We start from the raw sequence: 72,089 nt of genomic DNA on the forward strand, positions 1-72,089 counted from the left end.
TATACCGTAAGATTAGGGCTCATCAAATCTCCCCACACTCAAACCAAGCATGTCCTCATGCTAAAAGAGATTGAAAGACCAAAGAATCATAGGAGAATGGGAATTTATTAAATGCAAGTTACCTATATGGATGCAACTAATTCAAATGTATCTACCTACTTGATCAAAGGTAAATCAACTTCCAAGAATATATATGAGCGCATAGGGACGAATTGACAAAACAATTCATGACTCTACCAATTCAATGCAATCAAAATGGAGTGTCCATAACTTGCATGAAGAAAGCTCGTGAAAGCCGAGAACAAGGCATTGAGCGTCAAACCCTCACCGGTAGTGTTTGCACTCTATTCTCTCTAGTGTTTAGGGTTGACTACTCAATCCTCCTCTAATCATGCTTTCCCCAATTTGTTTGTCATCTAACAATCAACAATTATCCAATGCATGCATACTGATGATCGGTTTTTCTATCGGCAAAGAAATATAAAAATATGATCGCGTTGTAAGTATAGCTTCTGAACCAATAGAAAATCCTTTCGTACAAACGTTTTGGTTGTCACAAGTAACAAACCCCTTTTAAAATTGATAACCGAAGTATTCAAACCTCGGGTCATCTTCTTAAGGAATTGCAGGGAGGTATGTTCTTATTATTGGTTATGAGTTTTGTAAATTGGGGGTTTTGAAAGTAAGGAACAAGTAATTTAAATGACAAATAAAATAAATAAATAACTGTAAAATAAACTCTTGACAAGGTATGAGAAATTGGAAGTCCTATCCTAGTTATTCTTATCAATGGTGATGAGAATTGAGTTTTAATCCCACTTACTTAGCCCTTACTAAAGCAAAGGAAAGTCAAGTAGACCAATCAGTTAATCCTCAGGTCCTAGTCAATTCCTACGAAAGGACTGGAGTTATTGAAGTTCAATTCAATTAGTAAAGACAACAATTATCAATCACGTTGAGTCTGATAACTCATGAGTTACCAATTACTTAACCAAGGCCAAAAGGGGAAAAGTACACTTACTCGAATAAAAATATCTTTAGATTGGAAGCAACAGTAACATAAATAAAAGAAAGCAATCATAAACTGAAATACCTCAAATAACATTAATTAAGAGAATCATATGTAACATGGAAGAGTTCATAAATTAAATTGACAAAGTAATTAAAAAGGAACATTGAACCTGATAAAGAGTTGGAATACTAACTTGAAATAATAAGAAATCCTAATCATAAAACCTAAGAGAGAGGAGAGAACCTCTCTCTCTAAAAAATACATCTAAATTATGAAAAGTGAATAATTGAATGCATGATAATGAATGGATGCATTCCCCCATTTTATAACCTCTAATCTGTGCCTTCTGGACTTGGATCTGGGCCAAAAAGGGTTTCAGAAATCGCTGGGAGCATTTTCTGTAATTTCTGGTGCGTGGCGTCTGTCACGCGTCCGCGTGGGTCACGCGTTCGCGTCATTTGGAGTCTTCCTCGTCACGCATTCGCTTCGGTCACGCGTACGCGTCATCTGTGTTCTGCTTATGGCGCGCACACGCGTCAGTCACGCGTTCGCGTCGCTGCCTTTTCGCGCTGGTCATGCGACCGCGTCGTCCATGCGTTCGTGTTGCTGCCAGTTTCTTCAAAAGCTCCATTTTGTGCTTTCCTTCCATTTTTGTATGTTTCCTTTCCATCCTTTAAGTCATTCTTGCCTTAGAAGATCTAAAACTACTCAACACACAAATCACGGCATTGAATGGTAATAAAGGGTAATTAAAATAATTATTTTTAAAGCATAGAAAACATGTTTTTCACATATATCACATAATAAGGAAGGGAAAGTGAAACCATGCAATTTACATGAATAAGTAGTTGAAGGATTGAATAAATCACTTAAATTGAGCACAATATATATCATAAAATATGGGTTTATCAACCTCCCCACACTTAAACAATAGCATGTCCTCATGCTAAGTCCAAGATAAAGATTAAGGTAAGGTTAATGTGGTGGAGTCTCATGCAATGCAATCTATTTTAAATGCAACTACCTAAATGAATCATGAAATTCTAATTGTTATTCACTTGTATATAAAACTTACATGTAGTTAAATTAATTTACATTCTCAAGGGATCATATATGCATAGCTAAACCCTAGATAATGTTAAAGCACTTTTACAATTGAGATGGGTAAAAATATTTTTCAAACTTGCAAGACAATTAACAATTCAAGCAGAGATATATGGTGATGAGCTATTGAACCCTCACTGGATTTTATGTTTACTCTCTAGTCACTCAGTGTTTATTGGGTTAATCACTCTATTCTTCTTTTTATCCTTACTTTCTATAACTTTGTTCTTCATCTAACCAATCAACAATTATAGAATATAGCCATACAAAAATCATGAGGTCTTTTTCAAAGTTGTAATGGGGCCAAGGTAAAGGTAAGGGTATATATATAAGGCTAAGTGAGCTAATAACTGAATTCTTGATTAGTCTAAGATCTCACCTAACATACATAGTTTGTAATTCAAAGTTTCTTAACTTATTTGCCAAACTTTTCTCACTTTGTATTGCAAGCTTATGCATTAACTTAAATTTTATCTCATGTGCATTGATTTTTTTTTATTTTACAATTGGGAAATTTTTGTATCCCCTTAATTAAATACCGAAAATAAAACTTTTTTTTGATGCACATGGTAATTCAATTGTTTTGATTTCACATGAGCATGCTTTCCAAAATTTTTTTATGTTGAAACATCTTTATTCTTTTTAACTTTCCACCTTTGTTTCTATCATCCATGTTCCCATAAAGTTCTCCACACTTAAACAATACACAATTTCTATCTTAAGCTAACCAAGGATTCAACTTGGGATTTTTATTTCATTTTTCTGCTTAAGGCTAGTAATGTGGTTTATAGAACAAGAGGCGATTAAAAAGCTCAAGGGGGCTAACAAGGGTGATGTAAAAGGTAGGCTGATTTGGGATAAGTGAGGAAAATTCAAATGATGGCCTCAATCATCTCTTAGTATGTATCTATACTCTATAATTGGACATATAGATTAAAACAAAGTAAAGAACACCAGAATAAAAAAGAAGGGCAAAACACACAGGAATAAAAGTTATGGTTTGAATGTAACCATACCATTAAGCTCAAAACTCACAGACTGTGTATTCTCTAGCTTAAAAATCATATATCAGTTATACATGTCATCCAAGTAGAGATTAAGAGTTCCAGTTATTCTCAATGTAAAAATTTTTTGGGTGGCTTTAAAGTTTTAGTGTTCCTCCTTGATGAAATGTTGTTAACTAACTAACATGTTATGTTCTATATACAAGGTGTGTGGATTGTTTTTGATTATGTTAAAGTCTCTAGTTTACTTCCTTTTTATTTTCAATTTAAACCAAACTATCATATGCTAAAAGGGTAAACTATACTAATTAATCCACATATTCTATAACTAATAAGTTTAGAATTGCAAACTAAACTAAATGGATAAAATTTGAACTAAAGTGCAAAATGCGAAAATAGAGTAAAAATACAGCAAAAGAATAGTGTGCAAGTACTGAAAAATAAAAATAAAGATAAAAATACAGAAAAATAAACAAAATAAGATAGAAAGAGTCTGTAGTGGTTCACCAAAAAGAAATATGCCAGGGAAGGCGACCTTCCCACACTTAAAATAAAGCATCATCCTCGATGCTCACTCAAGCTGGGTGTGAAGGAGTATCATCACTGGAAGGATGGGCTGCTGGAGTCTCTGTGGTGGCCTGAGGGTCTGCGGACTGGATGAGTATAGGAGGATCTGTCTGCTGCAGTGGAGGCTCTGACTGGATGGGAATCTCTGGATCTGCGGCCTGAATCTGGTGTGGCACCTCCTGCTGTGGCACAGCCTGCTCTGGTCCTGCCTGTGCAGCCTAGGTAGGTGTCTCCTCCTCGTGATCATCCTCCTCCACCTCAGATGTATCAGAAGGGGTGTCAGGCTCGGAGGGGATGTCACCGCCGGAATGGATCATCAGCTCGACGGCCTAGCTGGGTAACCAGGTAAGGGAAAGGAAGGGTGCCTCTGACATGGACCCTGGCCATATAGTGCCGGATGAATCGTGGCAGATACAGGTCCTTACCCTCCAGCACACACCAGAGGAGGGTGATCATAGTAGCAGGCAGCTCCGTCTCATGAGTGCTTGGCATAACAAAGTTGCTCAGGATCTGGTGCCAGAGCCGAGCCTCATCATTCAGATACACAAGCTTGATTCCTTTAGGCATTGTGGTGTTCTTACCCATGACCCAGGGGACAGTAGGGTCAAGGGCTATCCTCTCCTTGACAGCATCCTAGTCAAATCGCATAAACCTCATATCCTCTTCAGCCTTTTGGTAACCGTCAGGCTGATCGGACTTAGGCTGAAGGCGCAGAATATCCTCAATGGCTTCCTCAGTTACCAATATCTGTTTCCCTCTGAGGTGCACTGCATCCAGGGAAGTCTTGAAATAATTGCAGTAAAACTCTCTTACCCAGGAAGCGTTGACCTCTGTCAGGTTTCTCTCCAAGAAGAACCAACCTCTTTGTTTGATCTGATCAGAAGTGTACTGCTGTAGTTCTTCTGGAATTTTCAGAGTCCGCTCCAGGTGCAGATTTCTCGAGGTAACAAACACTGGATACTTCAGCTCACAGTATCGGTTTGCAAACTTAATTAGATCATTGGCAGGGAGGAGCTGGTCAGCCTTCTCCTGCGGGGTAAAGTGCTTTTCCCGCCAGGAGTCATCATGCATAATCTCTAAGATAGACATAGAGGATTTACCTCTTTTCCATTTTCCAGTTGTTGCTTTGCCTTTGCCTTTACGCTGAGGGTCAGACATCCTAAAAAACAGAAATCTAAGATATAATAAAAATAGGAAAACAAGTAGGCAAATAACAAGATAAGCACATAGTGGCAAAGGAGCAGTAGAATCATGAAATGAGTGGAATAATTGTGCATTTGGATTGTTTCGGAGTTAAAAAGCTGAGATGAGAAATTACAATCCAAAATATGTTATAAGTAGAATTCCTGTTAATTAGGAAAAACAATAATCATGCCATGAAGTAAAAAGTTGAAGGAGTTAGTTAAAAAGCAAAGGGAGAAGTTAGAAAGTCAAAAGTGGTGAAAAGTGAAAAAGTGGAAAGTAGTGAGTTAGAAGAAAAAAATCAAAGTAAGAGGCATTGAGAATTGTTTCTTAAGTTAACTAGAAATTCATAAATTTAAAGACTAGTCAACTCATATTAAAAAATAGCAGGTTTATTGATGATGATTCATGAAGATATAAAAATAGCAAAAAAATAAAATCGAATCATCAAAAGTGCAATTTATTAACCAGGAAATTGAAAGGAATATGAATGCTTTCCTGTGCATTCATGAAGTGGTTTCGGAAAAGCTAAGTAATGTCAAATTCAAATTGCCAAAACCAAAACATGAATGAAAATCAAAACAGTGTTACAGAAAATTGGGCAGTATTCCGGCTAAAATTGGATGTTCCCGGGTAATAAACAGCAAGCAGAATAGTTCATGTAAATTAAAATAAAGTTGCAATTACATATACGGAATATGAATATGAAATAGCAGTGTAAAAAGTAGCATGAAACAATAAAGAACAGCATATGAACAGTATTAACATCACAGCAACAGCAGAATTACGAAAATTATAAAACGAGTAGCACGAACAGCGCAATTAAATAGGCCTAAATCCACTAACCACATCCTAGCTACCTAACCACCTAGAATCCACTACAAACATGCATCTCTAACTAGCCTAATTTGAACATAATTGGAAAAATATGCAACTAACTACGAATGAAAGAAAAATGGCGTTCGGCGGAACTTGGTAGGCGTATGAACGAAGCTAGGGAACAGAGAGATGGCGGGGGTATGGTGGTGGTGCTGGGAGGAGGCACGGCGTTGTAGTGGCAGAACAGGGTGGTTGGCACGGTGGTGGATGGCTGTTCATGGTGGCAGGGGGTAGGGTTAACAGTGGAGGGGGTGATTTAGGAAAATGGGGATGAGGGTGGTAGTGGTGGGACGCGCGGTGGTGATGGCGTGGTGGTGGTGGTGGTTGGCCGCGGTGGGGCGACGGTGGTGGAGGGAAGAAGAGAAGAGAAAGAGAAGAAAGGGAGGGAAGGAAGAAGGAGGGGGGTGGCATCGCGGTCGTGGCTGGGTGGTTGAGGGTGGTGCGGTGGTCGGAGGTGGTTGGAGTGGTGGTGGTGGTCGTGGGTGGCGAGGAGCAGAGAGGGAGCAGTGAGGGGGGTTGAGGGGGAAGAATGGGGCGCGATGGGGGTAGGGTTTCGCATCACTGGGGTTAATGAATTTGAATCCACGTGATCACGTGGGGCACGCAGTCGCGTGGCTTGGGTGGAATGGGGTTGACGCGATCGCGTGAGGGATGCGATCGCATGGAATGGGTGAAAAGATGAATAGCGCGGTCGCATGAGGCATGCGACCGCGTCGCTGGAAATTGTGCTAAACGCACAATTCCAGCGTCGTTTTAGCGCAACTCTCTGTCTCCTTTGGGGTGTTGTGCAATCCACGCGACGCGAACGCCTCGCTCACGCTTTCGCGTGGGATGGGTGTTTTGCAAGTGACGCGTTCGCGTCAGGGACGCGAACGCGTGGGCCGTTTTGTGCTAAACGCACAACAGCCGCACGATTCCAGCCCAGATTTCTGGGCGTTGGATTTTTACGCCGATTTCCAGATCACGCGTTCGCGTGATTGACGCGGACGCGTGGGAGGTGTTTTTCGTAACTGACGCGAATGCTTTAGTGATGCGATCACTTCGCACGCCTCTCTCTCTCTCTCTCTCTCACTTTTTTATATATGTAGGTATGCAATTATGCAGTATGCAATGCTAATGCAAATACTATGAATAACATCCAGGTTCAATAAAAATAATATAATATAAAATCAAACAGTATGAAATAAAAGTTGAAAAAGAAACGACCATACCATGGTGGGTTGTCTCCCACCTAGCACTTTTAGTTAAAGTCCTTAAGTTGGACATTGGATGAGCCTCCTGCTATGGTAGCTTATGCTTAAATTCATCCAGAAATCTCCACCAATGTTTGGAATGCCAACAGCCTCCGGGGTCCCAAACTAGGCATGTAAAGCTTCTGAGCAGCTTCAAACAGATTCTCAGGCTCCCGGGGTGACGAATATCAGAATATTTTCCAGGATCCCAAACTTTGCTTTTAAATCTGCCTTCGTCTTGATCTATATTTTTCCATCCGGGCGGTTTAGAAATTAGATTCTCACCAAGATGACCAAACGTTTTCCGAGATCCATTCGATTGAACATGATACCAATCCGTGCACTTCGAATTGAAGCGTGGAACCTTATTGAACCTTGTGCACCAGCTCTGAGTACGAGCCATTTCCCTCTTACTCTTAAAGCCGCAGAGAGCTCTAAGCTGGCCATCTGTTTCAAGCAAACCATATGCAAGTGGAAAAGTAAAGATAAAGGTTAAGGATTGTACCCACTTGAAGCTTGTATTAGGTGGTAATGGCCTTGGGATAGGTGTTTCCAGTGGTTCTGCAAGTTCTACTCCCTTGTAATCTTCTGTGAATTCCTCCACTTCCTTGCAAACTTCTTCAAATGCAACCACGTCTTAATCAAAGTCTTCGACATCTTCCGCATCACTCAAGTCATAAGTTGGAGGTTGAGAAAAATCTACCTCGACATCATCTTCGTATTCACTTGGATAAGGTTCTTCAATCTCAGAGAATTCACTTGCGGATGCAAGTTCATTACTAGGAGAACTTGACTTGAGACTATCATCATCAAGGAAACGTGCGTCTTGGGTTATTCCGTTTAGTTCTTCATGAAATACCTGCTTTGGGGGTTGTGCACTACCCTCCTTAGCATTAATTGTAACGTCCTTGACGGAATTTTTCACAACTCTGGATTCCCATGGAGGTTCAGCATCTCCTAAATCTTCAATCAGTACTTCTTCTTCTTGGATAATTTGAGCTTCCTCCAATTGTTCCAGAACGAAGTTATGCTCATTGCTGCCTACTGGGGTTTCTAGTGTTTCCTTCATGCTACGTTTGTCCTTAGATTCTCCACATAAAGCTATTGGAGTTCCTTGAGTGTCTAAATGTCTGGAAGATAATTGATGTATTGCTTGCTCAAGCTGATGAAGGGTTGTATGAAGTTGATCTACTGTTTCCTTGAGGTGAGCCTGTGATTCTCGAGGTGACGGATATGGACATGGTACATAGGGAAGTGGTGGTGTTTGGGAGTAATTGGATTGGAATTGGGGTAAATAAGGATCATATGGTGGTGAATGGTAAAAAGGAGCTTGTGAGTGTGGTGGTTCAAAGTTATGTTGAGAGGATGGTCTATAGGTACAGGGTGGGGCTTATTGGTAACTACCTGGAGGTCCACCATGTCTATTAGCTTGGTATGCATTGTGAAGTGGTCCTTGTCTGTGATACTGTGGAGGGTGTTGTTGCCTAAAGGGTTGATCAAGTCCTCGTGGCTCCATCCATCTTTGATTGCTCTGACCTTGATGCATGTTCCTGCTATAACTTCCGTTTCCTTCAACAATATTAGAACCAAACTCAAACTGAGAGGGGTGAGAATTCATAGTAGCTAGTAAAAATAAAAAGGGAAAAACAAAGACAAATAAACAAATAAAAGAAAAAATATTTACAATAACCAATAATAAGGCACACGTTTGCAATTCCCCGACAACGGCGCCATTTTGACGATCGGTTTTTCTATCGGTAAAGAAATATAAAAATATGATCGCGTTGTAAGTATAGCTTATGAACCAACAAAAAATCCTTTTGTACAAATGTTTTGGTTGTCACAAGTAAGAAACCCCTTTTAAAATTGATAACTGAAGTATTCAAACCTCGGGTCGTCTTCTCAAGGAATTGCAGGGAGGTATGTTCTTATTATTGGTTATGAGTTTTGTAAATTGGGGGTTTTGAAAGTAAGGAACAAGTAATTTAAATGACAAATAAAATAAATAAATAACTGTAAAATAAACTATTGGCAAGGTATGAGAAATTGGAAGTCCTATCCTAGTTATCCTTATCAATGGTGATGAGAATTGAGTTTTAATCCCACTTAGTTAGCCCTTACTAAAGCAAAGGAAAGTCAAGTAGACCAATCAGTTAATCCTAAGGTCCTAGTTAATTCCTAAGAAAGGACTGGAGTAATTGAAGTTCAATTCAATTAGCAAAGACAACAATTATCAATCACATTGAGTTTGATAACTCATGAGTTACCAATTACTTAACCAAGGCCAAAAGGGGAAAAGTACACTTACTCAAATAAAAATATCTTTAGATTGGAAGCAACAGTAACATAAATAAAAGAAAGCAATCATAAACTGAAATACCTCAAATAACATTAATTAAGAGAATCATATGTAACATGGAAGAGTTCATAAATTAAATTGACAAAGTAATTAAAAAGGAACATTGAACCTAATAAAGAGTTGGAATACTAACTTGAAATAATAAGAAATCCTAATCCTAAAACCTAAGAGAGAGGAGAGAACCTCTCTCTCTCTAAAAACTACATCTAAACTATAAAAAGTGAATAATTGAATGCATGATAATGAATGGATACATTCTCTCACTTTATAACCTCTAATCTGTGCCTTCTGGACTTGGATCTGGGCCAAAAAGGGTTTCAGAAATCGCTGGGAGCATTTTCTATAATTTCTGGTGCGTGGCGTCTGTCACGCGTCCGCGTGGGTCACGCGTTTGCGTCATCTGGAGTTTTCCTCGTCACGCGTTCGCTTCGGTCATGCGTACGCGTCATCTGTGTTCTGCTCATGGCGCGTGCCCGCGTCAGTCATGCGTTCGCATCGCTGCCTTTTCGCGCTGGGCATGCGACCGCGTCGTCCATGCGTTCGCGTCGCTGCCAGTTTCTTCAAAAACTCCATTTTGTGCTTTCCTTCCATTTTTGTATGTTTTCTTTCCATCCTTTACGTCATTCCTGCCTTAGAAGATCTGAAACTACTCAACACACAAATCACGGCATCGAATGGTAATAAAGGGTAATTAAAATAATTATTTTTAAAGCATAGGAAACATGTTTTTCACATATATCACATAATAAGGAAGGGAAAGTGAAACCATGCAATTTACATGAATAAGTAGGTGAAGGATTGAATAAATCACTTAAATTGAGCACAATATACATCATAAAATATGGGTTTATCACATACACCTATCATGAGGTCTTTTCTTTAGGTTGTAATGGGGCTAGGGTCAAGGTAAGGTTATATATAGCTAAGTTTGCTCAAGACTTGAATCTTTGATTAACATAAGCTTCCCACCTAACCTATATAGCAACCTATGGAAATCTAGTATAAGCCTAACTACCCATTCGTCTTTTCTTTCCACACCTTCATACATTTTCTTTTCTTTATCATTTCCCATATGCATTGATTATTGTTGAACCCTACTTTGGGGCATTTTGTCCCCTTTTTGATGTCTTTCTTTTTCTTGTTCTTTTCTTCTTTTTCTTTTTTTTCTTTTTTTTTTCTTTCTTCTTTTTTTTCATATATAACTTTTTTCCGTTTTTTTTTTCTTTGTATATCTTTTTCTTCTTTTCTTTCTTTTCAACTACCAACACATGCAAGAGCATCAATGCACATGGCTTTATATTTAATGCATGAAGATATACCCAATTCCCAAGATCTTCAATGAAAATTCTAAGCATCCTTCTACCTCAACCAATGTTCCAAATTTTTCCATACTTGAATGAGACACACACACTAGTCTAAGCTAATCAAAGATCCAAATAGGGACAATTATTATTTTTCGCTTAAAGACTTGTAATGTGCTAATATTAGAACAAAGGGGTTTATCATAGGCTCAAAGTTGGCTAACAATGGTTGATGAAGGGTAGGCTATTTGGGTAAGTGGGCTAAATTAAATGATGGCCTCAATCATATAAATACATGGCTACATGGAATAATGGACATAAAGAATCGAACAAATCATAGATCACAATCATAGAAAGAGAACAATGTGCACAAGAATGAAATAAGTGGTTATAAGATGTAACCACGCAATTAGGCTCAAGTCTCACATGCTTGTGTTCTTAGCCCAAAAACCAAGTTCCAAAATACATTCTTCAAGCAAGATTAACACACACACAAAAAATTTATATTGGTAGGGTGCCCTAAAATTGATTTCTTGGAAAAGAAGTTATCATCCTAACTAACCAAGTAGTCCTACAATGCAAAGACTGTTCAAATACAAAAACTAACCATACAATCTATCCTAATTAACGAAAGAATAATCAAAATCATAGGTGTTGAAAAGAAAAGTTACCTACGGAAGTCGGTAACCAACCTCCCCACACTTAAAAGTTTGCACAGTCCTTCATGCCTTGGGTGAGAAGCAAAGGAGGATTGAGGTCGCTACTTCCATCATCCGTGTCTTGAGTGCTTGCTCCACTATGGTCTGAAGTGGATGAGGAAATATGCGGTTCTTTCGTAGGTGGGTTGACATAACCCCCAAAGCTTCTCCATGTAGGCAAATCGGCATTTGTTACGCCTCTCATATCGATCTATCTTCTCATGAAGCTCTACAAGCAATTGATGTGTTGACTTTGGTGGTGCGGATGAAGTAGTGGGAATGGTGGGAGGAGGAGCTATGTCGAGGCTTGTGGTGTCCATGGGAGGCTGAAGATATTTCTCGCTCGGAACGATATCGCCCTTTGCCGGAATTGTAGCCGTCATGTCCTTAGCCTCGTAAGGGACACCGACAGCAGCAACTAAATCGGATACCAAGGTGGGAAATGGTAGATTACCCTTGGCATGGACTCGACCCACGCTTGTCGGATGAGGAGAGGAATGTTGACCGGCCTCTCCGTGAGTACGCACCAAACAAGGAGGGCGAGGTCCTCCGTGATGGATGACTTACGGGTGCTAGGAAGCACGTAGCGAGATAATATCTGGGCCCATGCTCGGGCCTCCACCATAAGGGCACGTGCCTCAAGGCACTTGGGCCGCATCCTTAGTCTCCCTTGGGTCCAATAATTCTCGGGTTCGGCAATGACTTGAAGGATCGAGTCCTAATCAAACTCAAATTCCTCCCGTTGACGTAGGACCTCTTGGTAGCCATCCATATCCTCCGGTACCGATGAGACATTGAGTACTCGCTGAATAGCTTCCTCCAAAACTGAGACTTGCTTTCGACGCATGTAAACTGATTGGAGTGATGGGGAGTGGAAATTGGAGTAAAACTCCACCACCCACGAGAGGTTCATCTCCTATTGTCTTTGCAATAGAAACCCCCATCCTCGCTGCTCGATGCGGGGTAGCACATACAGAGCAATATGGTCCGGCGGAGCGAGTAGATGGTCGGAGTGATAGTTCCTCTCAACCATGGTAGGGAACATTAGCTCACAATAGCGGTTGGGGAACTTTGTGGGGTCCCTTGCCAGATTGCCCTTATCTCATTCATCAATATGAGCAATTGTCTTCGTCTTCTTTGAGAGGGGCTTAGCTCCTTGTGTAAGGTGCGCCTTGGAGGTTAATTTTTCGGGTGCCCTTTTTGTGGTCGGTTTCTTCGACGCTTTCTCCTTGCCTTTTCGGGTGGCCATCCTGAAAAAGGAAGGGAAAGAGGAAACATGAAAACCCAAATAATCAACACTTGGAAAATAGCATGCAAGTGAAAGGTAATACCCAAAAGGAATAGTGCGTCTTGAGGACATGACAGCTGCAGCATGTGATAAGACAATGATAGAATCATGGGGCCTACACTTAGCATGGGGTGTAAGAGTGAGTGAGGCATGCAATAAGGCATGAGAAGGATAAACTCAAGCATCAATAAGAATGAAGAAGCATGTCAGGGGAATGAGCATTAGAATGGTAAACATGAAGCCGAAAGGCTCAATGCACTTAGATAGAGCAAGTGTATGAAGAAAAAAAACACCAAATTGAGAGCACATAGTCAAAATCGAATCAAAGTGGTGTAGGTGCATTTCAACATACACTTGGTGTGCAACATTCAAATAATGAGCAAGTATGAGAAATTCAAACATGTAAAACCCCAAATGGAATGCCAATCAACAATCACAACACCACGTAGTCATAAAGGAATTAAGAAACAACAAAATGACCCATCAAAGCAAGATAAAACTCAAAATCCAACTCCCATGGAAAATATGAAATGAAAGAAAGCAAAGAAGCAAGAACCAATTAAACATGTAACTAAGAAGAAAAGAAGAGAGGAACTAAATGCAACTAGTAAGAGAAAGAAAGATTAGAATACAAGACAAGAAGGAAGAAGAAGGTATAAAAATGGACCTTGAGAAGGAGAAAATAGGCAATGTGAAGTGTATGAGGAGATTAGAAAAATGGAGGAGATGGAGAAAAGGGGAGAGAGAATATGTGGGACCCTTGGAGGTGGTGGTGGTCGCCGGAGGTGATGGGTGAAAATTAGATTTCACACAAATTCACCGGCAAGTGTACCGGATCGCATCAAGTAGTAATAACTCACAAGAGTGAGGTCGATCCCACAGGGATTGATGGATCAAGCAACTTTAGTGAGTAATCAGTGTAGTTAAGCTAACAGTGTTGAATTGGATGAAATTGAAGCAACAGAAAGTAAATTGCAGGGAATTTAAATTGTAGAAAGTAAAGTGACTGAATCTTAAATAGCAAGAAACGTAAATTGACAGAATCTTAAATGACAAGAAAGGTGAATTGCATGAAATGTAAAGGGGATGGGTGCTTGGAAATTAAATGAAAGCAGTAAATCAGAACTCAGAATGATTGCAGAAGGATTAAAGTGCAGAAAAAGTAAATTCAGATCACAGCAAGCTCAAATGTAAAGTGCAGAGGAACAAAATTGTAGGAAAGTAAATTGGGTGCAATAGAAAAGTAAAATTTCAGAGAAGGAAATTGGAGCAGAGGATTGTAGAAATTGAAATTTGCATAAACTGAATTCAATACTGAAATGTAAAAATGCAGAAAAATAAAAGTTTATCAAGAGAGCTTTCTATTCTATCCTACTCCTACTCCTATTGCTCTCTAGCAGAGCCAGCCTTGGTTCGTTCATTGGCATTAATGATTGAATATTTCATGCATGCAAGCTTTTATTTGTTTAATTAATTAGTAATGCCATTTGCTTATATTTAGCGTTCTTTCATTTTAATGCTAGCGTTCATTCCTTGGCATTATTAATTAATTGTTTCATGCATGCATAAGCATTAATACATGATAATTCATGATAATGCATGCATAAAGCATTAATGATTAAATGGATGCATGCTTTAGTTATTAATGCATATGTATCATGTTACTAATGCCAATGCTTCATGGTCATGGGTCACGCTTTTAAAAGCATGGCCTAAGATTCCAAAGCGTGCTCAAACTTCAAAGTGTGCCCCAAAATTCTTCTTTTCTCTTTTTGAGCTTAATTTGTGCTTTTTTTGCTTCTTTTTCCACTTATTTCCTACAAGATTTATAAAATCAAAAGATCAATGAAATATACTATTTAAGCACAAAAACACTCAACAATTAAGCATTAATCATTAATTTCTTGTATGAAAAAGCATAGAAAAATATGACATGATGACATGACATCACAACACCAAACTTAAACCTTGCTTGTCCTCAAGCAAGAAAAGAATCATGCAATAAATTTTGACAAACCAAGGTAAGAAGAATAGCAACTCAATGTTCATGGTTTGCTAGTTTTCTATGCATGCCACAATCACAAAAGAAATGTAAATGATTGATGCTTCTATCTATCTCAATTTATGAAATCTTTTCCTTATATTTCTTCCTTGAAACAAGCTTTTGATTTTCTTATTAGCTTCTCCTTTTGGGTGCTTTACTCCATGAGTTGATAACAAAGCTACGATTCTAAATGCTTTGTTTTCAAGTATTACCACTTGATACATAAGCACCAGAAGCATTGAATTAGAGGACTTCATTAAGCTCATTTGTTTCTTTTCTTGACTCTCTAATCATTGATGCTCAGAACCTTGAGCTTTGAGGGAGTACTTTTGCACTTGAGCCTAGCCTTGACTGCTAAGTGTTTTGTTTTCAAGCTTTTTGCCTGATACATAAACACCACAAGCACTTAATAATTGAATTGTCATTGGTACTCAGAGCCTTCAGCTTTCTCATTCTTTCCCTTTTTCTTTTCTTGCCTTAATTGCATTTGCTTTTTCAATATTTTCATGATTTCCAAAATTTCACAAAATGTCCTAGATGAAAACTTCAATTAAATACAATCCAATGCAATTGAGCAACAATTAATCATACTAGCCTTCCAATTACTTGTATGCTCATGCTAAATTCTTCTTTAATTCCTTATTTTTTTATGATCATGATACTTTACTTCTTTGAACTTTACAAAACTCATGTTGGTAGTCATAGTGGCATAGCAACATGTTACAGATGAAAATTCAGGCTATGCTTATTCATACACACATGTAAACAGAGAAGATAAAGACAATCATGCAATTTAAAGTGCTGGAAACAAATGAGAGGAAAAGGAACTTTACAACATTGTAATTCATTTTCTCTATTGTTGTCATTTTCCTCCCATTCTTTCCCTTCCCCTACCAACTTCAGAATGCTTGCTCATCCTTAAGCAACAATTAGAACAGTGGTGATGGGGCTAAGATAGATCATGAGTATCTTACACAATGAAATGTTAGTAGTACATGTATTTTAAGCAAGCAAAACTAAAGATAACCATGAAGGCACAGAGAAACAGAGACCTTGTGATTGCAAACATAGAGGGTGTGCATGATACATTGCATAAAAAAAATAAGTGCCACACCAAACTTAGTGTGACACTTTTACTTGGAATTAATGCAAGTATCCATAAAGATTAGAAACAAATTTTTGTTGCATAGCAATACTAAACTTAGAATACAATCACATGTCCATTTTATTTGAACTAAGGCTAAATGAAACTGTTATATGTTAAATACAATCACCAAGCCAAGAATCTGTCATGAAGAAGGATTTTTTGGTGAGGTATTAACAAAAACAGTTAAGTAGAAAACTAAATGAAAGCATTAAAAATAGAGAAATTACTATAACAAGTAGAATGAAAAAGTGTCAAACCAAAAGAAAAATAACACTGCAAAGGCATTATGATTATGCAGACAAGTGGTATTGCTAGATTTCTTGCATAGAAAATAAGTGGCACACCAAACTTAGAATCTCAGTGTGACACTTTCATTTTTTATTTGATACAATCATCCAGAAGGATTGAAAATAAATTGTTGCAAGGCAACACCAAACTTAGAATGTAATCATATGCCAATTTATTGAAATTTAAACAAAACAGACAGAGAAAATAAACAAAGCAAAGGAATGAAATGTTACCTAAGATTGGGTTGCCTCCCAACAAGCGCTCTTTTAGTGTCATTAGCTTGACATGTTGTTCTTCACTTTCTTTCTTTTCTTCTAGTTTGTTAAGAGGAATGACCTCAAGGGGGTAGAGGATTCAGCTTTTGTCCCCTGTCTTGGTCTCTCCTTAGCAAGCTTCCTTTTGTTAATGGCTTGATTGAGCTTGCTTGCTGGATCAGGGGTAGGATCCGTGCTCTTGTTAGTTGCCTTCACTTCTTGGATATCAATACTTGGTGGTTGTGTGATTATTAGAGTATTATCTTCATCAAAAGCCTTTTGAGTTGGTGGTTCAATGAGCCCTTCATCTATGTAATTCTCTGCTTCACTTGAGTATGAGCTTCCTTGATTGTCTTCCTCACTTTCTTGTTCCTTCACTTCCTCTTTTACACTCAATATTTGTCTTAACAGCACTTTCTTAGAGGAGGCTTGTTGTTCTTCCCAAAATCTCTTCATCTCCTCTTCATATCTTTTAATTACAGGTTCAAGTGTTGAGAGTTTTTGGTTCAGGGGAGTTTGTGGATGTTGTGAGTTGTCATGTTCCTTTGTCATCTCAAGTGGCTTCTGTATGTATGCAGTCTCAAGTTCAAATACTTCCACCACCTCTTCCTTATTCACTAAAAATTTACTTGACACAGAGGCCTCTTCATCTTGCTCTTCTACTTCCTCCTGTACATCCACCAATTGGTCTTCACCTTTCTTGCTTAGCATCTGAGTGTTTCCTTATTTTCTCCAAGTGCTCATCCATCTTATTGTAGAGGGTTTCTTGCTCTTTCCAAGAGTCTATGGATATTTGTAGGTATTGTTCAAATGCTATCTCAAGGGATGAAGGTTGAGAGAAATTTTGTGGGCATGGATGTGTTGTGATGATATTTTGAGGGGCAAGGAATGAATTTTGTGAATTGTGGAATGAATTTTGTGGTTGGTATGGATCGTGGAGGAAACTTTGTGTTGAGGCATCATCAAGTGATGAAGGATTTTCATATGAGAAACTGGGAGGTGAAGTTGGATAATTTTGCATGAATGAATTGAAGGTTTGCTCAAGTGATGATGGTTCTTGATTAATGGAGTATGACACATTTAGTGCTCTCTGATTTTGATCCTCCCAAGCACAACTTGAAGAATTGTTGAATTCATCACGGTATGGATCATCTTGTTGCATTGGGGGACCTTGCATGAATTTATTGAAAGCACACTCCAGTGATGATGTTTCTTGATGAACAAAGTATGGATCATCCCTTTGATTTTGCCTCTCTCAGTCACAATGTGAGTGGTTGTTATAGCAGTACAAGTCATCTTGTGGCTTTGGGAGGAGATTCCTTTCACTTGATTGTTCACATTCTTGTTGATATGCCCAGACACCATGAGGATAATGACATAAATCATTTTGTGGTTCTGGACAATATCTCATGTGAATTACTTCATCATCTATCATTTTTTGGTGATATTCTCAGCCACCATTAGAATAATGACTTGAATTATTTTGTGGTGGTGGGAAATATCCCATATGATTCTCTTGCTCATCTTATGGTTCTGAAGCATATCTCCATTGATTGGAGTGCTCAAAATTTGTATTTTCATGGTGATATTCCCAGCCACCATTAGAGATTGGTGATGGTGGGTAATATCCCATAAAATATATTTCATCACAAGATGAGTTGAACTCCATTTAAATTTTGTAAAACACATAACCACTGAAAATTGAAATTCATGTCATAGAGAGGAATTTCTTAGTGAGGCAATAACTCAAATACCTTGGCATCAACTTAAAACAGAAAACAAAAACAAAAAAAATGCTTAATCTAGCTTCTCACCCACTTAATCATTGTTGATCTATATCAATCCCCAGCAACGGCGCTAAAATCTTGATGGGTGAAAATTAGATTTCACACAAACACACCGGCAAGTGTACTGGGTCGCATCAAGTAGTAATAACTAACAAGAGTGAGGTCGATCCCACAGGGATTGATGGATCAAGCAACTTTAGTGAGTAATCAGTCTAGTTAAGCTAACAGTGTTGAATTGGATGAAATTGAAGCAACAGAATGTAAAATGCAGGGAATTTAAATTGTAGAAAGTAAAGTGACTGAATCTTAAAGAGCAAGAAATGTAAATTGACAGAATCATAAATGACAAGAAAGGTGAATTGCATGAAATGTAAAGGGGACGGGTGCTGGGAAATTAAATTAAAGCAGTAAATCAGAACTCAGAATGATTACAGGAGGATTAAAGTGCAGGAAAAGTAAATTCAGATCACAGCAAGCTTAAATGTAAATTGCAGAGGAACAAAATTGCAGGAAAGTAAATTGGGCGCAACAGAAAAGTAAAATTTCAGAGAAGGAAATTAGAGCAGAGGATTGTAGAAATTGAAATTTGCATAAACTGAATTCAATACTGAAATGTAAAAATGCAAAAAAATAAAAGTGTATCAAGAGAGCTTTCTATTCTATCCTACTCCTACTCCTATTGCTCTCTAGCAGAGCCAGCCTTGGTTCATTCATTGGCATTAATGATTGAATGTTTCATGCATACATGCTTTTATTTGTTTAATTAATTAGTAATGCCATTTGCTTATCTTTAGCGTTCATTCATTTTAATGCTAGCGTTCATTCCTTGGCATTATTAATTAATTGTTTCATGCATGCATAAGCATTAATATATGATAATTCATGATAATTCATGCATAAATCATTAATGATTAAATGCATGCATGCTTTAGTTATTAATGCATATGTATCATGTTACTAATGCCAAGGCTTCATGGTCATGGGTCACGCTTTTAAAAGCGTGGCCTAAGATTCCAACGCGTGCTCAAACTTCAAAGTGTGCCCCAAAATTCTTCTTTTCTCTTTCTGAGCTTAATTTGTGCTTTTTTTGCTTCTTTTTCCACTTATTTCCTACAAGATTTATAAAATCAAAAGAACAAGGAAATATACTATTTAAGCATAAAAACACTCAACAATTAAGCATTAATCATTAATTTCTTGTAAAAAAAAGCATAGAAAAACATGACATGATGACATATCATCAGGAGGCGGTGATGGTGATTGGAGAAGGTGATGGGAGGAGATAGGAGAAGAGAATGGGTGGAAGAATGAGAGTGGAGGAATTAAATTGAAAACAAAATATCCAAACAGGGTGCGTATTATTCATTACTTTCGTCCGGGATGCGACGCGTGCAGGCAATCCACGCGTACGCGTGGATAGACAGAATTTCAAGGTGACGCGTAAGCATCTCCCACGCGTACGCGTGGGTTACAGGAAAGAGAGAGGATGCGTACGCGATTGGCGACGCGCATGCGTGGGTGAAGTTGTGCCTTGGGCACAAAGTGGGCACAGATTAGGCACAACTCTCAGGTTATTGTACCAGAAGTGGTGTGAAACAGAATCGATGCATACGCATCACACACGCTTTCGCGTGGGTCGCCTGGCACAGTTTTGGTATAAAGGGGGCACAACTCTCGGGTTTTTATACCAGAGTGGCCAAAATTCACAGCCAACGCGTACGCGTCGCCCACACTTATGTGTGGGTGTGCGAAATGGCAATGGACGCGTACGCGTCACATGCACGTACGCATGGGTCACGGTTGTGCCCCAGGCATAAAGTGGACACACTGGAGGTACAACTCTCGGGTTTTAGTACTATGGGATGCAAAAAAGGCATCCACACATACGCGTATAGCACGCTTGCGCGTGGATGGCCCCCCTTTTTTGTCATACACATGAGGAGGGCCAATTATAGCACAATTTGGTAGTAATCATGCTAAAGGGGTCAAAAACATCAAAAACCTCATGTAAAACTCAACCTTAAGCATCTTGCACATCTCAATTCAATCAACCCATTATCAATGAACTCCTCATGAGCAATTTAACACAAAATCAAGCAAAATTAACCCTACTATGAACAAACTCACAAATCAAGCAATCATAAAAGTCACAAAGAATCAAAAGAGCTATTAGCAACAAACTATACATAAAGGTAGATTATACCATGGTGGAGTGTCTCCCACCTAGCACTTTTCTTTAACGTCCTTAAGTTGGACGGTCATGAGCTCAAATCTCTTTGCCTTCGGGTGCATCCTCAAGGAGGAACACCTCAACCTCTTGGTTGCTTTTCATCTTCTCTCCAAGGTATAGCATTAGCCGATGACCATTAACCTTGAAGATATTGGGGCTTGAAGGATGGCGCAAGTGGTAGACTGATAAACCCCATTCTTAGGGTTTATCTTGTGTTGGATTTAGAGTATTTTGCTAACCTTTTCTCACATTTAGCCAATGAATTAGCATGATTTTGTGATCTCTCCCTTATTTGTGCCTAAGTGTAAAAAGCATACTTTTTGGTCTTTGATTAGATAACTTTAACTTCTCCTTGATTCTATAAGATGCCTTGATATGTTTGTTAGTAATCTCAGGTTGAAAAAGGCTAGGAATGAATCAAGGGAGCAAGGAAGGAAATATGCAAGTGGAGAAGATCATGAAAAGCCAAAGAGATGAACTTGGCCATGGATGCGTGCGCGCACCGGGCGCTTACGCGCACATTGCGAAGTCGCCCACGGAAGCGTACGCGTGCTGTGCGCGTACGCGTCGGTGCTAATTTATGATTTTTAATGAAAACGTGGCCAGCAAATTCTCAAGGCCTATGGGGCCCAATTCAAGCCAACTTTGACGCCAAAACACTCAAAAGGACCAGGAATTGAAGGGGGAGAGGGGGATCTTGGAACACACACACATTAGGCTAGTTTAGTTTTCGTTTTAGAGAGAGAAGCTCTCACTTCTCTCTAAAATTAGGATTAGGATTAGGTTTAGTTCTTAGATCTAGGTTTTAATTCATGCTCTCTTCTACCTCTTCTTCTTAATTTCTTGTTGTTACATTCATCATTCTTCTATTGTTGTTATTACTTTCTTTTACTTTGTTTGTAGATCTACTCTTGTTCACTCTATTTTCTTTTAATGAAATTTGAGGTAATTCATGTAGATCTTATTTTTTTTATTGTTGTTGTTAATTTCCTACATTCAATTGTTGTTAGGTTCTATTCTTGTTGTCAATTTACTATGCTTTTCTTTGTGCCTTCCAAGTGTTTGATGAAATGCTTGGTTGGATTTTAGTGTAGATTTTATTCCTCTTGGCCTAGGTGGAGTAATTAGTGATGCTTGAGTTATCTAATTCCTTTATTGATCAATAATTAGAAGTTGCTAATTGATTTGGATACCACTAAAGCTAGTTTCTCCTTTGGGAGTTGGCTAGGACTTGTGGAATCAAGTTGATTCATCCACTTGACTTTCCTCCATGGTTAGAGGTTAACTAAGTGGTAGCAATGGACAGTTTATGATCGCAATTGAGGAGGATAACTAGGATAGGACTTTTAATTCTCACGACCTTACCAAGAGCTTTCATAGTTATTAGTTTACTTTCATTGCCAATTACATTTCTTGTCTAAAATCTAAAAAAAAAAACCCCAAACATACCTCATAACCAATAGCAAGACACTTTGTTACAATTCCTAGGGAGAACGACCCGAGGTTTAATACTTCGGTTTATAGATTTTAGGGGTTTGTACTTGTGACAAATAAATTTTTGTATGAAAGGATTATTGTTGGTTTAGAAACTATACTTGCAACGAGAATTTATTGTGAATTCTAAGCCGTCAAAAGTCTTATCATCATAGACCCCATATGGTTCCTCTTTCTCCACTCTATAGGAGCCTTCCCACCTTGATCTTAGCTTCCCGGGCATCAATCTCAACCTAGAGTTATAGAGGAGAACTAACTCTCTCGCTTTCATCTTCTCCTTGTAAAGCCTTGAATTCTCATACGCTTCCAAGCGAAGGTTCTCAAGCTCTACCAATTATAGCTTCCTTTCAACGCTCACCCCAAATCCTGTGTTTAACTCTTTTACGACCCAATATGCTTTATGCTCTATCTCCACCGGTAGATGGCAAGCCTTCCCATAGACCAACCGGAATGGGCTCATACCAATCGGCATCTTGTAGGCCGTCCGGTAGGCCCAAAGCGCATCACCGAGTTTAGTAATCCAATCTTTCCTGTGAGGCTTCACAACCTTTTCCAATATGCGCTTGATTTCCCGATTGGAGACCTCGACTTGGCCATTCGTCTGTGTGTGGTATGCCGTGGCCACCTTATGGATGACGCCATTCTTTTGTTCAAAAATGCGAGCCTTGATCACTCACGATTGCTCGTGGTGATCTAAAGCGGCAAATAATGTTATTCTGAACAAAAGAAAGTACTACATTAGCATCATCAGTTCTAGTGGGGATTGCCTCCACCCACTTGGAAACATAGTCAACGGCTAGCAAAATATACATGAAACCATTAGAATTTGGAAAGGGCCCCATAAAGTCAATACCCCAAATCTCAAAAATTTTGCAAAACAACATTGTTTGTTGGGGTATCTCATTCTTCTTAGAGATATTTCCAAACCTAAGTCATTGTGGACAAGAACTACAAAAGAGAGATGCATCTTTGAAAAGTGTAGTCCACCAAAACCCACAATCCAAGACCTTCCGAGCCGTCATTTGAGGACCAAAATGGCCACCACTCTCGGAAGAGTGGCAAGCCTCCAAAATATCTTGATGCTCGGATTGCAGTATACACCTTCGAATTACTTGATCGGCACCATATCTCCATAAGTATGGGTGATGAGCGGATAATTTATACCCTTTTTGGCATTGTTTTTAGGTAGTTTTTAATATGTTTTAATTACTTTTTATTATATTTTTATTAGTTTTTATTCAAAAATCACATTTTTGGACTTTACTATGAGTTTGTATATTTTTCTATAATTTCAGGTATTTTCTGACTAAAATTGAAGGACCTGAGCAAAAATCTGATTCAGAGGCTGAAAAAGGACTGCAGATGCTGTTGGATTCTAACCATCCTGCACTCGAAAGGGAATTTTTGGAGCTACAAAAGCCCAATTGGCGCGCTCTTAATTATGTTAAAAAGTAGACATCCTGGGCTTTCTAGCAATATATAATAGTCTATGCTTTGCCTGAGATTTGATGGCCCAACCTGGCGTCCAAAGCCAACCTAAAACTTTCTGGCGTAAAACGCCCAAACTGGCACCAGAATTGGAGTTAAACGCCCAAACTGGCACCCAAGCTGGCGTTTAACTCCAAGAACAGCCTATGCACGAAAAAGCTTCAATGCTCAGCCCAAGCACACACCAAGTGGGCCCCAGAAGTGGATTTCTGCACTATCTGCACTTAGTTACTCATTTTCTGTAAACCTAGGTTACTAGTTTAGTATAAAAACTACTTTTAGAGATTTATTATATATCTTTTTGATCATATGTAACTTTTATCATCTTTTCACATTTGGAGGCTGGCCTCACGGCCATGCCTAGACCTTTTTCACTTATGTATTTTCTACGGTGGAGTTTCTACATCCCATAGATTAAGGTGTGGAGCTCTACTATTCTTCATGAATTAATGCAAGTACTATTGTTTTTCTATTCAATTCACACATACTTCTTCTCCAAGATATACTCTCGTACTTAATTCAGTTAAGTCAGAATGAAGGGGTGACCCATGACAATCACCCACTATCTTCGTTACTCGCTGGTATGCGAAATTGTTACTCAGGTTGTGAATTATTGTTTGAAATTGATTCCCTGGCGATGGCACCAAAAACGGATGCACAGAACCATGGTCTAAATATATCTTCACAACTTCGCATAACTAACCAGCAAGTGCACTGGGTCGTCCAAGTAATACCTTACGTGAGTAAGGGTCGAATCCCACGGAGATTGTTGGTATGAAGCAAGCTATGGTTACCTTGTAAATCTCAGTCAGGCGGATATAAAATAGTAATGGGGTTTTCGAAAATAAGTAATAAAAGAAGGATAGAAATACTTATGTAATTCCTTGGTGAGAATTTCAGATAAGCGTATAGAGATGCATTTGTTCCTCTGAACCTCTGCTTTCCTGTTGTCTTCATCCAATCAGTCTTACTCCTTTCTATGGCTAGCTTTATGCAAGGGCATCACCGTTGTTAGTGGCTACATCCCCTCCTCTCGTGAAAATGGTCCAAGATGCCCTGTCACGGCACGGCTAATTATCTGAGGTTTCCGATCATGCTGGAATAGGATTCACCCTCCTTTTGCGTCTGTCACTACGCCCAGCACTCGCGAGTTTGAAGCTCGTCACAGTCATTCAATCATTGAATCTTAATCGGAATACCACAGACAAGGTTTAGACTTTCCGGATTCTCTTGAATGCCGCCATCATTCTAGCTTACACCACGAAGATTCTGATTAAGAGATCTAAGAGATACTCATTCAGTCGAGGTAGAACGGAAGTGGTTGTCAGGCACGCGTTCATAGGGAATGATGATGATTGTCACGTTCATCACATTCAGGTTGAAGAGCGAGTGAATATCTTAGAAGTGAAATAAGATGAATTGAATAGAAAACAGTAGTACTTTGCATTAATCTTTGAGGAACAGCAGAGCTCCACACCTTAATCTATGGAGTGTAGAAACTCTACCGTTGAAAATACATAAGTGAAAGGTCCAGGCATGGCCGAATGGCCAGCCCCCAAAATGTGATCACAGGATCAGAAATACAATCCAGGATGTCTAATACAATAGTAAAAAGTTCTATTTATACTAAACTAGTTACTAGGGTTTACAGAAGTAAGTAATTGATGTATAAATCCACTTCCGGAGCCCACTTGGTGTGTGCTTGGGCTGAGCTTGAATGTTACACGTGCAGAGGCTCTTTCTGGAGTTGAACGCCAGGTTGTAACGTATTTCTGGCGTTCAACTCTGGTTTGTGACTTGTTTCTGGCGTTTAACTCCAGACAGCAGCGTAGAACTGGCGTTCAACGCCCTTTTAGGTCGTCTAAAATCGGCCAAAGTATGGACTATTATATATTTATGGAAAGCTCTGGATGTCTACTTTCCAACGCAATTGGAAGTGCGCCATTTTGAGTTCTGTAGCTCCAGAAAATCCACTTTGAGTGCAGGGAGGTTAGAATCCAACAGCATCAGCAGTCCTTCTTCAACCTCTGAATCTGATTTTTGCTCAAGTCCCTCAATTTCAGCCAGAAAATACCTGAAATCACAGAAAAACACAAAAACTCATAGTAAAATCCAGAAATGTGAATTTAACATAAAAACTAACGAAAACATCCCTAAAAGTAAATAGATCCTACTAAAAACATACTAAAAATAATGCCAAAAAGCGTACAAATTATCCGCTCATCACAACACCAAACTTAAATTGTTGCTTGTCCCCAAGCAACTGAAAATCAAATAGGATAAAAAGAAGAGAATATACTATAAATTCCAAACTATCAATGAAACATAGCTTCAATCATATGAGCGGGACTTATAGCTTTTTGCCTCTTGAATAGTGTTGGCATCTCACTCTATCCATTGAAGTTCAGAATGATTGGCTTCTTTAGGAGCTCAGAGTTCAGATAGTGTTATTGATTCTCCTAGTTCAGTATGATGATTCTTGAACACAGCTATTTTATGAGTCTTAGCCGTGGCCCTAAGCACTTTGTTTTCTAGTATTACCACCGGATACATAAATGCCACAGACACATAATTGGGTGAACCTTTTCAGATTGTGACTCAGCTTTGCTAAAGTCCCCAATTAGAGGTGTCCAGGGTTCTTAAGCACACTCTTTTTTTTTTTTTTGCTTTGGACCTTGACTTTAACCGCTCAGTCTCAAGTTTTCACTTGACACCTTCACGCCACAAGCACATGGTTAGGGACAGCTTGGTTTAGCCGCTTAGACCAGGATTTTATCCCTTTAGGCCCTCCTATCCACTGATGCTCAAAGCCTTGGAATCTTTTTTATTTGCCCTTGCCTTTTCGTTTTAAGGGTTATTGGCTTTTTGCTCTTGCCTCTTGGTTTTAAGAGCTTTTGGCTTTTTCTGCTTGCTTTTTCTTTTTCTTTCTATATAATTTTTTTTTCGTCTATTTTTTTTTTCTGCAAGCTTTGTTCTTTGCTACTTTTTCTTGCTTCAAGAATCATTTTTATGATTTTTTAGATTATCAAATAACATGTTTCCTAGTCATCATTCTTTCAAGAGCCAACATATTTAACATTCTTAAACAACAACTTCAAAAGACATATGCACTGTTCAAGCGTACATTCAGAAAACAAGAAGCATTGTCACCACATCAATATAATTAAACTAAGTTCAAGGATAAATTCGAAACTCATGTACTTCTTGTTCTTTTGAATTAAAACAGTTTTCATTTAGGAGAGGTGATGGATTCATAGGACATTCATAACTTTAAGACAAAGTTACTAACTTCTAATGATCATGTAATGAAGACACAAACATAGATAAGCACTTAACATAGAAAACGAAAAACAGAGAATGTAAGAACAAGGAATGAGTCCACCTTAGTGATGGTGGCGTTCCTTCTTGAGGAACTAATGATGTCCTTGAGCTCTTCTATGTCTCTTCCTTGTCTTTGTTGCTCCTCCCTCATTGCTTTTTGATCTTCTCTTATTTCATGAAGGATGATGGAGTGCTCTTGATGTTCCACCCTTAGTTGTCCCATGTTGGAGCTTAATTCTCCTAGGGAGGTGTTGATTTGCTCCCAATAGTTTTGTGGAGGAAAGTGCATTTGAGGCATCTCCGGGATCTCATGGTGATGAGCTTCATACGCCTCTTGAGCTCCATGAATGGGATCTCTTGCTTGCTCCATCTTTTTCTTAGTGATGGGCTTGTCCTCTTTAATGAGGATATCTCCCTCTATGTCAATCCCAGCCGAATTGCATAGGTGCCAAATGAGGTGAGGAAAGGCTAACCTTGCCATAGTGGAGGACTTGTCAGCCACCTTGTAGAGTTCTTGAGGTATAATCTCATGAACTTCCACCTCTTCTCCAATCATGATGCTATGGATGATGATGGCCCGGTCTATAGTAACTTCAGACCGGTTGCTAGTGGGAATAATTTAGCATTGAATGAACTCCAACCATCCTCTAGCTGCAGGCTTAAGGTCCAGTCTTCTTAGTTGAACCAGTTTGCCTTTTGAGTCAATCTTCCATTGAGCTCCTTCTTCACATATGTCCATGAGGACTTGGTCCAACCTTTGATCAAAGTTGACTCTCCTTGTGTAGGGGTGTGCGTTCTCTTCCATGTTTGGCAAGTTGAACACCAACCTCACATTTTCCGGACTAAAATCTAAGTATTTCCCCCGAATCATGGTGAGATAATTCTTTGGGTTCGGGTTCTTACTTTGATCATGGTTTCTAGTGAACCATGCATTAGCATAGAACTCTTGAACCATTAGGATGCCGACTTGTTGGATGGGGTTTGTTAGAACTTCCCAACCTCTTCTTTGAATTTCATGTCGGATCTCTGGATACTCATTTCTTTTGAGTTTGAAAGGGACCTCGGGGATCACCTTCTTCTTGGCCACAACATCATAGAAGTGGTCTTGATGGGCTTTGGAGATGAACCTTTCCATCTCTCATGACTCGAAGGTGGAAGCTTTTGTCTTCCCTTTTCCTTTTCTAGAGGATTCTCCGGTCTTAGGTGCCATCAATGGTAATGGAAAAACAAAAAGCTTATGCTTTTACCACACCAAACTTAGAATTTTGCTCGCCCTCGAGCAATAGAAGAAAGAATAGATGAAGAAGAAGAAGAAATGGAGGAGAGGGAGAAGGGGTTGTATTTCGGCCAAGAAGAGAAGAGAGGGTTGTGTTGTGTGAAAATGAGGAAGAATGGAAGGCTTTATATAGGGGAGGGAGGGGGGTTAAATTTCGGCCATATAGGGTGGGTTTGGGTGGGAAATTGATTTTGAATTTTGAAGGTAGGTGGAGTTTATGGGGTAGGTTTATGGGGAAGAGTGGATGGATGTGAGTGGTGAAGAGGTGATGGGGAAGAGAGATTGAGGTGATTGGTGAAGGGTTTTGGGGAAGAGTGTTTATGGGATTGTGTGAAAGATGGGTGAGAAGAAGTAAGTGGAGGTAGGTGGGGATCCTGTGGGGTCCACAGATCCTGTGGTGATTCTGTAGGGTCCACAGATCCTGAGGTGCTTAAGGATTTACAACCTTGCACCAAATTAGGCATGTAAAATGCCTTTGCACACAACTCTGGGCGTTCAGCGCCAGGTTGGTGCTTGTTCTGGGCGTTGAACGCCCATTTGTAGCCTATTTCTGGCGTTGAACGCCAGAACCATGCTTGTTCTGGGCGTTCAGCGCCAGTTCTCCTCCAGGGTGCATTTCTGGCGTTCAGCGCCAGAACCATGCTCTATTCTGGCATTGAACGCCCAAAACATGCTTCTTACTGGCGTTTAAACGCCAGTAAGGTCTTCCTCCAGGGTGTGATTTTTCTTCTGCTGTTTTTTATTCCGTTTTCAATTTTTATATTTATTTTGTGACTCCACATGATCATGAACCTATAAAGACATATAACTAAGAAAAATATAGTTAGATAAATAAAAATTGGGTTGCCTCCCAATAAGCGCTTCTTTAATGTCAATAGCTTGACAGTGGGCTCTCATGGAGCCTCACAGATGTGCAGAGCTTTGTTGAGACCCCCCAACACCAAACTTAGAGTTTGGATATGGGGGTTTGACTCCAAACTTAGAGTTTGGTTGTGGCCTCCCAACACCAAACTTAGAGTTTGACTGTGGGGGCTTTGTTTGACTCTGCTTTGAGAGAAGCTTTTTATGCTTCTTCTCCATGGATGCAGAGAGAGATCCTTGAGTTGTAAACACAAGGTTGTCCTTATTTAATTGAAGGATCAATTCTCCTCTGTCCACATCAATCACAGCTCTTGCTGTAGCTAGGAAAGTTCTTCCTAGGATGATGGATTCATCCTCTTCCTTTCCAGTATCCAGGACTATGAAATCAGCAGGGATGTAAAGGCCTTCAACCTTTACTAACATGTCCTCTACTTGTCCATAAGCCTGTTTTCTTGAATTGTCTGCCATCTCTAATGAGATTTTAGCAGCTTGCACTCCATAGATTCCCAGTTTCTCTATTACAGAGAGGGGCATGAGGTTTATCCCTGAACCAAGGTCACACAGAGCCTTAAAGATCATGGTGCCTATAGTACAAGGTATTATGAACTTTCCAGGATCATGTCTCTTCTGAGGCAATGTCAGTTGATCCAGATCACTTAGTTCATTAGTGAACAAGGGAGGTTCATCTTCCCAAGTATCAATGCCAAATAATTTGGCATTTAGCTTCATGAATGCACCAAGGAACTTGGTAGCTTGCTCTTCAGTAACATCCTCATTCTCTTTAGAAGAAGAATACTCATCAGAGCTCATGAATGGCATAAGGAGGTTCAATGGAATCTCTATGGTCTCTAGATGAGCCTCAGAGTCCTTTGGTTCCTCAGAGGGAAGCTCCTTATTGATCACTGGACATCCCAGGAGGTCTTCCTCCTTGGGATTCACGTCCTCTCCTTCCCTTACAGGTTCGATCATTATGATCAATTCAATGGCCTTGCACTCTCCTTTTGGATTCTCTTCTGTATTTCTTGGGAGAGTACTAGGAGGGATTTCAGTGATCCTTTTACTCAGCTGGCCCACTTGTGCTTCCAAATTTCTAATGGAAGACCTTGTTTCATTCATGAAACTTACAGTGGCCTTGGATAGATCAGAGACTAAGTTTGCTAAATTAGAGGTATTTTGTTCAGAGTTCTCTGTCTGTTGCTGAGTGGATGATGGAAAAGGCTTGCTGTTGCTAAACCTGTATCTTCCACCATTATTAAAGCCTTGTTGAGGCTTTTGTTGATCCTTCCATGAGAGATTTGGATGATTTCTCCATGATGGATTATAGGTGTTTCCATAAGGTTCACCTAAGTAATTCACCTCTGCTATTGCAGGGTTCTCAGGATCATAAGCTTCTTCTTCAAAAGATGCCTCTTGAGTACTGTTGGATGCAGCTTGCATTCCACTCAAACTCTGAGAAATCATATTGACTTGCTGAGTCAATATTTTATTCTGAGCCAGTATGGCATTCAGAGTATCAATTTCAAGAACTCCCTTCTTCATAGGCGTCCCATTACTCACAGGATTCCTCTCAGAAGTGTACATGAACTGGTTATTAGCAACCATGTCAATGAGTTCTTGAGCTTCTGCAGGCGTTTTCTTTAGGTGAATGGATCCACCTGCAGAAGTATCCAATGACATCTTTGATAGCTCGGATAAACCATCATAGAATATGTCTAGGATGGTCCATTCTGAAAGCATGTCAGAAGGACACTTTTTGGTCAACTGTTTGTATCTTTCCCAAGCTTCATAGAGGGATTCACCATCTTTTTGTTTGAAGGTTTGAACATCCACTCTAAGCTTGCTCAGCTTTTGAGGAGGAAAGAATTTGGCTAAGAAAGTCGTGACCAGCTTATCCCAAGAGTTCAGGCTATCTCTGGGTTGAGAATCCAACCACACTCTAGCTCTGTCTCTTACAGCAAAAGGGAAAAGCATGAGCCTGTAGACTTCAGGATCTACTCCATTAGTCTTAACAGTATCACAGATCTGCAATAATTCAGTTAAGAACTGAAAAGGATCTTCAGATGGAAGTCCATGAAACTTGCAGTTCTGCTGCATCAGAGAAACTAGCTGAGGTTTCAGCTTAAAATTATTTGCTCCAATGGCAGGAATGGAGATTCTTCTTCCATGTAAATTGGAATTTGGTGCAGTAAAGTCACCAAGCATTCTCCTTGCATTATTGTTGTTGGGTTCGGCTGCCATCTCCTTTACTTGTTCGAAATTTTCAATAAGGTTGTCTCTGGATTGTTGTAATTTAGCTTCTCTTAGTATTCTCTTCAGAGTCCTTTCAGGTTCTGGATCAGCTTCAACAAGAATGCCTTTTTCTTTGTCCCTGCTCATAAGAAAGAGGAGAGAACAAGAAAAGAAGAGGAATCCTCTATGTCACAGTAAAGAGGTTCCTTATTGTTAGTAGAAGAAGAGAAGAAGAAAAAAAATTCGAACACAGATAGAAGAGGGGGTACGAATTTGGTGAGTGATGTGAGAAAGAGATGTTAGTAGATGAATAAATAAATAGAATAAGATGAGGGAGAAGAATTTTCGAAAATTATTTTTGAAAAAGGGTTAGTGATTTTCGAAAATAGTTTTTGAAAAAGGTTAGTAGTTTTTCGAAAATTCAAATAAAAAATAAAATAATTAGTCTAATTAAAAAGAAATTTTGAAAAAGAGGAAAGATATTTTCGAAAATTAGAGAGAGAGAGTTAGTTAGGTAGTTTTGAAAAAGGTAAGAAACAAACAAAAAGTTAGTTAGTTAGTTGAAACAAATTTTGAAAATTAATTTTGAAATCAAATTTTTGAAAAAGGTAAGATGAGAAGATATTTTTGAAAAGATATGATTGAAATTAGTTTTTGAAAAAGATTTGATTTTTAAAATCACAATTAATGACTTGATTCACAAGAAATCACAAGATATGATTCTAGAACTCAAAGTTTGAATCTTTCTTAACAAGCAAGTAACAAACTTGAAATTTTTGAATCAAAACATTAATTGATGATGTTATTTTCGAAAATTATGAGATAAGATTAAGAAAAGATTTTTGAAAAATATTTTTGTAATTTTCGAAAATAACTAAGAAAAATAAAAAAGATTTGATTTTTGAAAAAGATTTTGAAAAAGATAGGATTTTTTAAATTGAAAATTTGATTTGACTCATAAAAAATTTTTGAAAAAGTCAAATCTAATTTTCAAAATTTTAAGAGAGAAAAAGGGAAAGATATTTTTTTTTATTTTTGAATTTTTATGATGAGAGAGAAAAACAAGAAAAATGATGCAATGCATGAAAGTTATGGATCAAAACAATGAATGCATGCAAGAATGCTATGAATGTCAAGATGAACACCAAGAACACTATGAAGATCATGATGAACATCAAGAACATATTTTTGAAAAATTTTTAATGCAAAGAAAACATGCAAGATACCAAACTTAGAATTCTTTAATGCTTAGACATAAAGAATTCAGGAATGCATATGAAAAACAAGAAAAGACACAAAACATGCAAATGCAAAGATCAAACAAGAAGACTTACCAAGAACAACTTGAAGATCATGAAGAACACTATGAATGCATGAATTTTTTCGAAAAAATGCAAGATGATTATGCAATTGACACCAAACTTATAACATGACTCAAGACTCAAACAAGAACACAAAAATGTTTTTGATTTTTATGATTTTCTAAAATTTTTTTGGTTTTTTTTTATATTTTTTTCGAAAATTATTATGAAAAATAAAAATAAGGATTCTAAAATTTTTAATATGAATTCCAGGAATCTTATGCTCTTTAGTCTAAAGCTCCAATCAAAGGGTTAGACATGGCTTAATAGCCAGCCAAGCTTTAGTATGTAAATCAGGAACAGCAGCAGGTGGATTAGCAACAACTAGCTTGCTCTTGATAACAAATTGGAAGCCTCAGTCCAAATGAATTTAGATATAGCTTTACAGCCAGCCAGGCTTCACATGCTTCATGAAACACTAGAATTCATTCTTAAAAATTCTGAAGAAAAATATATTTTTGAAAACTTTTTTTTTTAAATTTTTTCGAAAACAAAGGAGAAATTTTTGAAAATTTTTTTTTTTTGAAAACTTTTTGAAAATAAAACAGAAAGAAAGTTACCTAATCTGAGCAACAAGATGAACCGTCAGTTGTCCAAACTCGAACAATCCCCGGCAACGGCGCCAAAAACTTGGTATGCGAAATTGTTACTCAGGTTGTGAATTATTGTTCGAAATTGATTCCCTGGCGATGGCACCAAAAATGGATGCACAGAACCATGGTCTAAATATATCTTCACAACTTCGCATAACTAACCAGTAAGTGCACTGGGTCGTCCAAGTAATACCTTACGTGAGTAAGGGTCGAATCCCACGGAGATTGTTGGTATGAAGCAAGCTATGGTTACCTTGTAAATCTCAGTCAGGCGGATATAAAATAGTAATGGGGTTTTCGAAAATAAGTAAAGAAGGATAGAAATACTTATGTAATTCCTTGGTGAGAATTTCAGATAAGCGTATAGAGATGCATTTGTTCCTCTGAACCTCTGCTTTCCTGCTGTCTTCATCCAATCAGTCTTACTCCTTTCTATGGATGGCTTTATGCAAGGGCATCACCGTTGTCAGTGGCTACATCCCCTCCTCTTGTAAAAATGGTCCAAGATGCCCTGTCACGGCACGGCTAATCATCTGAGGTTCCCGATCATGCTGGACTAGGATTCACCCTCCTTTTGCGTCTGTCACTACGCCCAGCACTCGCGAGTTTGAAACTCGTCACAGTCATTCAATCATTGAATCCTACTCGGAATACCACAGACAAGGTTTAGACTTTCCGGATTCTCTTGAATGCCACCATCATTCTAGCTTACACCACGAAGATTCTGATTAAGAGATCTAAGAGATACTCATTCAGTCGAAGGTAGAATGGAAGTGGTTGTCAGGCACGCGTTCATAGGGAATGATGATGATTGTCACGTTCATCACATTCAGGTTGAAGAGCGAGTGAATATCTTAGAAGCGAAATAAGATGAATTGAATAGAAAACAATAGTACTTTGCATTAATCTTTGAGGAACAGCAGAGCTCCACACCTTAATCTATGGAGTGTAGAAACTCTACCGTTGAAAATATATAAGTGAAAGGTCCAGGCATGGCTGAATGGCCAGCCCCTAAAACGTGATCACAGGATCAGAAATACAATCCAGGATGTCTAATACAATAGTAAAAAGTTCTATTTATACTAAACTAGTTACTAGGGTTTACAAAAGTAAGTAATTGATGTATAAATCCACTTCCAGGGCCCACTTGGTGTGTGCTTGGGCTGAGCTTGAATGTTACACGTGCAGAGGCTCTTTCTGGAGTTGAACGCCAGGTTGTAACGTATTTCTGGCGTTCAACTCTGGTTTGTGACTTGTTTCTGGCGTTTAACTCCAGACAGCAGCATAGAACTGGCGTTCAACGCCCTTTTACGTCATCTAAACTCGGCCAAAGTATGGACTATTATACATTGCTGGAAATCTCTGGATGTCTACTTTCCAACACAATTGGAAGCGCGCCATTTTGAGTTCTGTAGCTCCAGAAAATCCACTTTGAGTGCAGGGAGGTCAGAATCCAACAATATCAACAGTCCTTCTTCAACCTCTGAATATGATTTTTGCTCAAGTCCCTCAATTTCAGCCAGAAAATACTTGAAATCACAGAAAAACACACAAACTCATAGTAAAGTCCAGAAATGTGAATTTAACATAAAAACTAATGAAAACATCACTAAAAGTAACTAGATCCTACTAAAAACATACTAAAAACAATGCCAAAAAGCGTACAAATTATCCGCTCATCACTCGCTTAGCCAAGATCCACGTGCTTGACAACCACAAGCAGTCTACATGATGTTCAACGTAATCATTGGACAACAGCCGGAGTATATTCTCTTGGGTATCTAATACACGGACCGAGTCCGTGAGTTTAGTATCTTCATGGTATAGGCTAGAACCAATTGGCAGCATTCTTGGGATCCGGAAAGTCTAAACCTTGTCTGTGGTATTACAAGTAGGATCTGGGAAGTGATGACTCTGACGAGCTTCAAACCTGTGAATGTTGGGCATAGTAACAGTATACAAAAGGATCAATGGATCCTATTCCGACGCTAGCGGGAACTGATAGATGATTAGCCATGCGGTAGCTGTGCCTGGTATTTTTCATCCGAGACGAGAAATCTGATAGTTGATTAGACGTGCAGAAACCGTAGAGGACCATTTTCATTGAGAGGATCCTACAGCTTGCCATGGAAGGGAGCACGCATGGTTGGAAGAAGGCAATAGGAAAGCTGAGGTTCAGAAGCAACAAAGCATCTCCAAACGCTTATCTGAAATTCCTACCAATGAATTACATAAGTAACTTTATTTTATTTTATGTTTTGTTTATCTTTTAATTATCAAAACCTCATAATCATTTGAATCCGCCTGACTGAGATTTACAAGGATGACCATAGCATGCTTCAAGACGACAATCTCCGTGGGATCGACCCTTACTCATGTAAGGTTTATTACTTGGACGACCCAGTGCACTTGCTGGTTAGTTGTGCGAAGATGTGAAAAGTGTGAATCACGATTTCCCAAACCAATGGGTCATCCCATACATAATATTTGGATTCACTTTTGAGCTTATCCTTTTGATGTTGAGAAAAATTAGGAGAAAAGGTTCGAGCAACCAAGTAATTGGCAATAGGTACATACCAAGGGATCACCTCGGATATTGCTAGCAAGCCCTCAAGGGGAAATGTATCATTAATAGGAATGGGATCGCCCTTTGTGTGCTCAAGGTGACTCAAGTAGTCCGCCACTAGGTTTTGCGAACCACTCCTATCTTCGATTTCTAGGTCAAATTCTTGCAATAGCAACACCCATTGGATCAACCTAGGTTTGGATAGTACCTAGGTTGAATACAAATACCATTTGTATTCAAGTTCAATCTAACCGTGAAATCGTTATGGATAGTACCTGGGAGATAACATTGTTGTCCTTGTTATCAAGTTTGTCAGCAGTTCATGCAGCAACCCATGGCTCTGGTGCTTGACATGTATCTAACGGACCATACTTCAGGCGTTGAAAGAACAATACCTGGATAAAAGAAGTTCACAGCTTAAGACTTGTAACATAAGTCGTATGTTCAGGAAAAAATTATGTAAACTATTTGCCATACCAGCAAGACAAACATCCATCCACTGCATGTTTCATGGTTCTCGGTTTGGAATTTTTTTTATCACCTCTTACAACCACTTTAATATTTTATATGGCCAACCAAATCTTCTGGGGTTTGAGACATCCAGTATCGGTGGGATGTGCCATGGGGAGATAGTTTGTTGGCTTTTTGGGCAAAGGAACATTTTTAACACCATTAGGATAAAGTGTCGTCTAAAAGCCATCTGGTGTTCCTCGGTCTCCATTGGACAACCATAGATGAAGTCCCAGAGTTGTGTGGTTATTTTCTTTTGGAATTGTCTCTTAATTGCAACATGGGATGCATTCTTCTTGTTCAGTTCAGAGATGTTGTCCCCTACATTAATGAAACATGGTAGAATAATCAATTACTTATTGCATAGTCAAACCCAAAAAAGACATGCACAATAGCTGTCGCATGATAAAGAACTGCTATTGACCTCCAGAAGGTATGCCCAGTACCTTACTGATCAACTCGACAGTAATATGGATGTCCCCTACGTTCACCCTCAGTGTGTTTGTATCCACATCATATGCTCTTGCAAGTTGAAGCATGATGCTCTGCTTCACATGCCAGTATGGTATCCGCCTCAGGAAAACAAATCTGATAGCCTCGATCTCAGCCAACTTCGCATTCTTGTTATGTTGTTCTAAGTGGGAAAACAAATTGCTCATGTAGCAAGGTGAGCAATTCGTCTCAACTAATTTCTGTCGAACATAAAAAATCACGTTAGAAGCAATTCCAACAACGTTTGTTTCATGCTGTAAATAATGTGTTACCTTTTTTTCCATCTGAATTTTTGTATGGACTGTAAATTCTAGTCGGTTGGAACACCGTGAATAGTGAATAATGCAACAGGTTCTCCGTAATCCAATGCAATAATCTATTTTGTTTACAACCATGTAAAGCGCATTATAATAGGATGACATTTAAACTTCATAAACATTACCATTGCTACTTTTGACCCTATCCAACATTACTAGGAAAAACCAAAAAGAATCAATCAACAACTCATGTGCATAAACTAAACACTGAACACCGGTTCACACTTGCAAGATTGAATATGTTTCTAGAGAAAAAAAATCAACTAAATCAAGCATGAAAAAATGAGAACATGATCGACTCAAATAATAGTCACAACCAATTTCTAAAGAAATAATTAATTGATCAAAGCGAGAACCACTGTCGCAAATGTTGTTACTATCAACATTCAGCCCATTGTAGAACACTACTATACTAAAATCAACTCAATTTAGATTGCCTCAAGAAATCAACTAGTGCAGATTGCATCACAACAGACCATCAGCACTTGTAATCAAATATAAAACCCAACAACAGTCCAACATTCCTGTTTGCCATGAAAAAGTAACAAGTTTGCATCCCAAGCTAAGGCCCATATAGACAGAGGCTGCCTTAAGCAAAGCTTTAAAGGGTCTTAGAGACCGACCAATCAATTATAAACAAAATAATCAGCAAATAGAATTAGATTCAAACAATGCAACAACATAGGAAACCCAAATAGCAATCACTATAATGAAAATCAGCCACCCGGCTACATAGTAAAGTAACCATCAATTTTATATAAAATAAAGATTGACTATTTGAGTCTGGAGCTTGACTTGAGGACCATATATACATTTTCTTTACTTTATCAAATCTTTAAAAGGTCTCAGAGACTGAGCTAAGTTGCTTAAAAACAAGACACACATCAAATAGCAGCTAATTCAAACAAGCAAACAACATAGTAAACCCAAATAGCAATCTCTACAATGAAAATGAACCATCCGGATAGATAGTAAAGTAACCATCTGTTTCATGTCAAATCAGAAATGAATATTTGAGTCCGGAGCCTGCCTTGAGAACAATATATATATATATATATATATATATATATATATATATATATGCTTACTTAAAAATAAGATACGCATCTAGCAGCACCTGATTCAAACAAGCTAACAATATAGTAAAACCAACTAGGAGTCACTAGAATGAAAACCAACCATACGCATAGTAAAATAATTATCCGATTTGTACGGTATCTTATCATGTTTACATTGAATTATCATCAAAGACAAAAGCAAACTTATTTTTAATTGATTGACTTATTGAGTCTGGAGCTTGACTTGAGGACCATACATAAATTTTCTTTACTTCAACAAATCTTTAAAAGGTCTCAGAGACCGAGCTGAGTTGCTTAAAATGAAGACACGCATCAAATAGCACCTGATTCAAAAAAGCTAACAACTTAGTAAAACCAAATAGTATTCCCTAGAATGGAAACAAACTATACGGGTACATGGTAAAGTAACCATCTAATTTGTGTCAACTAGAGATCTATAATGGTCAACTAATTTACGTGACGTTACATGCAAAAGACCACATAGTGACCGAAAAATACTATGCTATTTAAACCAACTTTTGTGAAACTTCCCACGCTAAGATAAAATCAATTGCAAACATCTACAACAACAACTTGTTCTACACGTTCCAATTCATTGAAATTGCAACAATGGAGTTCTTCACTATAACCAATCAAACAACTCGGTAAGATTCATTGCATGTACAACTAGTTGCAAGTGTAACAGTTATCATCACATTAAAAAATTAATCCACTAACCTACGGTAGATGGTCGATGACAGAAGGTGTTAGGTGCTGTATCAGCAAAGAGGGCGACCCATTCAACGGTCACGGCTTTAACGGGCTGAGATGCTACAACGGCGGACGCAGGACGCGAGCCCCAGTCTCAGTACTGGCGCTGAGGAGAGACGTGACCCAAGCTCCAGCGATACGCTACTCAATATACGAAGGATGTAACACCCTACCACATTAAATCTTATGTTTAAGTCATAAGACAGAGGTGATGAGGTATTACCACTTCTAAAAGTAAAATTATATACATAAATATAGTTGAAAAGAAGTTTTATCTAGGAGCCTTTGAAGAAAAGTTTAAGCAAAAGCGTTAGATCAAAAAGGTGCAACACTCACGTCAACGATAGTGAAACTGGACTAGGATAAGATTAAAGCGACACTTGGATATATCTAACATAAGAGGAGAGTTCCAGGATACAGATAACTAAACTTATGACTTGGCTCGTGAAGAGAAACCAACCAGAGTACATAAACATATATACATATATACATGAGAATTCCCAAAAGAGCCCAAAATACAGAGTTTACAGAATCTGTTTCTCCAAAATAACCTCTAAGAAGAATAATACAACATATATATAAGTAGTGGAGAAAATAAGTATCTACATATAAACATTATAACATAACTAAACCAAAAGTAAATTAGGTCACTAAATAGTGATCTTCGTACTAACTAATACTCCCTTTTCCAACTCCTTTGAACCTCCTAACTTCCACTGGAATTAATTGTTGCAAACACAATTATTACATGCAAGAAAATCACAGGTATAAAGCACATACAGCAGATAAACAGATAGCAAGTAGTTTATGCAATCAGTAAGGAATTTCAACTAAAACATACCAAACAAACACATAAATGCATATGATACATGCCTGTCCTATGGCTGATGAGTGATTTCGAGACGTGGAGGAGCTCTTACAAACGCAATGTGTCCCCAAAGTACAGTCTGTGGAAATAGTAACGCATGGTAAGGGAGATGCTCAGCATTGGGGCAAGAACACTGAAGCATGTTCATGGAGGGAAGAACTTGAGAAATAACCTAATCCTCCACTAAATTTCACATATCTTCCAACTCCAAGCTCCGATCGCCGCACCGTTTACGGTCATACGACCGCAACGTCGAGCTCTACAAAGCCCTGTCGTTGATTAGGTAAGGAAACCACTTCTGTGTTCCAATTTCCTCCTCCCTAAATTTCGAATTAATGAGCAATTATGTTGAAAATTGTTTAATTTCAGTGTTTAGGTTCGAATTAGTTTGCTGGTTTTGTTGGATGTGGCTCACTTAAGCTATGGGCAAGGTAAGAACCCTAACCATCTTGGAAAATTATTGAGATTTTGAGTTTTGGGATTAACTATAGTGATAAATGTGATTTAGATTGAATATTGTTGGTGAGAAATCAATTGAAGGTCAAAACTTGTTATATTGGAGCTTGATGACCAGATTTCACTCCCCATGTAAAAAATGATGAATCCATTCTTTTGGCAAGTGCACCAAAATTATCATCAAGTAATAACCCACAGTGGAGTGGGATCGTATCCACAGAGATTGGTAGATTTGAGCAATTTTAATCAATTGGTGAATTAGTTAAGCTAAGCAAGATAGATTGTGATTGCAGAATTATAAATGGGCAGAAACATAAATGGATTGAAAGTAAAGAAAAGCAGTAAAATGCAAAAAAGAAATGACAATAATGTAAAGTGCATAAACAGAAATGACTCAAAAGTAAATGGGAATGGGGATTTGCAGAATATAAAGAAAGCTATAAAGAAAGTGGGAGATAAGAATAAGGGGAATTCATTGAGATCAGGAGATGTTGTTCTCTTTGGATTAAATCTAATTCATCTCATCTTCAATCAAGCAACTCATTGACCTCTTGGCAATCATGATTGACTGAGTCCCAATCCCTTGGTGACTCAATCTCTCAAATCTTGATCAATAGCCAATTCCTTGGTCTAATTGCTCATGAAGAGAGATATGCTTGGTCCCTGATTATACCACACATCATCATAGGTCCAAGTAGAGGGAAGATTATATATCACCATATCCAAACACCAAAACCCAGATTCTACACGTGAGAAGGAATTTCTAGCATAGTTTCATGTTTCCTTTTCTAAGGTTCCCATGAAACCCATTTTGCAATCAACCTCTTTTCCAAGATGATTGAACACTAAACATGAAGAACGAAATTCTTTCTAGCAAATCAAAGAGAAGATGAAGAGAAAAAAATTCATTATCATTAATCCATCAAGTACAACAGAGCTCCCTCTCTCAATGAGAGGAAATTCAGCTACTCATAGCTCAAAGAAAAGTACAAGAGATGGAAGAGATGATAGAGTGTAAAAGTAAATCTAACTATGCTTCAACTAATAGCTCAACTGCTTAACCCCTTTCTTAGTACTTTTAGGGGTTATTTATACTACTCCTAATACTAGAATAAAGAAAATACAAAAGAGAAAAAAAAATACAATTTGGAGGGAAAAGAAATTCAATAAACGTGACCTTCCAGCTGGCGTTTGACTGGCGCTTCAGTGGCGTGCCACGCCTAGCCTCCAATTTGACTTGGCGCACCACGCCAAGCTCTTCAAGTGGCACGCCCTTCTTCCTTGGCAACCTTGGCGTGCCACGCCTTCGATCCTAAGTGGCACGCCCAGGGTCTTCTTAAGTGTTGGTGTTAGCCTGGCGTGCCACGGCTTCGAACCCAAGTGGCACGCCTAGGCTTTTTCCTTCTCCCATTCTTCTCTGGAAAGTTAAACTAGCGTGGCATGCCCAGGGTCTGGCGTGCCACCCCCATTGTGGGTGCTTGATCTTCCTCTCTGGAAAGTTGAACTAGCGTGGCACGCCCAGGTCCTGGCATGCCACGCCCAGCATTCTTCTTTGATCCAGTAGCTAGCGTGCCATGCCTGGGTCCTCAAGTGGCACGCCTAAGTGAGAATATGGAGCTGGCGTGTCATGCCTTCGACACCAAGTGGCACGCCCAGTCTTTGCTTTGGCCCTTTTTACCATTGGCATGCCACGCCTGGATGCTCAAGTGGCACGCCTAAGTAAGGATGTGGAGCTGGCGTGCCATGCCTTCAACACCAAGTGGCATGCCCAGTCTTTACTTTGTCCCCTTTTTATTATTGGTGTGCCACGCATGGATGCTCAAGTGGAACGCCTAAGTGAGGATGAGAGCTTGGCATACCACGCCTTCGACATTAAGTGGCACGCCCAGCTGGTGCACGAAATTGTGATTACACTTTTCACAACTCCGCACAACTAACCAGCGAGTGCACTGGGTCGTCCAAGTAATACCTCACATGAGTAAGGGTCGATCCCACAGAGATTGTCGGCTTGAAGCAATCTATGGTTATTTTGTAAATCTTAGTCATGGGATTAATGATAAGAGTGATTGTATTTATGAAAATAAATAGCATGAAATAAATAGTACTTGTGATTCAGTAATGAGAAATAGGCTGAGGTTCCGTAGATGCTCTGTCATCTAAATCTCTGCTTTCCTACTGTCTTCTTCTCCAAACACGCATGGCTTCCTTCAATGGCAAGCTTTATGATCCTCTCGGATAAAAAATACCATGTACGATCTCTGCACGGCTAATCAACTATCGAATTTCTTGTCTCGGATGAAAAATACCATGTATAGCTACCGCACGGCTAATCATCTGTCAATTTCTACTAGCGTCGGAATAGGACCCTTGTCCTTTTGTACACTGTCACTGCGCCCAACCTTCGCAGGTTTGAATCTCGTCACAGTCATCCCTTCCCAGATCCTACTCGGAATACCACAGACAAGGTTTAGACTTTTCGGATCCCAAGAATGCTGCCAATTAGTTCTAGCTTATACCACGAAGGTTCTAACCTCCGGACTCGGTCCGTGGATTAGAAACCCAAGGGATACGTACTCAAGCTGTCGCCCAATTACTGCGTTGAGCTCAGATAGAACGGGAGTGGTTGTCAGGCACGCGTTCATAGGTTGAGGATAATGATGAGTGTCACGGATCATCATATTCTCTATATTGAAGTACGAATGAGTATCTTAGAATAGAATCAAGCGTAATTGAATAGAAAACAGTAGTAATTGCATTAATCCAATGAAACACAGCAGAGCTCCTCACCCCCACCTATGGGGTTTAGAGACTCATGCCGTAGAAGATACAATATGAAGTGTAAAAATGTCATAAGTTATAAACTGAATCTCTGAAAGTAGTTTTTATACTAAACTAGTAACTTAGGTTTACAGAAAATGAGTAACTAAGTGCAGATAGTGCAGAAATCCAATTCCGGGACCCACTTGGTGCGGGTCTGGGCTGAACTTTCAAGCTTTCACATGTATATGCCCAAAGTTGGAGTTAAACGCCACCCTGGGTGCCAAAATGGGCGTTTAACGCCAAGAATTATGCCAGTTCTGGCGTTTTACGCCAGAAAGTTTTAGGCTGGTTTTGGATGCCAGTTTGGGCCATCAAATCTCGAGCAAAGAATAGACTATTATATATTGATGGAAAGCCCAAGATGTCTACTTTCCAACGCAGTTGAGAGTGCGCCAATTGGGCTTCGGTAATTCCAGAAAATCCACTTTGAGTGCAGGAGGGTCAGAGTCCAACAGCATCTGCAGTCCTTTTTCAGCCTCTAAATCAGATTTTTGCTCAGGTCCCTCAATTTCAGACAGAAAATACCTGAAATTATAAAAAACACACAAACTCATAGTAAAGTCTAGAAATGTGATTTTTGAATAAAAACTAATAAAAATGTAATAAAAAGTGACTAAATCATACTAAAAACTATGTAAAAGCAATGCCAAAAAGGGTATAAATAATCCGCTTATCACAACACCAAACTTAAATTGTTTCTTATCCCCAAGCAACCAAAAACAAAATAGGATAAAAAAGAAGAGAATATACAATAAGTTTCAAAAATATCAATGAAAATTAGTTTCAATTAGATGAGCGAGGCTAGTGGTCTTTTGCTTCTGAATAGTTTTGGCATCCCACTTTATCTTTTGAAGTTCAGAATGATTGGCATCCATAGGAACTTAGAATTCAGATAGTGTTATTGATTCTCTTTGTTCGGTATGTTGATTCTTGAACACAGCTACTTTATGAGTCTTGGCCGTGACCCTAAGCATTTTATTTTCCAGTATTACCACCGGATACATAAATGCCACAGACACATAACTGGGTGAACCTTTTCAGATTGTGACTCAGCTTTGCTAGAGTCCCCAGCTAGAGGTGCCCAGAGCTCTTAAGCACACTCTTTTTGCTTTGGACCACGGCTTTAACCGCTCATTCTCAAGCTTTTCACTTGACACCTTCACGCCACAAGCACATGGTTAGGGACAGCTTGGTTTAGTCACTAAGGCCAGGATTTTATTCCTTTGGGCCCTCCTATCCATTAATGCTCAAAGCCTTGGATCCTTTGTACCCTTGCCTTTTGGTTTAACAAGTTACTGGATTTTTCTGCTTGTTTTTTCTTTTTCTTTTATTTTTTGCCCCTTTTTTTTCTGCAAGCTTTGTGTTTTTCACTGTTTTTTCTTGCTTCAAAAATCAATTTTATGATTTTTCAGGTTATCAATAACATGTCTCCTTTTTCATTATTCTTTCAAGAGCCAACAATTTTAACATTCATAAACTTCACTAAAAAAAATATGCACTGTTCAAGCATTCATTCAGAAAACAAAAAGTATTGCCACCACATCAAAATAATTAAACTATTTTCAAGATAATTTTTGAAATTATGTACTTCTTGTTCTTTTGCAAATAAAAAAAATATTATTCATTTAAGAGAGGTGAAGTATTCATGGAATCATTCATAGCTTCAAGACATAGACTCTAAACTTTATTGATCATGGAATAAAAATAAGACATAAAATAAACATAAAAGCAGACAAATAATAATAGAAGAAAGGAAATTAAAGACATAAAAATAAATGACTCTAATACTAATGCTTATATAACTCTTAAAATAGGTTTCTAATAATAAAAGTTATCACAGAGTTAGGACTCAACAACCTTGATTTTGAGGGGTAGGTGCTCCTTCAATTTGTGGGACGTCTAACTCTTCAAGGGATAGCTTCTGACGCTTTAGCTTCTGTATTTCACGCCCTTGTTTCTCTTGTTCTATGAGCATTTTACAGAGCATGCTGTTTTGATTCTGCTGCTCTTCTTTGAGTTGATTCACAGCTTCTTGCATCTTGGTGATAGATGCTTCTAAGCGGGCCCAATAGTCAAATTGAGGAATTTCTGGGAGGAGCTCATGCGGCCCCCTCTTGATGAGGTTATCTTGAAATTGAGGTCTATCCATCACTTTTTTGGTGATTGGGCGTTCAACTGTGATATATTCATCCACACCCATCTGTACCCCCCGCATCTTTGCATAACAGACTAATCAAGCTTGGGTAGGCCAATTTGACCTCAGTGGATTCCTTGTTTGCAAACATGTAAATGTCAACAGGGATCAGCTGATGAATCTCTACCTCCTTCCCCAGCATAATACAATGAATCATCACTGCCCTTTTGACAGTGACTTCAGATCAGTTGCTGGTTGGGAGTACAGAACGCCCAATGAAATCCAGCCACCCTCTAGTAACTGGTTTGAGATCTCCTCTCTTTAACTGGTTTGGGACACCTTTTGAATTGGCAATCCACTTGGTTTCAGGGATGCATATGTCCTCTAGAACTTGATCTAGCCTTTTATCCTTGGCCATTCTCCTGTTAAAGGACTCTGGATCATCTTGTAGTTGAGGAAGTTTAAGAACCTCTCTCACTTTGTCAAAGTGGAAGTAAATAACCTTCCCTCTGACCATAGTTCGAAAGGAGTAGAAAGCAGTTCCCTCTAATCTTTGCTTTTCTGTCATCCATAAATTTGCATAAAATTCCTGGACCATATTTCTTCCATCATGTATCTCAGGATTAGCCAGGACTTCCCAGCCCAAGTTTTGAATCTGCTCTTGGATCTCCGGGTATTCATCTTCTTTCAGATTGAACCTAACTTCCGGGATCACTGATCTTCTGTACACAATTTTGAAATAATGGTCTGTGTGTTCTTTGGTGAAGAAGTTCTCATACATCCAACGTGATTTTGGATTGCTTTCTTTCTTCTCTTTTGAAGCGGTTTGTCTTCCTTTGGGTGCCATGAGATTGGTTTGTTTTATCTTAAGGATCACGAAGATCACACCAAACTTAGAGATTTGCTTGTCCTCAAGCAAAATAAAAAGAAAGAAGATGAATAGAGGGAGATAAGGATTCGAATGATGGAGTGAAGGGGGGTAGCCGAATTTATAAATAAAGGGGAGGGAGGGAAGGGGTTCGAAATTTTTAGAAAAAGATATAATTTGAAAGATATGATTGATAAAAGATAAACATGATATGAAAAAGAGAAGATTATTTTCAAAATTTAAGAGATATGAAAAAGATATGATGAGGTTAGATCTGAATTTTTGTTTATGCATCTAAGAAATAAGAGATAATATGAATGAGTTAAAAAGATTTGAAAATAAATTGGAAATATGAATGAGTTTTTGAAAAGGAATTGAAAAGAATTCAAAAAGAATTAAAATGAATTTATAAGATTATAAATTTTTGTGAATTGAAATTAAAAAATTAATGTTTGTAATGTTTGGATGCAGAAAATTTTGATTTAAAACATGAAAATTCAAAAAAATTGAATTGGAAACTAAATTACCTCTCCCCTAGCTGTTCTGGCGTTAAACGCCCAGCTAGGTACCTTGGATGGCGTTAAACTCTAGAAATCCTTCTTTACTGCGTGTTTTTCTGAACGCCCAGAATGCTGCCAATTCTGGCGTTAAACGCCCAAAATACTGCCCATTTTGGTGTTTAACGCCCAGAATGATACCTTTAATGGCGTTAAACGCCCAGAATGGTTGCCATTATGGCGTTTAACGCCCAAATTTCCTCTTTACTGGCGTTTTAATGCCAGTGAGCCCTTTTTCTCTGTGATTCCTCTGCTTTATGATTTGAACCTTCATATCCTTGACTTGTTCACTGAAAAGCATTAATAAACACAAACAACAAAATTAAATGGACTTATATAATTGTTATAAACATCTAAATTTTGATAATGGCTGGGTTGCCTCCCAGTAAGCGCTTCTTTACTATCTTTAGCTGGACTTTTACTGAGCTTTTTCATTTAGTCTCAATTTTGAGCATTCTTGCTCAACATCACCTTCAAGATAATGTTTGATTCTCTTTCCATTAACAAAGAACTTTTTGTCAGAATCAATATCTTGAAGCTCTACGTAGCCATATGGTGACACACTTGTAATCATATACGGTCCCCTCCACCGGGATTTCAATTTCCCAGGGAACAATCTGAGCCTAGAGTTAAACAGCAAGACCTTCTGTCCTTTCTCAAAGAATCTAGATGACAGCCTTTTGTCATGCCACTTTTTTGCTTTCTCTTTATAAATTTTAGCATTTTCGAAAGCATTAAGTCTGAACTCCACGAGCTCATTCAACTGGAGTAATCTTTTCTCTCCAGCTACCTTAGCATCAAGGTTTAGGAACCTGGTTGCCCAGTAGGCCTTGTGTTCTAGTTCCACTAGCAGATGACAAGCTTTTCCATACACAAGCTGGTATGGAGAGGTTCCTATAGGAGTCTTGAATGCTGTTCTGTATGCCCATAGAGCATCATCCAGACTTCTTGCCCAATCCCTTCTACGTGTACTTACAGTCCTTTCCAGGATTCATTTTAGTTCTCTATTCGAGACTTCAGCTTGTCCATTTGTCTGTGGATGATATGGAGTTGCCACTTTATGGTTAATTTCATATCGGACCAGAGCAAAGTCAAGCTGTTTCTTGCAGAAATGAGTACCTCCATCACTGATCAGTATCCTAGGGACACCAAACCTACTGAAGATATGCTTCTGGAGAAATTTCATCACTGTCATAGTATCATTAGTGGGTGTTGCAATTGCCTCTACCCATTTAGATACATAGTCCACTGCCACCATAATATAAGTATTTGAATATGATGGTGGGAAAGGCCCCATGAAGTCAATACCCCATACATCAAACAGCTCAATCTCTAGGATCTCTTGCTGAGGCATGGCATAACTGTGAGGCAGATTACCAGCTCTCTGGTAACTATCACAGTTACGTACAAACTCTCGGGAGTCTCTATAGAAAGTAGGCCAGTAGAAACCACATTGGAGAACCTTTGTGGCTGTTCGCTCACCTCCAAAGTGTTTTCCATATGTGATGCATGGCAATGCCATAGGATCTTCTGTGCCTCTTCTCTAGGCACACATCTGCAGATTACTCCGTCTGCACACCTCTTAAAGAGATATGGTTAATCCCACAAGTAGTACTTTGCATCAGAAATCAATTTTTTCATTTGTTGTTTACTGTACTCTTTGGGTATGAATCTCACAGCTTTATAGTTTGCAATGTCTGCAAACCATGGTAATTCCTGAATGGAGGGAGGGACGCCCCTACTACTGGTTCTATCCGTGATAGGTGATCTGCTACCTGGTTCTCTGTCCTTTTTCTGTCTCTTATTTCTATATCAAACTCTTGCAGAAGCAACACCCATCTTATGAGTCTGGGTTTTGAATCCTGCTTTGTGAGGAGATATTTCAGAGCAGCATGGTCAGTCTACACAATTACTTTTGATCCCACTAAATAAGATCTGAATTTGTCAATGGCATAAACCACTGCAAGCAACTCCTTTTCTGTGGTTGTGTAATTCTTCTGTGCGTCATTCAAAAAATGGCTAGCATAGTAAATGACGTGCAGAAGCTTGTTATGCTTCTGTTCTAATACTGCACCAATGGCGTGGTCACTGGCATCACACATTAGCACGAATGGTAATGTCCAGTTTGGTGCAGAAATGACTGATGCTGTGACCAGCTTGGCTTTTAGAGTCTCAAATGCCTATAGACACTCTGTGTCAAAGATAAATGGCATGTCAGTAGCTAGCAGATTGCTCAGAGGTTTTGCAATTTTGAAAAATCCTTTATAATCCTCCTATAGAATCTTGCATGTCCCAGAAAGCTTCTGATTGCTTTAACATTGGTAGGTGGTGGTAATTTTTCAATTACCTCTACCTTAGCTTGATCCACCTCTATTCCCTTATTTGAAATTTTGTGCCCAAGGACAATTCCTTCAATCACCATAAAGTGACATTTTTTCCAGTTTAAAATCAGGTTAGCCTCTTGGCACCTTTTCAGAACAAGTACTAGATGGTCAAGACAGGAGCTGAATGAGTCTCCAAATACTAAGAAGTCATCCATGAAGACTTCCAAAAATTTCTCTACCATATCAAAGAAGATAGAGAGCATGCACCTCTGAAAGGTTGCAGGTGCATTGCACAGACCAAATGGCATCTTTCTGTAGGCAAATACTCCAGAAGGACATGTAAATGCTATTTTTTCTTGGTCCTGAGGATCTACTGCAATTTGGTTGTAATCTGAATAGCCATCCAAAAAGCAGTAGTATTCATGACCTGCTAGTCTCTCTAGCCTCTGGTCTATGAATGGTAAAGGAAAATGATCCTTTCTGGTGGCTGTATTGAGTCTTCTGTAGTCAATACACATACGCCACCCTGTAACTATTCTTGTAGGAACTAGTTCATTCTTTTCATTATGAACCACTGTCATGCCTCCCTTCTTGGGGAAAACTTGGACAGGGCTCACCCAGGGGCTATCAGAAATAGGATAAATAATCCCAGCCTCTAGTAACTTAGTGACCTCTTTCTGCACCACCTCCTTCATGGCTGGATTCAGCCACCTCTGTGGTTTAACCACTGGCTTGGCATCATCCTCCAATAGGATCTTGTGTATGCATCTGGCTGGGCTAATGCCCTTAAGATCACTTATGGACCACCCAAGAGCTGTCTTGTGTGTCGTTAGCACCTGAATTAGTGCTTTCTCTTCCTGTGGCTCTAAAGTAGAGCTTATGATTACTGGAAAAGTGTCATCTTCTCCTAGAAATGAATATTTCAGGGATAGTGGTAGTGGTTTGAGCTCGGGTTTAGGAGGCTTCTCCTCTTCCTGAGGAATTTTTAGAGGTTCTTCTGTTTTCTCTAGTTCCTCCAGATCAGGCTGAACAACTTTAAAAATGTCCTCTAGCTCTGATTCAAGACTCTCAATTATATTGACCTCTTCTACCGGGGAGTCAATAATGTCAGTGCTCATCCAGTCTTTTGAAGTGTCTGGATGCTGCATAGCTTTGACAGCATTGAATTTGAACTCATCCTCATTAACTCTCAGGGTTATCTCCCCTTTTTAGACGTCAATGGTCTTCCTAGAATGAGAGTTGCACTCTTGTGCTCCTCCATTTTCAACACTACAAAGTCAGTGGGAAAGGCAAATGGCCCAACATTGACAATCATGTCCTCAATTACGCTTGATGAAATCTTAATGGAGCCATCAGCAAGTTGAAGGCATATCCGGGTTGGTTTAACTTCATCAGTCAAACCAAGCTTTTTGATAGTGGATGCAGGTGTTAGGTTGATACTTACCCCAAGATCACATAGAGCTGTCTTGGTACAAGCACTCTCTAATGTGCATGGAATCATAAAGCTTCTGGGATCTTTAAGCTTTTCTAGTAAGCTTTTCAGAATGACTGCACTGCATTCTTCAGTGAGAAAAACTTTTTCAGTTTCTCTCTAATCCTTATTATGACTTAAGATATCTTTCATGAACTTAGCATAAGAGGGTATTTGCTCAAGTGCCTCTGCAAACGGAATCTTTATTTCAAGAGTCCTGAGATAGTCTGCAAAGCGGGCAAATTGTTTATCCTATTCTGCTTGGCGGAGTTTCTGAGGATAACACATCTTGGCTTTGTATTCTTCAACCTTATTTGCAGCAGGTTTATTTCCTACAGAATTGGTTGGAGAAGCCTGCTTAAGGGGTTGTTATCAGCACTTGCAGGTGTCTGATCCCTTATTGGCGTTTGAACGCCAGAATTGGGTGCTTTTTGGGCGTTTAACGCCAGGTTGTCACCCTTTTCTGGCATTTGAATACTAGAATTGGCTATTCTTTGGGCGTTTAATGCCAATTTTTCGCCCTTTTCTGGCATTTGAATGCCAGAATCATTCCTCTCTGGGCTCTTACTGTCCTTAGAGGGATTTTGAGCAGTGGCTTGGTCATTTTCTGTTAGTTGTTCTTTTCTTGGCTTTCTGCTGCTTTGAATTGAGACATTTAATATCTTCCCACTTCTTAATTGAATAGCTTGGTATTCTTCTGTTATCTGTTTAGATAGCTGCTGTCTTGTCTGATTCAAATATTTTTCCATTTTCTCATAAGCATCTTTGGTTTCTTGCAGCATCTCTTTAAATTCTGCTAACTGTTTTGTTATAATAAGCAATTGCTGATTGAGTTCAACAACTTGTTCTTGAGGACTACATTCAGTGGATACTGCTTTAGCTTCTTCTTTCATGGAGGACCCACTACTTAAGTATAGATATTGATTTCTAGCAACTGTATCGATGAGCTCTTGAGCCTCTTCAATTGTCTTTCTCATATGTATAGATCCACCAGCTGAGTGATCTAGAGATATTTGGGCCTTTTCTATAAGCCCAAAGTAAAAGATGACTAACTGCACCCATTCTGAAAACATTTTAGAGGGCATTTCCTTAGCATCCCTCTGTACCTCTCCCAGGCATTATAAAGGGATTCATTATCCTCTTGTTTAAAGCCTTGGATGTCTAGCCTTAGCTGTGTCATCCTTTTTGGAGGGAAATATTGATTCAGGAATTTGTCTGATAACTGTTTTCATGTTCTTATACTTGCTGTGGGTTGGTTGTTTAATCAACCTCTTAGCTTGATCTTTTACAGCAAATGGAAACAGTAATAATCTGTAGACATCCTGATCTACTTCCTTATCACGTACTGTGTCAGCAATTTGTAAGAACTGTGCCAGAAACTCAGTAGGTTCTTCCTGTGGAAGACCGGAATACTGGAAATTTTGCTGCACCATGATAATGAGCTGAGGATTTAGCTCAGAACTGCTAGCTCTGATGGGAGGTATACAGATACTACTCCCATAGGAAGCATTAGTGGGGTTAGCATATGACCCCGGAGTCCTTCTGGACTGTTGATTTCCACTTAGGTCCATGATGGAGAAAGGAAGATTATGTGAATTGCAAATAAAATATATTTTTGTTTTATTTTATTTAATTAAGGATAAACCAAATTAAAAAAGAAATAAGATAAAATAAAATAAAATAATTGGAAAATAGAATATAATTTTTGAAAACTAAAAGAAAAAAATAAAATAAAAAAATTAGAATACTAAAATGATTAATTAATCAAAAGGATTTGAAAAATTTTGGATATGATTTTCGAAAAAAAATGAAGAGAGAGAAAGTGGTTAGGGAGTTTTGAAAAAGATATGTCTTAAAATTAAAGATACTTGTAAAAAAAATAAATAAAAGAAAAAATTTGAAAAAGATATGTTTTTAAAATTTGAAGATTGAAACTTTCTCAACAAGGAAACACCAAACTTATAATTTTTCAATCAAAATAATAAAATAGAACAAGTAATTTGAAAATTATGAATAAAAAAAAGATTTTGAAAAATTTTATAAAAGATTTTCGAAAAATAATAAAAGAAATTTGAAAAAGAATTTGTTTTGAGAAAGATTTAAGAAGATAAAATTTTCAAATTTAAATTTTAACTTGCCTAACAAGAAACAACCAAATTTTAAAAATTTTGACTAAGTCAACCTAAGGAATTCGAAAGTAATGAGCAAATAAAGGAAAAGATATTTTATTGAATTTTTGAATTTAATGAGGAAAGAGAAAAACAATAAAATGACACCAACCTTAGAATTTTTAGATCAAAACAAAGAAAGAAAACAAGAAAACTTTGAATGTCAAGATGAACACCAAGAACACTTTGAAGATCAAGATGAACACCAAGAACAAATTTTGGAAATTTTTAAGAAAATAAAAACACAAAGGACACCAAACTTAAAAATTTTTATACTTTGGACACTAATAATTCGAAAATGCACAAGAAAAACAAGAAAAGACACAAAACAAGAAAAATTAAAGATCAAACAAGGAAAATAAACAAGAACAACTTGAAGATTAAGAAAGAACTAAGAACATATAATTTGAAAAATTGAAAGAAAAATAAAATCATGCAATTGACACCAAACTTAAAACATGAAACTAAACTCAAACAGAAGACTAAATTATGAGGTAATTGGTTTTAAAAATTTTTGAAATTAATTTAGAAAAAGAAAATAAAGATTTTAAAATTTTAACCAAAAACAATAATAGAAGACTCAATTTTACTGACACTAAACCAAAAAGATAAATTTTTCCTAATCTAAGCAACAAAATAAACTATGAGTTGTCCAAACTCGAACAATCCCCGGCAACGGCGCCAAAAACTTGGTGCACGAAATTATGATTACACTTTTCACAACTCTGCACAACTAACCAGCAAGTGCACTAGGTCGTCCAAGTAATACCTTACGTGAGTAAAGGTCAATCCCATGGAGATTGTCGGCTTGAAGCAAGCTATGTTTATTTTGTAAATCTTAGTGAGGGATTATTGATAAGAGTGATTGTATTTATGAAAATAAATAGCATGAAATAAATAGTACTTGTGATTCAGTAATGAGAAACAGGCTGAGGTTCCGGAGATGCTCTATCATCTGAATCTCTACTTTCCTACTGTCTTCTTCTCCAAACACGCATGGCTTCCTTCAATGGCAAGCTTTATGATCCTCTCGGATGAAAATTACCATGTACGATCTCTGCACGGCTAATCAACTGTCAGATTTCTCGTCTCGGATGAAAAATACCATGTACAGCTACCGCACGGCTAATCATCTGTCAGTTTCCACTAGCGTCGGAATAGGACCCTTGTCCTTTTGCACACTGTCACTGCGCCCAACCTTCACAGGTGTGAAGCTCATCACAGTCATCCATTCCCAGATCCTACTCGGAATACCACAGACAAGGTTTAGGGTTTCCGGATCCTAGGAATGTTGCCAATTAGTTCTAGGTTATACCACGAAGGTTCTAACCTCCGGACTCGGTCCGTGGATTAGAAACCCAAGAGATACGCACTCAAGCTGTCACCCAATGACTACGTTGAGCTCAGATAGAACGGGAGTGGTTATCAGGCACGCGTTCATAGGTTGAAGTTAATGATGAGTGTCACGGATCATCATATTCTCTATATTGAAGTACGAATGACTATCTTAAAATAGAATCAAGCGTGATTGAATAGAAAATAGTAGTAATTGCATTAATCCATTGAAACACAACAGAGCTCCTCACCCCCACCTATGGGGTTTAGAGACTCATGTCGTAGAAGATACAATATGAAGTGTAAAAATGTCATAAGTTGTAAACTGAATCTCTGAAAGTAGTTTTTATACTAAACTAATAACTTAGGTTTACAGAAAATGAGTAATTAAGTGCATATAGTGCAGAAATCTACTTCTAGGACCCACTTGGTGCGTGTCTGGGCTGAGCTTTCAAGCTTTCACGTGCATATGCCCAAATTTGTAGTTAAACGCTACCCTGGGTGCCAAAATGGGCGTTTAACGCCAAGAATTATGCCAGTTCTGACGTTTTACGCCAGAAAGTTTTAGGCTGGCTTTGGACGCCAGTTTGGGCCATCCAATCTCGAGCAAAGCATAGACTATTATATATTGCTGGAAAGCCCAAGATGTCTACTTTCCAACTCAATTGAGAGCGAGCCAATTGGGCTTCTGTAGCTCCAGAGAAAATCCACTTTGAGTGCAGAAGGGTCAGAATCCAACAGCATCTGCAGTCCTTTTTCAGCCTCTGAATCATATTTTGGCTCAGGTCCATCAATTTCAGCCAGAAAATACTTGAAATTATAGAAAAATAGACAAACTCATAGTAAAGTTCAGAAATGTGATTTTTGAATAAAAACTAATAAAAATGTAATAAAAAGTGACTAAATTATACTAAAAACTATGTAAAAACAATGCCAAAAAGGGTATAAATAATCTGCTCATCACCAGCCCTTTTGGCTTTCAACCTCTTCTCTGGAAATTTGTACTAGCATGCCATGCCTTGATGCTCAAGTGGAACGCCCACTTCAATGTGGCTCTTTCCAGCGTGGCGTGCCACGCCTGGCTCTTCAAGTGGCACGCCAAAGTGACAATTTGAAGCTCGCGTGCCACGCCTTCGATACCAAGTGCCACGCCCAGCCTTTTGGGTCTTCAATATTGCTCTCTAGAATCTTGTACTGGCGTGCCACACCTTGATGCTCAAGTGGCACGCCCCTTTGGTGTGATTCTTTTCAGCTTGGCGTGCTACGCCTGGCTCTTCAAGTGGCACGCCAAAGTGACAATTTGAAGCTGGCGTGCCACGCCTTCGATACCAAGTGGCACGCCCCCTTTGTGGCCTTCATCCTTGCTCTTTGAAAAATTACACTGGCGTGCCATGCCCCGTTCTTGGCGTGCCACACCCATGCAATTTCTTCAATCATGCTCCTCTGGAAATTATAACTGGCGTGCCAAGTCCAGTTCCTAGCATGCCACGCCTATATAGAGAGCTTGATGATCCTTTCTGGAATTTAGTACTGGCATGCCACGCTCAGCTCCTGGCATGCTACGCTAGTGCATTCTTGTAGCGTTTATTTCAAGTGGCACGCCAGTTTCACACGCCCAGCTTGTTTTGTTGTTTTCTCCCCCTTTTTGATATCTTTTTCACCTAAAATTCAGCACAAACTCATTTCAAAGTAATGTACCATAATATTCATCAAATAATGCATGAATTGCAATGATCAAATGAGATTATGCTCTTTTATGGTCCTTTTTATGCAAGAAAAAAGGGTAGATGATGCAAGTCATCACAACACCAAACTTAAGCTTTGGTTGTCCCAAGCAAATCAATGTGAGTAGTTCTTAAATGGATTGAGACTTGACCTTGAATGTATGTAAAACATTACTAAGGATAGGGCTAAGTATTTAACACATGAATATTTTTGTTTCAATATCACAAAGAACTTCTAGATCCTTGAGGGTTCTTCCAAGTATAAGCTTCAGGGGCCCTTTTCATTGATTGTCACCTTGAAGTAGCAAGAGTTATTTCTTTCTCTTTCGGTTGTTCTTTCCTTTTTACTTTTTCTTTTTTATTGACCACGACTCTAAATGTTTTGTCTCAAGACAACCCTTTAGTTAGGCTTTCAATTAGCATTCCCAAACCAGTTGGCTTTAGGGTACTAGGTGTTGAAACACCCCTGAGAATCTACTTGCCCAGGTCTCTTCTTGACACATCTTCATCACAAGCATCTACTAGGTTTTCTAACTCTTTTAAGCTTTTTAGTGTTTTTTTTTTCTATCCTAGTAGTTTATGCTCAGAGTCTTGGGTCTTTATTGCTTACTACTTCTTGGCTCTATAGATATTCAAGGGACACCCCTTAGCCTCTACTTGGCATACATTCTAAACCTAGTTGCTTTTCATGACTCATTTTCTTCCCAGTTCATTCAAGGTTCTACACTTAGTTCCTTATCTCTTAGTTTTTGAATAATTCCACTTGGTCTTAGTCTCTTTTGCTCTTGTTTTTGTAACAACTCACAACAACTCTTATGGAAATAAGCTAATCTTTTATTGATGTAGATGAACTTGAACAAACATTGCATTTTCTTTCTTGTAATTCAAAAGACTCATAAAAGACATCAGGCAAAAGAAACTAAGTAGTAAAACATAAACTATCCTAATGTTGCAATTTATTCTTAAATAGAAATTAAAAGAAACTAAATAGAAATCCAGAAATTTGAGAGTGTCAACCATAGAACTCATCAACCTTGAGCAACTTCAGTTCATTGGCCCTTTTCCTTTGTCTTTCTTTTTGGAAGGGGAGGAGTCATCATCATCCTTTTTGGAGGGTCCTTCTTGTGCCTTTGTGTCTTTGGGCTGCCAGAATCTTTGCCTCCTCATGTAATTTCTTTCATCCTCCTTGTGCTTGGCCAGAATTTCCTCTTGTCTTGCACTCAACTCCTCCATTCCTTGCATGAACGTTGGGTATCAAGGGTTTAAGGTAGCCACAATATTACACAAGTGATTCAGCTTCGCTTGTGTGTTGATATCATATTGCCTCCTTAAAATAGTTCTGGCATCATAAAGATTCCTAAACTCAGCGAAGTTCTTCTGCTGCCATTTATTCTGCTCCACTATCTTGTTGAGTGCGCTTTGCATCTCTCCCCAGTCGAACTGTTCTTGCTGCTCCTTCCTCATATGCTCCAAGCTCCCTTGGAGTTGTTGTATGTTCTCATTCACTTGGTTCCATTATTGTTGTTAATTATCCTTGAGTTGGTTGATATCCTCTCTCAAATGGTGTATGTCTCCTTTCATTTGGTGTATGTCTCCCTGCACTTGCTCCCAGTTAAATCCTTCAGGAACTTGTTGGTATTGTTGGTATGGTGGTAGTTGAAGTGCTAAGTGGTATGGTTGCTCTTCTTTTTGTTGTGGTTGCCTTGTGGCACATAAGCATGTCCTCTATGCTCCCTTCTCCTCTCAAGTGGGTTGACAGCCACCACTTTGGCCATCTTCTTGGCAGTTATGGGCTTGTCTTGTTCCACCAGCACCTCATCAATAATCTTCTCAACCCCTGCTTTATCACACAGTCTTTGGATAATGCTGGAGAAGGCCAAACTTGTGCTATCCTTGGTGGCTTTCAGCACCCTATTGATGTTGTTGGCTATTATTTCCCCAACATTCACATTCTCACCTTTCAAATATGTTGGATGTTGGGTTGAGAGATATCTTTACAAAATCCAGCCACCCTCTAGCTTGGGGGCTCAATCCCTTCTTAGCTGGTTGGGTCTCCCATCTTATTGGTTGATCCATTGCACATTCAACACACATATCTCATTGAGGATTTCATCAAATCCTTGGTCTTCTTGCTTAATCTTTTCTTCATAGCTCCGAGTCGAGCTTGTTTGTCTTACCATGAGCATCCTATATATGTTAGAGGGGCTGTAGTCGATGGACTTCCCTCTCATATAGCTAAGATAGCCATAAGGTTGCCCTAGCTGAGGCATAGCATTGGCATAGAACTCTCTAACCAAGCTTTCCACCACTTTTCTTAGTGGGTTGCACAAGAGTGCCCACCCTCTGTTGTTGATTTCCCTGTTGATCTCAGGGTGTTCATTCTTTCCTAATTGGAACCCAACTTCTGGAATAATTTGCCTCTCACTCACCCAACCATAAAATTGGTTTTGGTTGAATGAAGAGAGGAACTTGTGCTCATTGTGGCTTGAGGACCCTAAGGTTGGTTCCTTGGTCTTTTTTTTCTTTGTTGATGAAGCTCTTGGTGGTGCCATTGGAATGAAAAAAGGGTGTTTGAAGTGTAAAAGAAAGTTGGAGAAAGTTGCAAGAGAGAAAGTAAAACACAGTCTTGCTCCAACACCAAACTTAGGACTTGATTGTCCCTAATCAAGTAGAAGAAGAAAGGTAAAGAAAAGAGGAAAGAAACGAGAAGAAAGAAGGAAATTTTGGGGTTCTTTTCGTATGTGAAGTTGGGTTTTGAAGTGGGAGAAGAGGTGGGAAAGGTAGGGGTTTTTATAGGGATGGAAAGTGTGGTTTGAATGGTGGGAAGTGAAAGCAATTGAATGTTTTCCCACTTGGGAGTGGCACCTAGCGTGGGAAGAGGCGCCAATCCTTATCCCTCTTTGCTTCCTGCATGTGTTGAGTTTCAAAGTGCAAATACACTTTGACTTCTTTGCTTTATGAGCTATCTATCATGTGGGCCCCATTCTCCCTCCTGAAAAATAAAACCCAAACCCCATTAGTAATGACAAAAGAATCCTCCACATTTCTTTTAATATGAGTGAATGAAATTGCAACTGATGAGTGTCCCTTGGGACACCAAACTTAATTCCCTTGCACATAATAAATTGTGTTCATCATTGGGTTTTTTATGTGTTCATAAGGGTGAATTACTTTAATCATTTCACATTCTTTTGCTTCTAACCCCCTTCCGAATACATTTAAAACCACTTTTCATACACTTACCAATTTATTAAATGCTTTCAACTTGGATGGTATTGGGCTTGCTAGGTGTGATTTCGTATGGTGGTAGCCACACCAAACTTAATCTCTGGGCTTACTTTCAAATTTAATTTGTTCAAAGGATAGTAAGCCTAGATTAAGTGGATTGGTGGCCACACCAAACTTAGCTTTTTAGCTAGTTCTCAGCCCAATTACTCATCATCAGTGAATGTATTCATTAAATTGCACTCTTCAAAAAAAAAAAGAAAATAGACTAAAGATCTTCTAACTATCAAAAACTAAAATTTAAACTTCCTAATCTACTACCTACAATCTACCTTTAGAAAGCAATGGAACAAAACATTAAACTGAGACTTAAACTACCTAAACTAACAAATTTTAAGCTACTTCTACGAAAGCCATAAATCAAAAGGATATAAAGTGTTGGGGTGCCTCCCAACTAGCGCTTCTTTAGCATCATTAGCTTGATGTTCTTCCTTCTTTATCTGAGATGGTAGCTCACTCTCTTCTCATCCAGTGAGTCCCCCAAGTAATGCTTGAGCCTATGGCCATTTACAGTGAATATTTTTTGTGTTGTGTCCTCCATGACCTCTACATGACCATAAGGTAATACTTTGAGGATGGTGAATGGTCCAGACCGTTGAGACTTAAGCTTCCCTGGGAAAAACTTAATTCTTGAATTGTACAACAGCACTCTTTGTCCTTCTTTGAACTCTCTCCTTGCTATCTTTTGATCATGCCACCTCTTTGTGCTTTCCTTGTAAATCTTTGCATTGTCATAGGCTTGATCTCTGAATTCCTCCAGCTCATTGAGCTGCATTAGCCTCCTTTTTCCTACAGCTTGATCATCAAAATTCAGCATTTTTAGAGCCCAGAATGCTCTATGCTCCAGCTCAACTGGTAAGTGACAAGCCTTGCCAAACACCAATTGGTATGGAGACATCCCAATGAGTGTTTTGAAGGCTGTCCTGTAGGCCCATAATGCATCATCCAGCTTCTTAGACCAATCCCTTCTTGAGCTTCCAACAGTTTTTTCAAGAATTCTTTTGAGCTCCCTGTTTGAGATCTCAGCTTGCCCATTCGTCTGTGGATGGTATGGAGTTGCTACTTTATGTTTCACTCCATATTTAGAGAGGAGTGCTTCAAGTTGCCTATTGCAGAAGTGTGATCCTCCATCACTGATGAGAGCTCTAGGAACTCCAAATCTACTGAAGATATTCTTCCTCAAGAAGTTCATCACAATCTTGTTGTCATTTGTTGCTGTGGCTATGGCTTCTACCCATTTTGAAACATAATCTACAGCCACCAATATATAATTGTTTGAGTAGGAGGATGGGAAAGGTCCCATAAAATCAATTCTCCACACATCAAACAATTCTAACTCTATTATAAACCTCTGTGGCATCTCATTTTTCTTGGGTAGATTGTCAACCCTTTGGCATTCATCACACCTTCATACCAATTCCTTTGCATCCTTGAACATGGTTGACCAATAGAACCCACATTGTAGCACCTTAACTGCAGTTCTTTCCCCCACTAAAATGGTCTCCATATGCAGAGCCATGACATTGCCAAAGTACTTCCTGCCCTTCTTCATGGGAAATACACCTTCTCAAGATCCCATCAGCACACTTTTTAAACAAAAAGGGCTCATCCCAAATGTAGTATTTAGCATCTTTGATTAGCTTCCTCTTCATGTGTTTGTTGATGTTGGTTGGTAGTTCCCTAAAAGCCTTGAAATTGGCTATGTCCGCAAACCAAAGAGCTTCTTGGATCATCATCAACTTCTCATCAGGGAAGCTCTCATTCACTGCAATTTGGGGTGCATCATCTTCTTTTTGTGGGATCCTTGAGAGGTCGTCAGCCACTTTGTTCTCTGCTCCACTCCTATCTTTAACTTCAATGTCAAACTCTTGGAGAAGCAGGATCCACCTTATTAGTCTGGGCTTGGACTCTTGTTTGGTAAGCAAGTATTTGAGTGCTGCATGATCAGTGAATACAATTACTTTGGAGCCAATAAGATATGATCTAAATTTATCAAAAGCAAAGACAATGGCAAGTAATTCCTTCTCTGTAATGGTATAGTTTCTTTGATTCTCATTGAGGACTTTGCTGGCATAGTAAATAACATGCACCAATTTGTCCCTCCTCTGTCCTAGGACAGCACCAACAGCAAAGTCAGATGCATCACACATCAATTCAAAGGGTAGATCCCAGTTGGGTGGTGCTATGATAGGTGCAGAGGAAAGCTTGTCCTTATGCTCTTCAAAGGCTAGCATACATTCTTTATCAAAAACAAAAGGTACATTAGAAACAAGCAGGTTACTCAAAGGTTTGGCAACCTTGGAGAAGTCTCTAATGAACCTCCTATAGAAGCTAGCATGTCCTAGAAAACTTCTAATTGCTTTGACATTGCAAGGTGGGGTTAACTTTTCAATCACCTCCACCTTAGCCTTGTCCACCTCTATGCCTCTTTTTGAGATCTTGTAGCCAAGAACCACCCCCTCTGTAACTATAAAGTGGCATTTTTCCCAGTTCAAAACAAGATTGGTTTCTTGGCATCTCTTTAGCACCAAGGCTAAGTGGTGTAAACAGTTAGAATATGAATCACCAAATACAGAAAAGTCATCCATAAACACCTCAATGAATCTTTCAATCATGTCTGAAAATATGGAGATCATGCACCTTTGGAATGTTGCAGGTGCATTGCACAATCCAAAGGGCATTCTCCTATAAGCAAAGACACCATATGGACAAGTAAATGAAGTTTTCTCTTGGTCCTTGGGGTCTACAACAATTTGGTTGTAACCAGAATAACTGTTCAAGAAGCAATAATTCTCATGTCCTGTCAATATTTCAAGCATCTGATCCATGAAAGGTAGGGGGAAGTGATCCTTCCTGGTGGCCTCGTTAAGCTTCCTATAATCGATGCACATGTGCCAGCCGATTAATGTTCTTGTAGGTATCAGCTCATTCTTCTCATTTGATACAACAGTGATCCCTCCTTTCTTTGGGACTAGTTGCACTGGGCTTACCCAAGGGCTGTCTGAGATTGGGTAGATTACCCCAGCTTGCCACAATTTTAACACCTCTTTTTGGACTACTTCATTCATGGTTGGGTTTAGCCTTCTTTGTTGCTGTCTTGAGGGCTTGGCTCCTTCTTCAAGTAGGATTTTGTGCATGCACATTGAAGGACTAATTCCCTTCAAATCTGCAAGTGTCCATCCTATAGCATCTTTATGATGTCTCTGCACTTGGAGAAGCTCCTCTTCTTGCTCCTCACTCAAGCTTGAATTAATGATCACTGGGTAAGGGTTGTTGTCACCCAAGTATGCATACTTCAAGCTTGGAGGCAGGGTCTTTGGTGTGGGAAATTGTGATTACACTTTTCACAACTCGGCACAACTAACCAGCAAGTGCACTGGGTCGTCCAAGTAATACCTTACGTGAGTAAGGGTCGATCCCACAGAGATTATTGGCTTGAAGCAAGCTGTGGTTATCTTGTAAATCTTAGTCAGGAGATTAATGATAAAAATGATTTTTTTTCTGAAAAGTAAATAACATGAAATAAAATGTACTTGTGATTCCGTAATGAGGAATAGGTTGAGGTTCTAGAGATTCTCTGTCCTCTGAATTTCTGCTTTCCTACTGTCTTCTTGTCCAAACACGCATGGCTTCCTTCCATGGCAAGCTATATGATCCTCTCGGATGAAAAATACTACGTGTCATCTCTGCACAGCTAATCAACTATCGGATTGATCGTCTCGGATGAAAAATACCACGTACAGCTACCGTACGGCTAATCATCTATCAGTTCTCACTAGCGTCAGAATAGGATCTCTCTATCTTTTTGCACACTGTTACTGCGCCCAACATTCGCAAGTTTGAAGCTCGTTACAGTCATCCCTTCCCAGATCCTACTCAGAATACCACAGACAAGGTTTAGACATTCTGGATCCCAGGAATGCTGCCAATTGGTTCTAGCCTATACCACGAAGATTCTGATCTCACGGACTCGGTCTGTGGATCAGAGACCCAAGAGATACGCACTCAAGCTGTCGCCAAATGACTACGTTGAGCTCAGATAGAATGGAAGTGGTTGTCAGACACGCGTTCATAAACTTGAGAATAATGATGAGTGTCACGGATCATATCATTCTCCAGATGGAAGTACAAATGAATATCTTATAATAGAATCAAGCGTGATTGAATAGAAAATAGTAGTCATTGCAGTAATCTATTGAAACACAGCAGAGCTCCTCGCCCCCACCTATGGGGTTTAGAGACTCATGCCGTAGAAGATACAACATCAAGTGTAAAAAATGTCATTGAGTTACTAAATAAATCTCTAAAAGTAGTTTTATACTAAACTAGTGACTTAGGTTTATAGAAAATGAGTAACTAAGTGCAGATAGTGCAGAAATCCACTTTCGGGACCCACTTGGTGCGTGTCTAGGCTGAGCTTTCAAGCTTTCACGTGCATATGCCCAAAGTTGGAGTAAAACGCCACCCTGGGTGCCAAAATGGGCGTTTAACGCCAAGAATTATGCCAGTTCTGGCATTTTACGCCAGAAAGTTTTAGGCTGGCTTTTAGCGCCAGTTTGGGCCATTAAATCTCGGACAAAGTATGGATTATTATATATTGCTGGAAAGCCCAAGGTGTATACTTTCGAATGCAATTGAGAGCGCGCCAATTGGGTTTCTGTAGCTCCAGAAAATCCACTTCAAATGCAGGAGGGTCAGAATCCAACAGCATCTGCAGTCCTTTTTCAGCCTCTGAATCAGATTTTTGCTCAGGTCCCTCAATTTCAGACAGAAAATACCTAAAATCACAAAAAAACACGCAAACTCATAGCAAAGTCAAGAAATGTAATTTTTGAATAAAAACTAATAAAAATATAATAAAAAGTAATTAAATCATACTAAAAACTATATAAAAATAATGCCAAAAAGGGGAATAAATTATCCGCTCGTCACAACACCAAACTTAAATTGTTGCTTGTCCCCAAGTAAATAAAAAAATAGGATAAAAAGAAGAGAAAATACAATGAATCCCAAATATCAATGAAGCTCAGTTCCAATTAGATGAGCGGGGCTAGTGGCTTTTTGCTTCTGAACAGTTTTGGCATCTCACTTTATCCTTTGAAGTTCAGAATGATTGGCATCCATAGGAACTCAGAATTCAGATAGTGTTATTGATTCTCTTAGTTCAGTATGTTGACTCTTGAACACAGCTACTTTATGAGTCTTGGTCGTGGCCCTAAGCATTTTGTTTTCCAGTATTACCACCGGATACATAAATGGCACAGACACATAACTGGGTGAACCTCTTCAGATTGTGACTCAGCTTTGCTAGAGTCCCCCGTTAGAGGTGTCCAGAGCTCTTAAGCACACTCTTTTTGCTTTGGACCACAACTTTAACCGCTCAGTCTCAAGCTTTTCACTTGACACCTTCACGCCACAAGCACATGGTTAGGGACAGCTTGGTTTAGCCGCTTAGGCCAGGATTTTATTCCTTTGCGCCCTCCTATCCATTAATGCTCAAAGCCTTGGATCCTTTCTACCCTTGCCTTTTGGTTTAAAGGGTTATTGGCTTTTTCTGCTTGCTTTTTCTTTTTCTTTCTTTTTCTTTTTTTTTTGCCTTTTTTTTCGCAAGTTTTGTGTTTTTCACTGCTTTTTCTTGCTTCAAGAATCAATTTTATGATTTTTTAGATTATCAAAACATGTCTCCTTTTTCATTATTCTTTCAAAAGCCAACAATTTTAACATTCATAAACTTCACTATAAAAAATATGCATTGTTCAAGCATTCATTCAGAAAACAAAAAGTATTACCACCACCTCAAAATAATTAAACTATTTTCAAGATAAAATTTTTAATTCATGTACTTCTTGTTCTTTTGCAAATAAAAACATTTTTCATTTAAGAAAGGTGAAAGATTCATGGACATTCATAGCCTTAAGACATAGACACTAATGATCATGTAATGAAGACACAAACATAGACAAAACATAAAGCATAGAAACAAAAACAGAAAAGAAAATAAACAAGGAGATTAAAGAATGGGTCCACCTTAGTGAGGGCGGCTAGTTCTTCCTCTTGAAGATCCTATGGAGTGCTTGAGCACCTTAATATCTCTTCCTTGCCTTTGTTGCTCCTCTCTCATGGCCTTTTGGTCCTCTCTGATTTCATGGAGGATAATGGAGTGCTCTTGTTTGAGGTCCATGAGCGGACTCTCTTGTTTGCTCAATCCTCTTTCTAGTGATGGGCTTTTGAGATGAATCTCTCCATCTCCCATGACTCAGAGTTAGAAGCAACTGCCTTCCCTTTCCTCTTTCTAGAGGTTTCTCCGGCCTTAGGTGCCATTAGTGGTTATGGAAAGCAAAAAGCTGAGCTTTTCCACACCAAACTTAAAAGGTTTGCTCGTCCTCGAGCAAAATAAGATAGAAGGGAGTAGAAGAAGAATGATGCAATTAATTTTTGAAAACTTGTTACTGTATACAAGAAGAATTAAAAAGAGTTGAAAAGAATTTGAAAAGATATGTAATTTTTGAAAAACATTTTGGAAGGATTTGAAAAGAATTGAAAAAAAAAGATTTAAACAGAATTGGAAAGATTATTAATATTTGAAAATAGAAATTGAAAGATGAATGTTTAAAATATGTTTGATGCAAAAAATTATGAATTAAAACATGAAAAATTGAAAAAAAAATCGAATTGGAAACAAAACTACCTCCCTTGTGTCATCCTGGCGTTAAACGCCCAGAATGCTATCCATTCTGGCGTTTAACGCCCACTTGACTGCCTCTTTGGGCCTTTAACGCCCAGCCAGATACCCTGGCTGGCCTTAAACTGGGCATTTTTTTGAACGCCCAGAATGCTGCCATTTCTGGCGTTAAACGCCCAGAATGCTGCCCATTCTGGCATTTAACGCCCAAAATGATACCTTTACTGGCGTTTTAACTCCAGTGAACCCTTTTTCTCTGTGATTCCTCTTCTTTATGTTCTGAACCTTCATTTCCCTGATTTATTCACTGAAATGCTTTAGCTAACATGAATAACAAAATTAAATAGACTTATAATTGTTATAAACATCAAATTTTTTATAATGGCTGGGTTGCCTTCCAGCAAGCATTTCGTTACTGTCTTTATTTGGACTTTTTACTGAGCTTTTAATTTAGTCTCAGTTTTGAGCACTCTTGCTCAACATTGCCTTCAAGATAATGTTTGACTCTCTGTCCATTAACAATGAACTTTTTTCTGAGTCAATATCCTGAAGCTCTACATATCCATATGGTGACACACTTGTAATCACATATGGTCCCTTCCACCGGGATTTCAATTTCCTAGGGAACAATCTGAGCCTATAGTTAAACAGCAGAACCTTCTGTCCTGGCTCAAAGACTCTAGATGACAGCTTTTTGTCGTGCCACATTTTTGCTTTCTCCTTGTAAATTTTAGCATTTTCGAAAGCATTTAGTCTGAACTCCTCCAGCTCATTCAAATGGAGTAATCTTTTCTCTCCAGCTACCTTAGCATCAAGGTTTAGGAATCTGGTTGCCCAGTAGGCCTTGTGTTCCAGTTCCACTGGCAGATGACAGGCTTTTCCATACACAAGCTGGTATAGAGAGGTCCCAATAGGAGTCTCTAAGATCCCTTGCTGAGGCATGGTATAACCATGAGGCAGATTACCAGCTCTCTGGCAATTGTCAGAGTTACGTACAAATTCGCGGGAGTCTTTATAGAGAGTAGACCAGTAGAAGCCACATTGGAGAACCTTTGTGGCTGTTTGCTCACCTCCAAAATGTCCTCCATATTGTGATCCATGGCAATGCCATAGGATCTTCTGTGCCTCTTCTCTAGGCACACATCTTTGCACACCTCTTAAAGAGATATGGTTCATCCCACAAGTAGTACTTTGCATCAGAGATCAATTTTTTTCGTTTGCTGCTTACTCTACTCTTTGGGTATGAATCTCACAGCTTTATAGTTTGCAATGTCTGCAAACCATGGTACTTCCTAAATGGCAAAAAGATGCTCACCAGAAAGGTTTCAGTGATCTCAGTAAGAGGGAGGGACGCTCCTGCTACTGGTTCTATCCGGGACAGGTGATCAGTTACTTGGTTCTCTGTCCCTTTTCTGTCTTTTATTTCTATATCAAAATCTTGCAGAAGCAACACCCATCTTATGAGTCTGGGTTTTGAATCCTGTTTGTGAAGAGATATTTTAGAGCAGCATGGTCAGTGTACACAATCACTTTTGATCCTATTAAATAAGATCTGAACTTGTCAATGGCATAAACCACTGCAAGCAACTCCTTTTCTGTGGTTGTGTAATTCTTCTGCGCGTCATTTAAAATACAGCTAGCATAATAAATGACATGCAGAAGCTTGTCATGCGTCTGTCCCAATACTGCACCAATGGCATGTCACTGGCATCACACATTAGCTCAAATGGTAATGTCCAGTCTGGTGCAGAAATGACTGGTGCTGTGACCAGCTTAGCTTTTAGAGTTTCAAACACCTGCAGACACTCTGTGTCAAAGATAAATGGTATGTCAGCAGCTAGCAGATTGCTCAGAGGTTTTGCAATTTTTGAAAAATCCTTTATAAACCTCCTATAGAATCTTGCATGCCCCAGAAAGCTTTTGATTGCATTAACATTGGCAGGTGGTGGTAATTTTTCAATTACCTCTCCCTTTGCTTGATCCACCTCTATTCCCTTGTTTGAAATTTTGTGCCCAAGTACAATTTCTTCAGTCACCATGAAGTGACATTTCTCCCAGTTTAAAACCAAGTTAGTCTCTTGGCACCTTTTCAGAACAAGTGCTAGATGGTCAAGACAGGAGCTGAATGAGTCTCCAAATACTGAGAAGTCATCCATAAAGACTTCCAGAAATTTCTCTACCTTATCAGAGAAGATAGAAATCATGCACCTCTGAAAGGTTGCAGGTGCATTACACTGACCGAATGGCATCCTTCTGTAGGCAAATACTCCAGAAGGACATATGAATGCTGTTTTCTCTTGGTCCTGAGGATCTGCTGCAATTTGGTTGTAACCTGAATAGCCATTCAAAAAGGAGCAGTATTCATGACATGCTAGTCTCTCTAGTATCTGGTCTATGAATGGTAAAGGAAAATGATCCTTTCTGGTGGCTGTACTGAGTCTTCTGTAGTCAATACACATACGCTACCCTGTAACTATTCTTGTAGAAACCAATTCATTCTTTTCATTATGAACCACTGTCATGCCTCTCTTTTTGGGGACAACTTGAACAGGGCTCACCCAGGGGCTATCAGAAATAGGATAAATAATCCCAACCTCTAGTAACTTAGTGACCTCTTTTTGCACCACCTCCTTCATGGTTGGATTCAGCCGCCTCTGTGGTTGAACCACTGGTTTAGCATCATCCTCCAATAGGATTTTGTGCATGCATCTGGCTGGGCTAATGCCCTTAAGATCACTTATGGACCACCCAAGAGCTGTCTTGTGTGTCCTTAGCACCTGAATTAGTGCTTTCTCTTCCTGTGGCTCTAAAGCAGAGCTTATGATCACGGGAAAAGTGTCATCTTCTCCCAGAAATGCATATTTCAGGGTTGGTGGTAGTGGTTTGAGCTCGGGTTTAGGAGGCTTCTCCTCTTCCTGAGGAGTTTTCAGAGGTTCTTCTGTTTTCTCTGGTTCCTCCAGATTAGGCTGAACATCTTTAAAAATGTCCTCTAGCTCTGATTCGAGACTCTCAATCATATTGACCTCTTCTACCAGGGAGTCAATAATATCAGTGCTCATGCAGTCTTGTGATATGTTTGGATGCTGCATAGCTTTGACAGCATTCAACTTAAACTCATCCTCATTGACTCTCAGGGTTATCTTCCCTTTTTGGATGTCAATGAGGGTTTATCCAGTTACTAGGAAAGGTCTTCCTAGAATGAGGGTTGAACTCTTGTGCTCCTCTATTTCCAGCACTACAAAGTCAGTGGAAAAGGCAAATGGCCCAACCTTGACAATCATGTCCTCAATTATGCTTCATGAAATCTTAATGGAGCCATCAGCAAGTTGGAGGCATATCCAGGTTGGTTTAACCTCATCAGTCAAACCAAGCTTTTTGATAGTGGATGCGGGTATTAGGTTGATACTTGCCCCAAGATCACATAGAGCTGTCTTAGTACAAGCACCCTCTAATGTGCATGGTATCATAAAGCTTTTGAAATCTTTAAGCATCTCTGGTAAATTTTTCAGAATGACTGCACTGCATTCTTCAGTGAGGAAAACTTTTTCAGTTTCTCTCCAATCCTTCTTATGACTTAAGATCTCTTTCATGAACTTAGCATAAGAGGGTATTTGCTCAAGTGCCTCTGCAAATGAAATCTTTATTTCAAGAGTCTAGAGATAGTCTGCAAAGCGGGCAAATTGTTTATCCTGTTCTGCTTGGCAGAGTGTCTGAGGATAAGGCATCTTGGCCTTATATTCTTCAACCTTAGTTGCTGCAGGTTTATTTCCTACAAAAGTGGTGGGAGAAGTCTGCCTAAGGGGGTTGTTATCATCACTTGCAGGTGTCTGATCCCCCATTGGCGTTTAAACGCCAGAATTGGGTGCTTCTTGGGGTTTAACGCCAGATTGCCACCCTTTTCTGGCGTTTGAACGCCAAAATTGGCCATCCATTGGGCGTTTAATGCCACCTTCTGACCCTTTTCTGGCGTTTGAACGCCAGAATCATTCCTCTCTGGGCTCTTATTGTCCTCAGAGGGATTTTGGGCAGTGGTTTGGTCATCCTCTGTCAGATATTACTTTCTTGCTTTCCTGCTGCTTTGAGTCGAGACATTCAATGTCTTTCCACTCCTTAAATGAACAGCTTGGCATTCTTCTGTTATCTGTTTAGATAATGCTGTCTTGTCTGATTCAATTGTTTTTCCATATTCTAGTTAGCATCTTTGGTTTCTTGTAGCATCTCTTTAAATTCTGCTAACTATTTTTTATAGAAAATAGTTGCTGATTGAGTTCAGCAATTTGTTTTGGAGGACTAAGTTCAGTGGATGCTGCCTCAGCCTCTTCTTTCATAGAGGTCTCACCACTTGAGTACAGGTACTGATTTTTGGCAACTGTATCAATGAGCTCTTGAGCCTCTTCAATTGTCTTTCTCATATGTATAGATCCACCAGCTGAGTGGTCTAGAGACATCTGGGCCTTTTTTGTAAGCCCATAGTAGAAGATGTCTAACTGCACCCATTCTGAAAATATTTCAAAGGGGAATTTTCTTAGCACTTCTCTATACCTCTCCCAGGCATTATAAAGAGATTCATTATCCTCTTGTTTAAAGCCTTGGATGTCCAGCCTTAGTTGTGTCATCCTTTTTGGAGGGAAATATTGATTCAACAATTTGTCTGATAACTGTTTCCATGTTCTTATGCTTGTTGTGGGTTGGTTATTTAACCACCTATTGGCTTGATTTTTTACAGCAAATGGAAATAGTAACAATCTGTAGACATCCTGATCTACTTTCTTATCACGTACTGTGTCAGCAATTTGTAAGAAATGTGCCAAAAACTCAGTAGGTTCTTCCTGTGGAAGACCGGAATACTGACAATTTTGCTGCACCATGATAATGAGCTGAGGGTTTAGCTCAAAATTGCTGGCTCTGATGGGGGGGGTATACAGATACTACTCCCATATGAGACAGTAGTGGGGTTAGCATATGACCCTTAGAGTCCTTCTGGACTGTTCATTTCCACTTAGGTCCATGATGGAGAAAGGGAGATGATGTGGATTGTGAATAAAAATTTTATTCCCCCCGCCCCCTTTTTTTTTTTAATTCAACGAAATTAAAAATAAAGTAAATAAATAAAATGATGCAAGTTTTGAAAATAAATAAATAAAAAGAAAAAGAAATAAATGAAATTAGAAAACTAAATTAATTAATTAATTAAAAAGATTTGAAAATTTTGGGGTGAGAATTTTCGAAAAATGAAGAGAGAGAAAGTGGTTAGGAAGTTTTGAAAAAGATATGTCATAAAATTAAAGATACTTGTAAGAAAATAAATAAGAGAAAAGATTTGAAAAAGATTTGATTTTAGGATTTGAGATTAGAAAAGATAAGATAAGTTAGGTAAGAGAAGATAGGTTTTTAAATTAAAAAGTTTTGAATTTTAAATTTTAAATTTGAAAATTCAATTTTGAATTTAAAAATTTGAAATTTGAAATTTGAAATTTGAATTTTAAATTTTGAATTTTGAATTTTGAAAAAGTCAACAATATAAGATAAAGATTTGAAAAAGATTTAAGTTTTGAAAAACGTTTGATTTTTAAAATTTTAAATTTAAATTTTGAATTTTGAATTTTGGAATTTAATTGAAATTTGAAATTTGAATTTGAAATAAGATAAGACAAGATTTTGAAAAAGATATGATTTTTGAAAAAGATTTGAATTTTGAAATTTAGAACTAAGATAAGATAAGATAAAAGTTTTAAAATAAAAATCTGAATTTTTAAATGTAATTTTCAAAAATTCAATTAAAATAAAGAGAAAAGATATTTTTGAATTTAATGAGGAGAGAGAAAAACAAGTAAAAGACACCAAACTTAAAATTTTTTAGATTAAAACAGAAAGAAAAACAAGAACACTTTGAATGTCAAGATGAATACCAAGAACACTTTGAAGATCAAGATGAACACCAAGAACAAATTTTAAAAATCTTTAAGAAAATAAAAACACAAAGGACACCAAACTTAAAAAAATTTTATATTTTGGACACTAATAATTCAAAAATGTATAAGATAAACAGCAGCAAACACCAAACAAGAAATTTTAAAGATCAAATAAGAAAAATTATCAAGAACAACTTGAAGATCAATAAAGAACACAATGCATATATTTTTGAAAATTAAGAGAAATTAAAACATGCAATTGACACCAAACTTAAAGCATGAAACTAAACTCAAACAAAACACTCAATTATCAGTTTATTAAAAATTTTCGAAAAACAATTTAGAAAAAGAAAACAAGGATTTTAAAATTTTAATAAAAACAATAATAGAAGACTCAATTTTAGTAACTCTAAACCAAAAAGATAAATTTTTCCTAATCTAAGCAACAAAATAAACCATCAATTGTCCAAACTCGAACAATCCCCGGCAACGGCGCCAAAAACTTGGTATAGGAAATTGTGATTACACTTTTCACAACTCCGCACAACTAACCAGCAAGTGCACTAGGTCGTCCAAGTAATACCTTACGTGAGTAAGGGTCGATCCCACGGAGATTGTCGGCTTGAAGCAAGCTATGGTTATCTTGTAAATCTTAGTCAAGAGATTAATGATAAAAATGATTTTGTTTCTGAAAAGTAAATAACATGAAAAAAAAGGTACTTGTGATTCAGTAATGAGGAACAGGTTGAGGTTCCGGAGATGTCCTGTCGTC

General features: G+C 38.6%; 1 non-coding gene across 1 annotated transcript; it reads left to right on the top strand.

Moving 5' to 3' along the window:
* The first annotated feature begins 30,547 nt into the window (after nucleotides 1–30,547).
* On the top strand, nucleotides 30,548–30,655 carry LOC148576980 (small nucleolar RNA R71). Its single transcript, XR_015903011.1, has one exon. It is a non-coding gene; the product is annotated as a small nucleolar RNA R71 (small nucleolar RNA).
* The last annotated feature ends 41,434 nt before the right edge of the window (nucleotides 30,656–72,089 follow it).

The sequence above is a fragment of the Arachis ipaensis genome, chromosome B1, assembly GCF_059453495.1.
Source record: "Arachis ipaensis isolate K30076 ecotype BB chromosome B1, ASM5945349v1, whole genome shotgun sequence".
NCBI lineage: Eukaryota > Viridiplantae > Streptophyta > Magnoliopsida > Fabales > Fabaceae > Arachis > Arachis ipaensis.